Below are 70,908 nucleotides of genomic sequence, written 5' to 3' on the forward strand. Positions count from 1 at the left end.
GCATTCTTAGTTCTTTATGTTGATGATATCTTGCTCATTGGGAATGAGGCAAGCTTCCTTGTTGATGTAAAGAGATGGTTAGCAACACAGTTTTAAATGAAATATTTGGGTGATTCTCAATACGTTCTAGGAATACAAATCTTTCAAAATTGAAAGAATAAAACCGTAACACTATCTCGGGCATCTTATATTGACAAGATGTTGTCAAGATATAATAAGCAAAATTCTGAGAAAGGTATGCTACCTTTTAGACATGGAATTCATTTTTCAAAGGAAAAGTGTCTTAGGACACCTCGAGATGTTGAGGAAATGACAAGAGTTCATATGTATCTGGAGTTGGGAGTTTGATGTACGCAATGTTATGTACACGTCCTGACATATGCTTTGAAGTTGGAATCGTCAGTAGGTTCCAATCCAATCCAGAACACAGTCATTGGACTGCTATCAAAAACATCCTCAAGTATCTAAGGAGAACGAGGGACTATATACTTGTGTATGGACCTAAAGATTTGATCCTTATCGGATACACTGATTCTGATTTTCAGACTGACGTGGATTCAAGGAAATCTACTTCAGGATCAATTTTCACTTTCAATAGAGGAGTTATAGTATGGAGAAGCATTAAGCAAAGTTGTATCGCTGACTCCACAGTGGAAGAAAAATACGTAGCCGCATGTGAAGCCGCTAAAGAAGCAGTATGGCTACGCAAATTCTTGGCTGACTTGGAAGTTGTTCCAGATATGCACCTGCCTATCACACTGTATTGTGACAATAATGGTGTTGTTGCCAACTTGAAAGAACTGAGGAGTCACAAATGTGGAAAACATATTGAGAGAAAGTACCATTTCATCATAGAGATAGTACACAGAGGAGACGTGATCGTCACGAAGATAACCTCTGAAGACAACCTTTCTGATCCATTTACGAAGGTCCTCTCGACTAAAGTGTTCGAAGGCCACTTATGTTGGGGTTGATGCCCTAAAGTCTCGTGTCCTATAGTTTGTAAATAGCTGTCTCTTATACACATCTAGATGTGTATAAGAGACAGCATCTTGATTTTGCTCAGTTGAATGTTTTATTTGCTTTACCACAAACCAATAAATCTTAAATCCCTGGTTGTCTGTATGTAACTTAAGCATGTATGTGGTGACATACAAGTGGATCATGTCTTAAGTGATAACCAATATGGTTTGTAATATATGAATATAGGAGAGAAACCTTATCCTGGTAACGCTACGGATGCGACCTGCTTTGTGGAATGGTCACAAGTGTTGTGACTTGTCACAGATGATCTAATCCTGATCATTCGTGTAGGGGACATGCAAGTGGGGGCATCCTATACAAAGAGTTTGTATGAGATCTGACCCCGAAGTGTTAACGTCTCGTTATATAACATCGTTCATGATAGAGACTTCACTTCACTAGGATGACTATAGGTAACATGACCTCAATCCTGAGTGAGTTGGGAACTCCTACCATTGAGGGCGGTCCTTTGATTTGCATGGGTGCGAGTGGCCAGACCGCCGACTGAAACCTACCACTTTAGGGATTCGTCTGATTTGGGAGCTGTGAACTCAGTTACACAAGATGAAATTCACTCCTTCCCCAAAGTAGGGGCAAGTAGATAGATAGCTTCCTTAAGGGTTGATTCTAGGGCTTGAACGATGTGGTGACACATACCTTCTCTTAGCTCGAGAGGTGTTCATACATAGTTGGACTATGTTGTATTGTTCATTAAAGGGATCAGTGGTATTTAAGGAGTGAGATGTAAATACAAGGGTAAAATGGTAAATTGGTCCAACTATACTTATGAGCATCTGTGAAGGGTCATCGTACTCAGGATTGGTTATATCCAATGGACACGAAAATATATCTGTGGTAAGAAGAGTTCAACTATTGGTTTTTAGTGAAATGTCTGGTAGTTAACGGATGGTGGATCTCGTGGCTAAAGAGTTTAGTCAGCTATTCACGTACCGTTGGAGCTTCGAGCCATAGGTCCATAAGGTTCCCTTGGTAGCTTAGATAAAGTTGAGAATCATTTTTTGAGTCGGTTTGAAATGTTCAAATTGACAAGAGGGAGTTTGATTATATATGATATAATTGAACTGGTTAATTATATATGATATGATAGACTAAATGTATGAGATACATTATTTTGGAGGAAATTGAATATAAATATGATTTATATCAAGTAGAGGAGAAAATACTATAGTAGATATATGATATCAAACTATAGGTTAAGAATATAATATAATTATATTCATTATTTAATTAATTAGGTGGTTATGAGATAATTGGTCGAGAATTTCTTCGGAATCATGCGAAAGTGGGAAGTTTGAGTTCAGTTCTTGTAACTGAAGAATAAAATGAAAATTGTTTTCATTTTTTACATACACACGAAAAGATCCGAAAAATCTCTCACAATGTGTTTCTATACGATCACATAGCATTGAGAGCCTATACGATAGTACCCATCTTCCTAAACGATCGCAAACCCGCGCACTAAACGATCGCCCACGATTTCTAAACGATCGCTTACTTTTTCTACACAATCGCTTAGCGCGCTGAGTAGACCTAAACGATCGATTAGCTATACCTACACGATCGTATACCTTTTTCTAAACGACAAGCACCCGACTATACGATAGTCTTCTACTATCTCGCACTTGCTCGTTTGTTCAACACGATCGTTTTTTTCCTCCTCCCTCTACCAATTCCATCAAAGTCCACCCTTTGGATTGTCACTCCGAGAATACCGATGGCTTCTAGTGGTGGTGTCGGCCCTGATTGCTGTTGGTTCGTGTACTGCGGAATGTGTAGACGACTGTGGTGTTGTTAGGCAACTGTTTACTGGGCGATAAGAAGCGTGGAGGAGTTCGCTTCCGTTGGACTAAGTTTGATTGAAGATTGTCTTCAATTGGTACGTTTACTCAGTCTTTATTTATTTTATTTGTTAAAGCATGCCAGTAATTAGAGTTGCAATGCATATTTGTATGGTAGAAGGTATGTGTGGTAATTCTATCACAATGAAATCAGAAAGATCCGCATACGCTCATGGATATTCTTGTTTAAGATTTTTTTCACCTAGTTAGACTAGGACTCCGAGCAATGTAATCTAGGGCAAGTGGGAGAATATTTATGGTATTAGAGATGCCCTAGTTTATTGTATTTCCCCTTTATGTTTCTTAACATTTTATTGTATATATTTGTTCTCATTGGAGTTTTAGTCCAAGTGGGAGATTATTGGGAATGTCATAAAACCCGCAGTTCGTAAATTTTGTGTTAAACATTCTATTTATCAATAAAATATTATTGAGTATCTTACTCAATACAGTTGTTGGTTTTGCATTCTATTATGGAAATCCAATAAACATATCCATGGTAGTATGAATAATTTAACTTTATATGGAGACATAAACAAGATCAAGTTAATAGTATATAGCCTAAATGGTCTATAAGTATATGAATGAAATTAGGTATCTCATTCTGATAATACTATTGGATGCGGCCCATTTTGTATAGGTAATACAAATGATGTGATCCCCAGATCATTCATGTAGAGACATGTGAATAGGGGTATCCACTCTGTCTCCATTAGATATAACTAGTCAACAATGCGACGACCCTTCACAAATTGCTCGTAAGTACAGTTGGGCCAAAATTATCGTTTTGCCCCTGTAGTTACATCTAACTCCTTAAGTACCACTGAAACAATAGGTCAGAGTCCAGCTATGACCAAACCCCTCTTAGGCCAAGAGGGAGGGTGTGGCACCATATTGTTTAAGCCCCGGAATCAGTCCTTCAGGAAATAATTTATCTACTTACCCCAACATTAGGAAAAGAGTGAGTAGTTGTGTTCCCAACTCCCCAATCAGATGGATCCCCAAAATGGTAGGCATATTGAGTTGGCGATCTGGCCACTCTCACCCATGCAAATCAATGGTCTGCCTTCATAGGTAGGTGTTCACAACTCACTCAAGATTCAGGTCATGTCACCTATGATCATCCTGGTGAAATGTAATTCTCTATTATTAACGATATTATATAATGAGACTATTCATTTCGTGGTCCGATCCTATATAAACCCTTTTTGTATAGAACACCCCCGCTCACATGTCTCTACATGAATGATCGGGATCGGATCATTTGTAGAACTTTGCAACATCTACAAAATAGGTCGTATTCATAGTGTAACTAGGATAAGGTACCTAGCCTTATCCATTTACTACAGACCATTTAGGTTATCACTTAAACATGATCCACCTTATGTCTCTACGTACATGTTTAAGCTACAGAAGATAACCTTGTTGTTAGTTTATAGGTTTTGTGGGTTAATGCTATTACATGTCAAATAAAATACATCAAATTTTATTAAATAAATAAATTATTTGTACATTATAATTATAAACTATAGGACCCACGAGATTTAAGGCATCAACCCCAACAGTATATTGTTGTCGAATGTATTGTTTTTTTTTCTTCTTGTCCTCCTCTGTTCTTATATATCTTCTAATCATTTTCATTTATTTAAAAGTGAGGATGATGGAAAAACATATATATATATATATATATATATATAACTTTCTTAATGGTATGTTTCTCCACCTCTCTCTCAATCCAACATTTCTCTCCATTCTCTCTCTTGAACTAACCAAATTTTATTATAAACTCTTAATATTAATCAAACTTGAATATAAAAAATTTCTATTTATTATTTGCAAAAATATTAGAGTTCTACTTTTTACATTAAATTTACCATAACTTATAAATTAAGATAAATACATAAATTTTAGAAGTAATTTATTAGACATGAATAAAACATACAACTAAATCATCCCATTCCCACATAAATTTCATAAATAAAATCTTTGTATCAAAACTTCTCCATTCGCACCTAAATTAAATTCTCTCGCCACTTACACATAAATATCATAAATAAGCCATATAAAAATTTAAAATTTTAGTAGTTTTATAATTTTTACAACAAAGACATAAAAAACCAATGAAATTATTATCATTTAATTATTGGATATGAGATTAATTATCATTTAATTATTGGATATCAAAAGGTTTAGAATTTCAAAAAAAATTGTAACCTCTCCTTTTCCTTTTTTTTTTTTTTCCCATAATACAACCTCTTCCTTTTCTAGCATTATAATTCTTCTACTCATTTCCATCAAGATTTTGTGAATTTTTCTCTTGTTCATTTTTATATTTTTCTTATTTGTTTTTAAGGTTATCCCTTTCAATTTTGATGAAGTAGAGTTGTTTAACTTCAAACTTGTGATAGATAAATCAATTTTTAAATTTTTTTAAAGTTATATAATACAAAAACCACGATTTCCTCCTTAATAATTGCTACTTTTGTTAATTAAAAATTTATTAAAAATATATAATTAATTAAGTTTCACAATTTTTTATCACTTTTAAAATTAAATTTAAATTTTCAATTCATACTTAATTTTCATTCATTAATAAAAATTAACATAAAAAAATTAATGAAAAATAAAATAAAAAATAGTAAAATCTTGAAATCTAAGGACCAGATTGAAACAAAATTCAAATCTCATTGATAAAATTATAATATTTTTAAACTTATGAATTAAATCGAAACAAAACTCAAAACTTAAAATTAAATATGTAAATTATAAAATCTAAGATTGAAACAAAATTCAAATCTCATTAATAAAATTATAATATTTTTAAACTTATGAATTAAATCGAAACAAAACTCAAAACTTAAAATTAAATATGTAAATTATAAAATCTAAGAACAAAATAAAAACTAGATCTAAAACCACCAAAAATATATATTTTTTCCATTTAAAAAAACTCCGTATAATAGGAAAAAAAAAACATGGTATATTTACATGTATGTTTTTAGGAGAGATAGTAAGTAGGCAACCACGTGGCAGACATTAATTATATATATATTTTTAAAAGATAAAAGAGATAGATAAGTTCGAAATTTGAATTAATCCAAAAGAATAAATCAAAGTGGGGTCCATTTCAATATTCCTCAACCAGCTTATAGCGTTTAAATAATAAATTAATAATATGTAAATATCTCTTCTTTTTTCAAAACAAATAAATACAAAAAAAATGGCCCACAGATTTATCTTTTTCCAGACCCAAAAAACCGGAACCCCAAACCCAAAACCGGCAATGGTTTTTCATGTTTACTTAAAAAAAAAAAAAGAAAAAAGAAATTTTAACTTGTCTCCCTCTTTCTCTGCTATAAATATCGCCGGTGGTTTGGACTCTGATAAGCAAACTGCCTACATCGCTTGTAGAACTGAGAATTTGCAACCGTTTTTGGAGATACCATATTGGCCGTTGGATAATTGTCCGATCATCAGATGGGTGACGTGTCAGAACGTGAGAGGAAGATCCTTGTGGCCGTCGATGAAGGGGAGGAGAGCTTGTACGCGCTGTCTTGGTGTTTGAAGAATGTAATTTCTCAAAATTCCAAAGATACCCTTATCCTCCTCTACGCCCGACCACCTCGTCCCATTTATACCGCCTTGGATGGCACAGGTTCGTCAATTTAGATCCATCAACAAACACTTTTTCTTTACCAACTTATCAAGCCAAGCTTTTGTCTTTTGTTTTTTGTTTTTTTGTTTTTTCTTAATTTTTTAGGATTTGCATATTTGTTATGTAAAATAATTTATTTTTTTACTCAAATTCTAAAATCAAAATTAATTTTTTTTTTTTAGTTTTCGAAACTTTAACTTGATTTTATATATACCTCAACAATACTTGTATCAAATAATTAAAGCGGACTAAATGGTTACTTATTTAGTTAGAATAAATTGTTGCATACTTTTATGGTTAAAAATAATTTTTTAACCATTCAAATTTGTATGAAATAAATTATTAGATGATGGATTTCAAACTTTGCATCCAACAGAAGAACGATCAGGTTGATAAGTTTTTTCTTTTTCTTTTTCTTTTTTTCTTTTTTCTTTTTTTCTTGTTATCGGTTCAGGTTGTTTTGGTAATTTTACATTTTCTTTTTGTAGGGTATTTGTTTTCTGCGGATATAATGGCCACGTTGGATAGGTATAGTTATGACGTGGCAGAGGCCGTGGTGGAGAAGGCCAAGAGGCTATGTAAGGATCTAAACAATGTGAGTCCCTTCTTCTTTTTCCCTAATTTGTTCATGTTCAATGTCTTATTTTTAATATTATTTTTATACCAAAACTATTTAATATGTCTATAGTTTAAAATTTTAAGTGAAAATATTGTTGTGCTCAAAATTCGACAAAAAAAAAAAAATTAGAAATACATCGAAATGAAAGATATTGTTCAATTGATATTCTTTTTCTTGAGATTTATTTTTTAAGATATTTTATGAGTTTTTTTTTTTTTTGNTTTTTTAAGATATTTTATGAGTTTTTTTTTTTTTTTGACAAATATCCATTTATATTCTAAATTGATAATTTTATCGATTTAAATTTATTTAAATTTTGAACTTTGAAAGGTATATCAATTTAAATCCTAAATTTTTATAAGTATATCAATTTATATAATTTTTTTAATTTAGTTGAAAAATATAATGCTGATATATTGATTTAGAAGTTTTATTAGGATTATATTTGAAACGGTGGATAGATTTCTATAAATGGCAATTTAATGAAATTAACGATTGATTCACTTATTTATTTAAGTTTAAAGGTTAAATTGGAATAAATTCATATTTGTGTCTGTTTTTTAAACTTTATAAAAAAAAGTGTAAATGAGAAAAATGAGATTGTGACAAACAGGTGAAAGTGGAGAGTCGAGTGGAAAGTGGAGATGCAAGGGATGTGATATGTCAAATGGTGGAGAAATTGGGTGCTGACGTGTTGGTTATGGGTAGCCATGGCTATGGTCCAATCAAAAGGTGACTATTAACACCATTCTTTTTTTCCTTTTTTTTTTTTTTTCTTCTTCATCTCAAAAGTTTGAATTTTACAAAGAAACCTTGGAATTTAGATATATTGGGTAACTATTTTCTTTTTTGTGTTTTTTTTTAAATTAAATTTATTTTTTTAATCTATTTTTTATCAATAATCAATAATTTAAAAAATTGAGAGAATTTTCAATAATTGAAAAATAAGAAAAACTATTTACACAAAATAGTAAAATATTAATCTTATGTGATTGAGGCTGATAGAAATCTATCCATGATAGAAACTCTTTTTAAAATAATTTGACATTTTTTTATCGGTAAAAATATATTTTTAAAAAAAGTAGTTTTTAAAATTTTTTGTTTTTAGAATTTGGCTAAGAATTCGATCATTGTATTTTTGCATTATAAGAAATATGGAAGAAATAGAATGAATTTTTAAAAACCAAAAATATGAAATGAGATGGTTACTAAACCGAGTCTTACTAATATAAATAGTGTTTATGTCTTTTTTTTTTTTTTAAAAAAATAAAATAATTGTGTTTACAATTATCTGGTTGTTAGTTGATAAAATCAAAACTAGATCATTGTGTGTTGAAGAATTTTAGTATACTTATAACTTTTCAATCTAAAATAACTAGAATATCTTATCTTCTTTGTAAGCCAGCTTGAGCTTGTACTGGGATAAAGGTCAGATTGATTGCAAGTTATTTTCAACCTATTTTGGTGGTTATTTAGATTTAAAAAATTAAATTTATAAATACTACTTTTAAAAAATCATTTAAATTTTAGGAACTAAAAAAAATAATTTTTCTTTTGAGTACTTAACTAAAAATTTAAGGGTTTTTTTTTTTAATCAAGGGTGTTTGATTATGGAAGAAAATAAATATAAATTTTAAAAACAGAAAATTAAAAATAAATTATTATCAAATGGGACTGTTGTTTTTAAAAACTTGTTTTGTTTTTGAAATTTTACGAAGAAGTCAAACATTTATTTAAGAAAGGTGAAATTCATAGAGATGATAAATTATTATCAAATCGAGCTAAAAGAAAATATTTTCAAATTTTGCATAATGTTAACAAAAGTCTACCCAAAGATTATGTGTCACACATTGGTCTATGAGATATCTTTAAAGAATTAAATTATAAGTTTTGTTCCTCAATTTATAAATCTGGATAGAACCGATCTTATTCTTAAAAGTGTCAATAATTTTTAAATTTTTTGTTGATCAAGGTGTAACAGTCCGAACCTCTCATTTTAAAATAAGAGAGTACAAAATTAATGCATCTAACTTATCTATTAGAACTAAATTTTATTTTATTTTTCTTAATATTTGAGACTCTAAATTTTAAAGTTTGTAATTGGGATGCAATGGAAAATATTAAGGTTAAGCACTAAAATATGTTTTGAACTTCAAAATTTCGCAGGGCATTTATTGGGAGTGTGAGCAACCATTGTGCAAAGAGTGTGAAGTGCCCTGTTTTGATTGTAAAGAAGCCCAAAAACTCAACACCACCTTCTTCAAATTAATAAATTTCTTTCCATTTCTCTCTTTTATCTTCTTTCCCCTTTCATTTTGTATAAACTTTTTTCTTTTTAATTTATAATATATGTGAAGTTTGTGTAACTATAAATTATCAGAGAAATTAAAATTATTCATTTACATAATCATTTCAGTCGACTAGTAAATGACAATAAAAATTAATATTGATATGAGTATAATTCAACTCATATATATAATATGAACTTTCGATAAAAAAGTAAAAAAATTAATTGTTTGAATTATGATGAATGTTTAAAATTAATTTATTACTATCAAATAGATAAGTCAAAGCGAGTATAGTTGGTTGAAATAAAAGAACAATAATATTAATTATATTATGGAACATAATTGAACTAAAAAATTATTAATCCCTGAATTTTGAGTCTAATTCTATTTTGGTTTCTAAATTTTCTAAATCTAGAGTTTCAATTTTGAATATCATAAATTTTCTATAAGAAATTTCAAAAATTATTTTTGGATAAAGAAAGTACAAATATGTGACCTGAAAATCCAAGGCCTTTATCAAGATAGATTTGTTGAAGAACTAATCATCAACCTCAACTTTCGTTAACAAAATCCATCATTATACTCCTCAAATGTTGCTGGGATGAACACCACAGTTCCATTTTCAACTATCCAAATTTCATCCTTTCTCCTACTCCTCAAAATGATTAGATTTTTTTATTGTTCAAGGTCCTTGAATCTTATACTTTGTCTAAGACCAATTTTGACTAATTTGTGACCACTAGATTTTTCACATTATTCTGAATTTGCTTGATAGCTAGTTTCTGCGGAGACCCATGGTTGTCAAATTATCTTAAAATTCCAGATCAAATAAGTTATGAGATAAAATAGAGTCTTCTTATAAGAGAGCTTATTATTTGTTATAAAAGAAAGTTTGTAACTTATAGTGGAATTCTTCGATCCTTATCCATGATTTTTACCTTATTTTATTTAGGGGTTTTCCATAATTATTATTCTCAAATTATTTTAGCTGCAATCTCACTCTATTCGATAGATATTCTACTTGTATAATTTGTGGATTCATCTAACAATAAAACGTAAGGTTTAACATGGAAATTGAGGTAGATACAACTTTAGCATTTTACCCACTAAATAACTTGGCAATGAGAGTAAGATGATTGTGACTTAGCAGTCCGAATTCCACGAACAACCTCCTTTTTACTCAGATCATCTAGATTAGGATAAAGATGGACCAAGTTGATAAAACTGTTTATTCTCTCTACTTGTGAATGTAGGATAAGGTAACATAGGAAACCACGTAAATCTATTTTGATAAAACTGTTTCTTCTCTCCACTTGTCCACAAAAACAGTATTGTTCTGGTTCCTTATATTTTTGTGGTCAACAAAGTTCTATGAGTACCCTCCCAGTCTACAATTTCCAACTCCGACGAAGTTCACCTTTAGTCGGTACCAAATCACCTAAAAGGAGATTCAAGAAAGTAGATTTCCCTGGCCCCTACTCCATTAAGTGAGGCCAACAATGGCAACCATATAAACTCCCACATGAACATTAGAAAGCCTATAATCTTCTCTCTTTGGATAGCCAAGCCAAAGAAGACATCAGGCAACTGTAATAACCACCGTTAGATTCGTTTCACTATTTTAAACTGTTGTCACTATTTAGCACTATTATGACAATACTCTAATCGAAACAATATCAAAGATAAGTATCAACGTCCTTGAATATTCCCAACAAGCATAAGATCTTATCACAAATACCTTAATTGGCAAGTACTTTAAAAATGATATAATGTTTTTCCCTCTTTATTCTGTAGCAGGTTATATTCCTTTGAAACTCACCATTAATTTCAAGGTCCACTATTTATGGATCAATACTGATACTGCATATAGATTTCTGAGCTCCACAAACCACAAATAGTAAAAGTTTGTCCTTCAAATCATCTATTAAATTCCGCTGTTTAAAGTCGTGGCAAAGGTTGTTTTGTTAGGTGCTCAAGAAAATGCTTTTAGATGGCCAAAAAGTGCTTTAAACTACAAATCATATAATAATCAAAGTCCAAAGAGATAATGAGAGAAGTTAAAAATTAGGGATCCAAACAAGAGAATATAATATTTTTGCAAGAGAACTCAATTTAAAATCCAGCACAAGACCCCACATCGATTCATAAAATTGTCCTATTTTTTTCTTATCTCTTTTCCTAATGGCGGCTGAAATAAAAACTGAAATTATAAGCAAATCAGTCATTCATTTCATGCATGAAAGCAAATCAAGAAGACTGTTTCTTTTCTGCAAGGGATAATTCTACACCTAGAAAAACAAAAACAAAAAACAAAAGGGGGACAGGGAAAATTTCTTCAAGCGAACTCCACCTCTTCTCCCTTACAGTTCATCCTGAACGCAATAAAATCATCAATTGTAAGGTCAGAACGCATAAATTCGGATTGTAAATTATTCAATAGGAAATAAAGAAGGGGAAAAAACCCTACATGTTTGTCGTCATCCTTGTCCTCACCATCATCGTCCTTTTTGTCCAAATCTGCCTCTACGTCAGAGTCATCTGCATCCTCTGATTTGTCTTCGTCTTCATCCTCGACCTAGTAGAAAGAAAGCATACATCATCAAAATTATATCACAGAGGAAATCATCTTCAAAGTTGTAGTTTTCAAGATGGGAAGATTCTCTTTATGATTACTTACATCTGATTCAGCTGGATCGTTCTTGGCTTCCTAGTGAATGAAACAAAATCAACAGTTAAATGGACATTCCAAAAGAACTTCTCGAAAAGGATTTATATTAAAGAATTCCAATTCAGGACAGAATGTTTTAAGTTAAATAGTTAGAAACAAAAAAGTTACCTCCTCTTCTCTTTTCTTCTCTGCCACCTCAAACGCAGCTTTCTCCACCTTAAAAGATACATGAAATTCAATCAAAATCAAGTAGATAAAATACGGGGAAAGAAAGGCAACTGCAAGAAAGTTTAAAATGTACCTCCTTGTGCTTGCCCCATGTTTCTTCGGCAACCTTCTTGGCGTATTCTGGATCGTCAGTAATCAAGACATTGTCGAACAAGGTGCCAGATTTCACCTGATTTCCAATCATTTGGACCATTAATGTATTATGAAGGCATAAACAAGATATATAAACAGAAATGTTTGTGAAGAAAAATGAGGGAAGTTGTACCTGCCACAACTCAATACCAACATATTTCAAGTTGGGGTAAACATAGAGCTCGGGGTCATCCTTAAAGTCTGCAAAGAGATCAAGATAATCAGCAACAAAGTTATTAAACAGAATAATGATTGTCAAAATACAGCTGAGATTTAATAACATCAATTGAAACCAACCTGGGTTGTCAATCAATGGTGCCTTCCATTTTCCCTTGTAGTTAGGGTTCTTAATTTTCTGAAAAAAACAAAGATAATATTTAAAATCTTCCAACAGAAAATAGAAAGCTAGCATCAAGCAAAAACAACATAAACCAACCTTAGGCTCCCATGGGCCTTTGTATTCGGGATTGGGAATGGTTGGGGCCACCCATTCACCATCTTCCTCATCATCCCAGTCTTGGGGCTGAAACAGGTAGCTTGGCTCATTAATAACAGAGATTATCCTTAAAGAGATGGCTAAAAGGGAAATTTTCAATAGCTACCTTAGTGGCATCAGGATCCGTTATCTCTTTAGGGATGTCATCATACCCCTGTTACACAAAACAAGTGAATTTCAGAATACATATACTCAAGATATATGTTACAAATTTCGCTACCAGGCAGGATCTAGATAACTAGGGCATCATTACCTCTGGCTTCTTATCTTCTGGATCAGGAATGTACTCTTTGTCATCCCAATCCTCAGGCTGCAAGTAATCATACATAAAGACATCAATAAAAATCCACAATGTCAAACGTCAATGTAAAATGGCTTCCTCATTACTGTGCTCATTGAGTCCTTACCTTCTTGGCTTCGGGATCCTTGATCTTCTTTGGAGGGAGGAGGCTCCAATCACTGTACAAACTACCTGTTTGCTTCTCTACATTGTCGATGAGGATGCTGTAAGTTGCATCAGGACGAATGACAAAGGTGTAAACATGAGTGAGTTGGTCAGTCTCACAGGGAACTTCCTTCTTGATCAAGTGATTAGTGTTGTTATAGTTGAGAATAGCATGCACTTTCTTGGTACTGTAGCCACAGATATCTGGGCCAAACATGATGCTGCAGGGAATAAATAACACATAATCATAAAGAAAGTTGTACATTATTTATAATACATAATAAAAAATAAATGAATTAAAATCGACACTTCTCTGAGTTCAGTATTAACCTGTAAGGAGTTTCACCACCGAATTTCTTCTGATCAACCTCACCACTAAGTAACTTCATGTATCCACCTCCACAATCAAGCTTCTGTTCGTGCTTGACGGAAAATTGGAAAACAAGAATGTTATCTTTGTTGCTGAATTCAGGGAACTCGGCTGAAATAGCATAGAATCTGTAATCTTCGCTAGTTTGGATACCTATGACATCCAAAGAAAAGAGCAATTAAATATTCGAAACCATTCAAACATAGGTATGCACCCCACTAGTACATACGGGAAGTCTCAATAATAAGGAAAATTAAAACTAATGTTAAACAATTGACTCAATAAGAGCTTTACCTTTGTCATTAGCATCTCCGTGCCATTTTCCAGAGGTGTAGTTCCATTCTCCCGCTAAACTTTCGTCTCTTTTCCAGTCGGATTTAACCCACCTCTTCTCCCATCCATCTTCAATATTACCAACACAGTCAGAATTCGAAATCAAACCAAACCAAATAGCAACTGCTGATAAATCGATATGGATACAACGGAAGACATTTGAGACAACAAGTTCAACATAAGTTTCATATTCTAAAACCTCTGGAAATGTATCAGAGAGTGACGATCAAAACAAATTTCATCGATTAAATACCATAACAACAGTTGGCGTCTAGTCGACCCAAGGAAACAACAATATCCTAACAACATCCAGCACCAAAATTTCTCTTAAGATCATTTCGAAAGGTAAATCATTACAATGCATCACAATTCAGTATATCAAAAGCCTTAATCAAAGAGCACCAAAATTATCAACATACATCAGATTAAAAAAAATCAAAGCATTTCGTGATTCTAAAACGATGAAACACAAATAAACGAAACGGATCTATGCTGAACAGTCTACATTGTAACCTGAACATCAATTTTTCACACAAACACATTTAGATCAGTAACAGATCGAACAAAGCAACCGATCCAACGCAATAAAACAAATTCAACTTGAACAGTCTAAACACACATTCTATATTCATTAACGTATGAAAATGCACGCAAATTAATGAACCAAAAACAATGGATCTGGAAATTATACAAAACAAAGCGGAGTAAGAGAACGATATCATACCATCAAAACGCTCCTCGAAAAACACCTTAGCCGAAGCGATAGCAACGAGAGATAGAAGGATCAAGGAAAGTAAATTAGGATTTCGAACCCTAAACGCCATGGCTTCAAGCTTTACAAAGCTTCTCTGCGAGAGAGAGAGAGTTAGGAAAGGAGAAACGAACTGGCGAAGTTGGGGGAACGAAACGAGAAGCACTGGGGACTATATAGGGAGTCGACGTCATAAATTTCACAATGGATCTTGAAAATTAATTAAAAAGAAAATATATTCTGACGTGGACATATTAGCCAATAGAAAGATACCAACTAGACGCTTGTGATACGTGGCGTTTTTTTATTGGTGACTACACGAATTGTTAGGGGTTTTTATTGGACGTTACACGTGTGTAGAGTTGGAATTGATTTCATTGGACTGATCTATATGACTTGGTAAAGGGTTGAAGATTGACACGTGGAGATATTTTAGTGGGTATTTTTAAAAAGAAATGTGTAGTGGTGTTGCACTGGATTTCTGCTCGGGATTTTCCACATTTGAAATTTGTAATTTTTCTTCGATGGAATTATCCAGAGGACAAAATGAATGCCGCTTGAATAATTTAATGTATGAGTAGGTTGTTTAATTAATTTTAAGAAAGAGATAAACGTATAAATTATGATGCCGATTTTTTCTTTTTTCTAATTTTAAAATTATATTGAGGGCAAATACCGTTGTAGTTCCAAGTTTTTTGTTTCTGTTTGTTCTCTCAACATCCAAATCTTCTAGTCATGTTTTGATTCGTGATCAAAAATTTATTTTTAAAAATAAAGAATTCAATCGAAAACAAAAATGAATTATTCTATTAAACAATATCTGAAAACACGATTATTTCAATTTAAAATTTTGAAATTTGAATTCAAAATTTAAAATTTGTTTTTGGGTCTGAATTTGAAAATGTAAGAGAAGATTAATTTATATTTAGTAAAATTCGTTATTTTGGATTATAAAAAGCTAATTTAGTATAGCCTTTTGTTATTGTAATGAATTTTTATTGATAATAAGGGAAAGAAAATAGCAGAGAATGATTACATAATGCAGAAAAATGATAAAATGTACAAAGAGAATAAAGAAATTTTTTATGAGAAAATAATATAAATAATTTCTATTAAGATAAAGTAAAAAATAAACCGTTTACTAAAAAAGGAATATCCTACAAATTTGTAGGGTCAATATTGATAAGATGTTGAAATTAGTGGTATATTCATTTTTCGTAAGATGTTTTACAATAATAATAAAAGCTTTTCACTAAAAATTGATAAGATATACAAATTTTAGAATTAGGAGCCGACTTTTCGACTTTGAGGACATAATATTCAATTTGTAATTTTTGTAGTTTGACATAAATTGCTTTTCAAGACGTGTATTATGTGTTCATAATTTTTAAAAACAAATGTTGAAAACAAAAAAAACGACAATTTATTATTTTTGAAAATTGGCTATTTTAAGGGTTGTTCTCAAAAACCATTTTTGAAAATAAGTATATCAAACACATTTTAATTGTTTTCCTCATATTTTTTGTTTCTGAAACAAGAAAATAAAATTTTATTGTTTTTTAAAATGGGTTATTTTAAGGGTTGTTCTCAAAATCGTTTTTTTAAAATAAGTATGTCAAACATATTTTAATTATTTTTTTTGTATTTTTTATTTTTCAAAACATAAAAACGAAAATGAATCGTGAACCAAACGGGACCTATATATTTACTATTATATTTTAAGTTTAAGTTTCTATTTGATCCAATGCTAGCTTTTAATCCATGTTGTTAGCTCTTAATTAATAAATTTAAATCATTATGGTGTGATTTTTAAAAATTAATCTTAATAATGATAAAAAAAATTTTAAAAATTAATTTAAATTATTTTAAATTAATGAATGAAAAATTAACATAAAGAACTCAAAGTAGGATTTAGTAAAAATTCAAGAGTAAAAATGTTAACTCTCAAAGTATATGGATCAAGTGAAAATTAGATATAAATACAACCATTTGAAATTGATTGACCAAATAAAAGCTAAACTCAAATTTCAAAGTAAAGTTGTAATATTTCAAACATATGGACCAAATAAAAATAACCCAAAGACAACAAATATTTTCACTCAGAGACCATTTGGTTTAAGGCTTTATAGATATCTGGAAATAAATGATATTTGGGAATAGAATACCTAAGGAATAGGATGTTTGGAATCAAATATGACCGTGTGTTTGGTTGTGTATGATAAATGATATCATAATTTTATGAACAAAAATTATGTTTGTATTTAATTTATGAAATTAAGCATAAAAATCTTATATATTTTTAATAGATTAATTACTAAATAATAAATATCATTCAATATATTGATAAATTTAATTAATTAAGAATTAATAGTAATTGTGATTATAAATATTTAAAAATTGAGTAATTTATAATTAAAATTAACCAATTAATATATTTAAGGAACACTATATTAATTATAATCTAATACTTAATAACTTTTATAATTAATTAAATTTAATAATCTTGAATTTAATTAAATAATATAAGAAAATATATTTTAATAAACAATATATTATATAAAAAGTGAAACATGAAATAAAAATATGATATATTAATAGAGAATACTTTAAAAAAAGTTTTACAAATATGATATGTTAATAATAAATGAAGTAATACAAACTAATTACAATAAATAATTAACTGATTATAAATAATCAATAGGGAATTTTTTATAAATAGAAAAATCTAAAAATATTTACGCTTTATATTTTTGAAACTTTTTGCTAGGAAGTATAAACATTTTTAAATATGTTCATAAAAGGGATTAAATTAAAATTAGTCTTTAAAAACAATTTATTAATTATTAAAAAATAAAATAATAAATTATTATTAAAAATGAATTTATGTACCAACTAAATTTAACTAATTTAGTTTACTAAATATATTTAAGATATTGTTAGTTAGTTAATTAATTAATTATTGATGTAAAAAAAGTAATTGCATTCCTTTAAAAAAAATTGATTGTAAAAGTAAGTTAAGTAAATATTTTAATAGATTATTGTTGATTTATTGAAACAAATATTTATATTAATTTTGTTAAATTGATATCAATTAATTAATTATATTTCAAATAAAATTATATATAAAATGAAATAATAGATGGAGAGGGGAAAAGAAAAAACCCACAGATGATAGAAAATCCTATGAAAAATAAGGGTTAACATTCAAATCAAAAGACCGCTTATATTTATTTGTTAAAACATATCTTCAATTTTCTAATATTATTTTTTAGAAAGATTTTTTAAAAGATTTTTGTGTGTATTATTTAAAAATGTTAAAATAATTAATAAATTATTTTTTTAATAAATGAACTTATGTACTAACTCCATCTAGATTGTTAGCTAAATAATTTATTATTGATCTAAAAAAGGTAATTGTATTCATTTAATAAATTTTTATTGTAAAAATAAGTTAAGTAAATATTTTAATAGATTATTGTTGACTTATTGAAATATATTTTTATATTATTTTTTTAATTAGCATTAATTAATTAATTATATTCTAAATGAAATTATATATAAAATGAAATAACATATGGAGAGGGGAAGAAAGAAAATCCACAGCAAATAGAAAACCCTTGTGTATGGAAATAAGGATGAATAGCTTATTTCCAATTGAAAACTTTGAAACAAGATAAAGGATCCAAAATTTTGAAACAATTATTGATTTGGATGTGCAGAAACACTCCAACCAAACAATCCCATATATTTATTTGTTAAAATATTTCTTTAATTTTTTTTGGGAAGATTTAAAAAAAAAAAATTGTGTGTATTCTTTTAAAATTTTGACTAAAATTTAAAAAATATTTTTGAGAAATGAAAAACTAAACCAAGAAGAAATAGTTGTGAATTCAAATGGGAAGGTATATATATTTATATATTTCAATTTTTAATTCGATTAAATTTTCAAACGTATTAACAACTATTGGTTTGGCACGATAGGTAGATTTTAAAAAAACTAATTAAAGAAAGTTTTTCAAACTTAAAATTTGGAAAAGATTGCAAATCTAAAACTAATTCATAAACTGAGATATCAGATTTGAGTTTGTTATTAAAAAAAATGAAATCAAAATAACCCACAAATGCAGTTAAATATTACATGTAGAGAAAATAAGTGGTTTCAAAATAATTATGTCAATTAAGAAAATAAAGCAAAACTACTCAACTAACCTAAAATTTGCACGGTGGTAAATATCAGATTCTCAAACTTATACAGGATTAAAATTGGACCATCAAACTTATAATAATTATAGAAATTCAACCCCAGATGATAAAAAATTGAAGCCAATTTGTCATAATTTCTATAATTATATAAATTTAAAGGTCCAATTTTAAGTATAAATTTCAAATCTTGATTTTTGTAATTAAAAATTTGAGTTTATAATTACAGTTACTATCATACTTTTTAGCGGTGGTTGTTACAATTTGTCAAAAATAATTAGGTAGAAAGAAAGAAATCATGAGGTCATATTTATAATGCAAATTGCTATTATATATACATAATTAAATATAAGAATGGCCTTTTAAAAAAGGAAATTGAATGCATATAGCAAGTGCTTTATAAAATATGTAATCCAATGGGGAAATATATGATTAGGGATTTGAAAATGGTTTAATGGTGAGATCATGAAATGTTGAGGCAAGAGGCACGTAGCATTAGAGGTGGCAAAATTCTTTGTGGGTCGGGTCCCTGTGGGGTCTGCCTCTTTCGGGACGGAAAATCCTCTATTTGATGTAGGTAAGATCAAATTGGGAACGGGGCTGGGATGAGGAGGTATCCTCGACCCATTCCCAACCTAGACCCGATCTTGATTAGATTTTAGTTTGGGCTCCTAGAATATGGCGCCCTTGGAGCTTTCTAGTCGCTCATTCAATAACGAAAAATTTGATTTATCTAATGAGTATAATGTATTTTATATATATTATGCATTTTAACTTTTATATTTAGCCTATTTTCATTTAGCTCAACCTAAATTTAATTAAAGTGTCCAAGGTGAGAATTTTAGGATTTTTTTTTTAAAAAAATTCATAGAATGAAAGGGGAAACGGGGAAACGAGTCCCCACAAGGACTTATTCCCTGCCCTTGTCCTCGTGTAAATTCTCCATTGAGGATGGAGAACTCGCTTCAGTCCCATTGCCAACTCTACAAAGTACCATAAAATATGCCCAAATGTTGTTTGGAAATTATTATATAAGTAAGGTTGCCACTCATTCATACCACATTCCTTTGGATCTTTTGGATGCTTAATTGGAAGTCAATCAAAGATTAACTTTTTAGAATTTTTTTTTTTTTTTAAAAAAACATTATATCACACTATGTTGAACTACTTGAGTTTAATAAGTTAACCTATTAACAATAAATAATAATATTTTTATAGGTTAAATTGTCATTCTGATTCTTATAGTTCAAGTTCTATTTCATTTTAGCTTTTATATTTTCCGTTGTCTAATTTTAGTCATTATATTTTAAACAAATCTTATATTTAATTTATGTATTTTCAATAAATATTAAATTTCATTATTTAAAATTAATTGTTATCAAAATTGGTTGGATGCTAATAATAACTTTTATCCAAGAAAAGATAGTTGAATGCATAAGGGAAGTACACACATTTGTGAAACCTTAGTTCAAATGCAAATGGAAGCTTTGGGAATATATTTTCACAATTTATAAAGAAAATATTTGATATAGAATTTGAATTCTGTTTTATGTTTTCAAATTCATTGAGTTAACCAAAAATATATTTTACAGACAACCCGAAGTCTGTTTCTAAGAATTGTTTTCGGGTTCAAGGATCAAAACAATGCAAATTATGAAAACAATATTTTTATGTTTTCGTTGTATCTAGATTTTGAATTTACCATTTTAAAATGCAAAATTATATTAAATAAATATAAAAATATTTATAAATATAATATGACATGTTATATACTCAATTCATTTTTAAAAGAATACAATGTGTATTATCTAATGTATTATAAATTATATAATATTACAAAATAATAATTATATAAGTTTTTTAACATAAATTCATAGTTTATTATCAACTAAATATTAGTGGTTAACTACAACTAGTTTTATGATTTATAAATATATAATATCAAACACATTTTATTTTTGAAAGTTAAGTCTATAGATACTATTTCCATTTTCAAATTTCTTATTTGTTATCTACTTTTTAGCAATGATTGAAAAAACCAAGCCAAAAATTGAAATTAAAAAATAGCTTTTAAAAACTTGTATTTATTTTTAGAGTTTGGCTAAGAATTGAACCATTGTACTTAGGTTCTTGCAGGTTTGACAAAATAAGTTTAAAAAATTAGGTCAATTGTGCATACTTATTACTTTTGCAAAAATAGCAAAAAGCAAGCTCAACCCACGTGATACACTTTTGATATACACTTGATACACTACTAGTATACGCTTGATATACTTGATACATTGCTAATACACACTTGAACTATTGATAGACAATTGATCCACTTGATATAGTATTGATACACGATTGAAAATGACTAGTTAATTAAATGTTTAAAAAAATTCACAAAAATGATTTTTTTAAAAACATTTTCTCTAGTTATTCCAAACATGTCCAAGTTGTCAAAATGAGTATATTAAATTAAGTGTTAGTGAGCTCTAAGTTGAATCTTCTCAACCTATTGTGCATTTATACTTAAAAATGAAAGAAACAACATTATTTAAAAAGGAAAAAATACAAAACGGATAAAAGGGATAAAAAATGTAGTAAATATAAAAATTAAAGTGAGTAATAATTTATATTGCTGCAAACAAAAAATTCAAAAAGTATACAAATCAATAGAAAAAATACAAAACTGATATACTTCAAATGTGATATATTAGTTGATTATTATACCGAAAAAGTGGATCTGTTAAAAGGACAAAATTGAAATATGAAATTAACAAAAAATTAAATTTAAGAATATTTCTATATCTACAATTTTTCATATGTTAAAAGCACACCTCTAAATATATATTTTGGATTTACCACGATAGTAAATTCGCAAGTTTAAACTTATTCTCTCCAAAATTTGGGAAATAGACATTTTCTTTTTTGTTGAAAGGAAAAGTATCTTAAAATCAATCATTATTTCCATTACAAGAATCCATTTTTCAATTTTTTATATTTGAAAATGTAAACAATTTGGATGAGAGATTCTTTGTTATCCATGTGAAAAAGAAAATGATCAAATTCATATGTAAAGTTTTGTTAGACACCAAACTAAACATAAAAACTTGTAAGTTGTAAACTTAAATAGGTAAGAAGCAACTTGCAACACAACACATAATCGAATAAATATACTTTTGATTTCCTCTTCCATCTTACCTCAAGAAAGGCAAAGAAAAAAAAAACGTATCGATCAATACTATAACCACACTCGATTTTCTAAACGTCATCTCAAACAAAACCATTAAAAAAATACCAATTTATATAGAAATTTACACTATAATTAAGCTATCAATGCAACAACTTTGGCAATTATTGTTGTTGTTATATATGCTTGAAGATGAGGCCACCATGAGCAGCAAAAAAAGGGGCAAAAACCAAAGACTCAACAGCCATAAGTTTGATGAGAATATTGAGTGATGGACCAGAAGTGTCTTTGAGAGGATCCCCAACTGTGTCACCTATCACAGCTGCCTTGTGAGCATCTGACCCTTTAGGACCAAGTGCTTTAGCATGTTCACTTCCTCCAGCCTGCATTTTTATTCATCGAAAACGTTATCGTTGTATTAAATTAATCTTAAAAAAAGATGAATTTGAAAGTGATTTTAAATAAAACGCATAGTGATAAAGTAGTATAACTGATTACCGCTAGATTTTTTAGATTAAAGTTGGTTCAATTTTAATCTATGCTCTTTCGATAAATAAAAGACTTAGAAAAAGTTGTTGTTGATCAGTATTTTTAAATTTTTCTATATATTTAAAAAATATATTCACATATCGTATTTTCTTTGGTGGATTAAATTTATGACTTATTGAAGTTATACTAACTAAAATTAGACAATCGAAAGTATATGAAATAAAATTGACAAATATCAAAATATAAGGATCAAAATGATATTTTAACTGATTTTTTGTTTTGTTATGGAAAGTTTGTAATGTAGTCTAAATGAATGGAAGAGTTTGATATTTAAATTCTAAAAACTTCTCTATGGTTGTTTAGCTGCATATTCATCACATTTATTTATCTCTTTTTCCTTTTTTTTTTTTTAATTTATTAACTCCAAAATTCCTCAATTTAATATTTTTTTAGTTTTTGTTAAAAAGAATAAGTCAAACAAATCTCGTGTGGATTATTATATTTGACTATGACCGTGATTAGATGCACCTATCTCTATGCTACTCCATTTATTATAAAAAAAAAAAAAAAAAAAAAACTTAACAATCCAATTTTTAAAAGAAAATACAAAATTAATTTTTACGTGATAAATTTTAATTGAAAACTTGTTGCCACACAAAGATAGGTGCATCCTAACTAATACCAAAATATTGCTCTATATTTGATCCTATTCGCTACTAGCCTACTAGAATAATGTAAAATTGTTTTTGAGTAGTATATTGTTATTTGTTGGATTCTACGCCCGTCAACCGCTGTTCTAAAAAATAGTATTTTGAACAAAAAGAAAGAAAAAAAAAAAGACAAAATTGTATCAAAATATATTCTCGAAAACATGTGATAGCCATTTTGTTTTTTGTTTCTAGTTTTTGAAAATTATTTAAGATTATAAACATCACTTCCATCTTTTGTTTTTTCCCTTAATCTAGATCAAAATTTGAAAACTAAAGAAAGTAATATTTTTTTTTCTTTTCTTTTTTATAGGAAACAATTTCATTCATTGAATAAAATATTCAAAGATATCTAAAGGTACAACAAGGACAGGATTTTCCAATAAAAAAAAAAAGGAAAGGAAAAAAGATACAACAAGGGCCTTTTTACTAAAGAAACTAGTTTTCGTTTTTAAAATTTGGCTAAAAATTCAAATGTTTACCTACGAAATATGAAAATCATGATTAAGATCTTATGAGAAAACAAACACAACTTTCAAAAACCAAAAACCAATGTTCAAAACTCAGCCTAAATATTTCCTTAAAAAAAGTGAAGAAATTCGGAAAAAAAACTTTTATTGAATTTGAAAACTTTCAAAAACATTTCTAGATAGATAGTTAATAACCACAAATATTTTGGAACATGAATTGAAATTAGTTTTTGGAATAACTTTCCAAGCGCATGAAATTCTCTTTTGTAATATTAAAAAAAACCCTTTTCAAGCATTTGAAAAGTCATTCAAAACCTTAAAAAAAAAAAAAAAACGCTCCCAAACACATTAAAAATAATCATATTGACAAAAGATTTAGAAAAATAATGTTAAAAGGGGTGAAAGGAATCTAACCTCTATGTACTTTTTTGCATTATCCCAAGCCCCTCAGTGTTTGAAGCAGAGATAGCAACCTAAGAAGAAAAGAGAACTTGAGCCATTCAACAATGGTATTAAAGCTGATTACTAACAAAGGTTGTTTTTCAAGCAAGGTTAAAGCATGCCAAAAAAAAAAAAAAAAAAAAAAAAAAAAAAAAAAAAAAAAAAAAAAACAAGGAATATCAAAATGTTACTACTATAATCATATATGGAACTAACTTTCTATAATTCAAGGTCGTGTATGTCGATCTTATTTAAAGTTTAGGGTCGGGAAATGAAGCACAATATAAACGATAGATACGTCTACTTTATTGTATAAAAATGTTCAAAATGAAGTCGAAGAATCTAAACTCTGTAAATCAAATGGAAGATAAAAAAGGAAATGGAGAGTTGAGGGGAAGATTTGAGAATTGAGGACACAACAAAGTATATCAATGATGGATGTTTTCACTTCCTATTGCTTCTTTTCTATTTTAAGTAGAAACATGATTGATAATTAATTCTTGTCAATGTGTTGTCTATTTTTTCTTTTTTGGTAATAGAAAATAAGATTGAATTACAAAATTAATGTTTAATTTTTTAGAGTTTTGTCTAGCAGAACTCTAAATTTTTGAAAATATCTAAAAAGTCTCTAAACTGTCAATTTTGTATTTTTTTTTAGTTCAAAGACCTATAAGATAACTTTGAAAATTCAAGGGCTACGGTTGTAAATTTTGTAGGTAACAATTATTTCTTGTTTATTGATCTCTAAAAAGCCAAATATTGGAAGAAAAAAAGAGTAAATAAATAAAGAAGAGAAATTTACTTTAAAACATACTTTTTGAAATAGGACTCATGTTCAAGTATCCTATTTAATCACATAGTAAAAAAAATAATTTTTGAAGGAAAAAAGTTTGTCATGTGGCAAATATTGATTGGATAACTAGGTGGGTTGCACCAAAATATTTTTCTTTTTGAAAAAATAAAACCTAAGAATTATTACATCATCTTGAGTCTATCAGCCTACATCATGCAATTTTATAAATATATAAACTATAAAGAAAACGCTTCTAGTAATTTTTTTAAGAAATAGAAACAGCAATAAAGAAACAGAAACAGGATTCAAAATGAAAAAAAAAAAAGTTGTTTCCATGAAATATATAAAAAATAATTCCTAGTTCTCTAAATAGAAAAGCATCATCAGTACACTATATATATGCCTATTCAGTAACAATAATAACTTGTAAAAAGGCTACACAAAATCATTATGAAATTTCTCAAAAAAGTTTTTCTTAACTGAATAATTTGTTATGAATGCAAGGAAAATGATAATATACCTGCACTCCAGAAACAAGGGAACCAGCCAGAAGGCCTGCAAGAGTTTCAACTCCAAAGAATGTTCCAGCAATGAGTGGTGTTACCAAAACAAGAGCACCAGGTGGGATCATCTCTTTAAGCGAAGCATCCGTCGATATCTTCACACAATTTGCATAGTCCGGCTTCGTCCTGCCTTCCATCAGCCCCGGGATAGAGTTGAATTGTCGCCGAACTTCCTCGACCATCTTCAGTGCTGCACTGCCAACACTCTTCATTGTCATGGCTGAAAACCAGTATGGAAGCATTGCACCTACTATCAATCCAATGAAAACTTTCGGGTTCATAACGTTGACTGTTTCGATGCCTGCTCGGCTCACAAAGGCGCCAAACAAGGCGAGGGAAACAAGAGCAGCTGATCCAATGGCAAAGCCCTGCCCCATTATAAGAAACAGTAAGAAGTTTTGAAGCAAAATTGATGTTATGAAACCGACAAATAAGGATAAGTAGAAAACATAAAGAGTAGAGAATCGATACAGAGGTTTACGTGGCTCACTAATAGTGCGTTAGTTACGTCCACGAGTAGAGGGAGAGAGCAGTTTATTATTAGAGAGAATAATTCAGATTACAAATCAAGATGCGTTTCTAGGGTTAGAGAGTTTATATAGCACTCTACTCTAAACTCTAGGAAAGGCATTCCAATATTTGATGTAGCCTAACTCTTAGAATGTCAAGAGAATAGGAAACATGATTGATTGATTGTAGAAGAATTGGCACCTTTCCTATGGCTGCGGTCGTGTTTCCTGCAGCATCTAAAGCGTCGGTTCTTTCGCGTATCTCGTGGCTCATTCCAGCCATTTCAGCTATTCCACCTGCATTGTCACTTATTGGACCATAAGCATCAATGGCTAGACCAGTGGCAATGGTGCTAAGCATTCCCAAAGCAGCCATTGCAATACCATACATGGCTCCCAAGCGGAAGCTCACGTAAATGGATAAAGCAATCGAAAATATCGGAATGATGACTGATTTGTATCCAAGAGCTAATCCAAATATTACATTTGTTGCGGCACCGGTTCTGCAAGAATCAGCCACATCCTGCACTGGACTGGAAAAATGATCTCATCCTAAGTATCAAATTTCTCAGGCAATAGGCACACTCATATCAGATTTCATATCAGTGCCTCTTTATAAGCTTGCAAAACTTCCAGCTTAAAGAATATATTGCTAATCTACTACCGTGGCTAAAAGTTTACACAGTCAGGTAGAAAGTATTCAATCTTTTAAATATATTTTTAACAGTACTCTCTCCTACTTGTTAGCTCGAAAATTATTCTGAGATTTAACAAATGACAATTAATATTAACAAGAGAGAAAATGACCAATGGAAGTGATGTTTAGTGGAAGATATTGATAAACTACCACTATACCTACAAGTTTATGTTGTTAGGTAAGATAGTATTTGTTTTTTAAAATATATTTAAACACTCCCTCTTACTTGTTAGCTCGAAAATTACACTGAGATTCAACAAATGATAATCAATGTGGACTAGAGAAGAAATGACATTACGGGGGTGTTTAGCCCACCGACTTCAAAAGTCGGATGTTAAGTAACTCAACTTCACCAACTTCAATAGTGTTGCACATTTTTTGATGAACTCTATCATCCACTCTTTCTCTCTTTTGCACATTTATCGAGGAACTCCATCTTCACAACTTTACGCCCTAAACACAGACTTTCGAACTTCAACATATTAATTCTAGACTTCATAATTCAACTCAACGCCCTAAACATGAAGTTTTAATACCATGTTAGACTATTAATAAATCCAAAGGCATGAGTTGACAGGTAAGAGTATGTTTGATTTTTTATATGAATCAAGAACTGATATTTCACCTGTAAGCATTGCTAGTGTAATACTCAGTTGTATATCCAATAACAAGTCCTGCCCACAATCCTGTCACAACACAGAAGAAAATGTGCCTGCATTTGGATGTAATTTTAGTCAGCATAAAAACTGATGTTTATGGAGGGAAGAAAGATTCTTGTAATTGACAAAGTCATACCAGTTCTTCACGACCTTGTCGATGCCGAAATCGTAAAGAGTGAATTTTGATGGCAAAGCAACGAAGCTGACTAAAGCTAGCCCTACTGTCATCAGCACGGTGGAGATAAGAAGTTGTCGCTTTAACGACGGTTCAATTTCGCTCACTTTCTTAATCTCAATGAGATCAGTTGCAAAAAGTGTAGTTATTAAGCAAATCACAATTCCCATTGAGCTTACAAGTAGAGGGTAGGACATGGCTGCATAGTTATGTGTAGAGCCGAAGGACGATATCGATGCCACGAAAAGTGCAGCACAGGTTGATTCTGCATAAGATCCAAATAAATCAGATCCCATTCCCGCAATATCTCCTACATTGTCACCCACATTGTCAGCTATGACCTGAAAAATAAACAATACATCATCAGTCCGAATGGCTTAAGATTCCCACACAGAAAACCATTCGAAAACACTTGAATAATCACAAAAGGCTCAGTGGTTCTTGAACTCTCTATAGTTTCTTAAGAAGTAGAGTTCTATAACAGGAAGAATATATAGAAATTACAGCAGGATTTCGTGGATCGTCTTCAGGGATATTCTTTTCAATTTTCCCTACAAGATCAGCTCCAACATCAGCTGCTTTCGTATATATGCCGCCTCCAACTCTTCCAAATAATGCCATTGAAGAACCTCCAAGTCCGTAACCCGTGATAGATTCGTACAGTCCTTCCCAGTCGTCTCCATAATACAGCTTAAACAAATTGATGGAGGCATATAATACAAGAAGGCCATTGGCAGCTAGAAGGAATCCCATCACAGCACCGGAGCGGAAAGCAATAACGAATGCTCTTCCAATGCCTTTCCGTGCTTCTAGACTCGTTCGTGCATTCGCATAAGTTGCAATCTTCATTCCAAGGAAACCAGATAGAACTGAAGTGAGAGCACCTAGCAAGAAGGCAATTGTGCTAAAAATGGCATTGGCTAGAGCTGGTTTACACATTTGTCCCTTGTTGTAAGTGCAAGGTTCACTTTTGGTGCTGAATCTCTTAACAGAACCAAGGAACAGGAAAATGATGGCTCCAAATGCTCCCATGAAGACAACAAGGTATTTATACTGGGTGAATAAAAATGAGGTTGCTCCTGAAAGCAGAAGGAAAACAATTCAATCCAATATACTACTATACACTACAACAATCTTCTATCCAATCTTTTTGGAGCATACCATACATTGCATCGAATAAAAAATCCTATTTTTGAAAATAAGCTCAAAAACATATTATGACATAGGATTCAAATCCAAGAGGACTTTACAATGTCATGTTAGGAGTGCAAACAAAGTACTATACTAGCTAAGAAGGCAGAGATCTTAAAGAGTGCAAAGAAAATTCCACACTGGTTAAGAAGGGAAAAGATCGGAAATATAAATGAAACAATTGTCTTCATTGGTATGAGACCTTTTAGGTGAAAGTAAAGGCAAAGCAGAAAATATCATATTAGTCTAGAGATATTGGGAGGGTCCGTTGTCCTTATCAACGTAAGAAAAAAGTATGTCGTTTCTACCTTGATTGTCATTTGATAAATCTACACTTTTTCTGTGGGGTAGTTTTGCATTCATTCAAATCCTCTGTTTTGTGTTCTTGCATCTTGAAATGTTTGTTTGGAAGACAAAGGATATCCTATCATAGGACAACTTTTATGATTTCATGACAGTTAATATCCAAACAAAGTATGACCTTCTCAAAATGAGATATGCATACAGCTTTTAAAAAGTTGAGAGAATAGATCCTAATCAAGTGATTGTCATAATCTATTTTGGAAGAAAAGAAAGAAATTTTCAAGACTCACCAACAGAAATTGCCTTCTGGATTTCGGCACACTTTGCAACGACCTCGACATCATTAATACCTTCCTCTTGTCCTCCTTCAATCAAGTTGTTTTCTTGGCTTTCATCATCAGGGTAGCTAGAAACCTTAACTCTTGAAACCAAAAGCCATTGAAGAAGGGCAAATCCAATACCAAGCAAGGCAGCTGCAGGTATCAGTAACTGTGTTAGACCCTCACTCAAACCTCCCATTTTCAAAGATCAAAATGGTTTCTGAGGTTGGTTTCTTGGCCTATAAATCAAGAGCCAATCCAGGCTTTGATGTGCAGCACCAAAAAGTAGAATTTTCAAAATAGGAAAGCCCAAGTAATATAAGCTAAATTAGCTGGTTTGACCAGAATACTGTGGTTGACCTTTTGAGATTCATCAAAATGTTTTGTGTAAATAACTAGATGAAGAAATGGGAATTTCTGGTTGAACAAATCTCAATGAAACAGTAGAAGTACAGAAAGTGACAATTCAATTCTCTATTTACCATTGATCAAAATAGAAAGAGGTTAAAGATATCTTTTTATTGGCTTTTATGGAAAAGCCACCATTCTATAATTCTAAGAAATATTAAATAAAAATCTTTATTTTACATGGAAAGGCTTATGGTTTGACTAAATTTATATCATGGAAAAAGCAAGTTGCCTAAGTTACTTGTTGCACTAACCTTATTCTATTGACTCACAACACAAAGTTAGAATTTTTCAAGTTTGAGAAGCAAAAACTGAGGTTTGTTGGTTCCTTCATTGCAAAGTTCTCTCTTTGGTGGGTTTATTAGATTTGGATCTAAATCTTGAAAATATGGAGTTAGAAATTGGAAGAAATCTGAATGAAAATAAAGAATTATGGTTTCACAAGCATCTGTTTTGCTTAATTCAGAATAGATAACAATGAAAAAGATATCAGATGACAGAAAAAGGAAAATAAAAATAAATAAAAAGTCAAACTTTGGTAACTTTCAAAACCAAATCATGTTGAATTTAAGAAATATTATTTAAGGACAAAAAGAACGAAAAATAAATAAATAAATAAGCTGAAGGTTCAATTACTTCCTTCATCAACTTCCTTTCCTTAACATATAAGGTTTACCCAACTTATAATATATTGAATAATTATGACTCTCTTAACCTAATTAAATCTTAGGATATCAAAGTGAACATAGCTCAACTATAATTGTCATGTACTTCTTCTTTTGTGGTAGGAGACTCGGATATTCAAATATCCATACCTACTTGTATTTAAAATTTAATAAATTTAAAGTTAAAAAATGTTTTTGGTCACTATGTTAATACTAAAGTAACAATCTAGTTCCTAAACTTTTATATCTACAATTTGATTTTTATACTTCTAAAATTTGTAAATATATAAATTTAAGAAGGATATATATATATATATATTTATATTTGAGTTCAACAAGTAAAAAGGTGTAAATTGATCTATCAACTTTTGAGATGGTAATTGATGTCTTCCCCGCTAAGATATACTCCAATTGACGATAATAAATTTTATTGTTGATTGATCTCTCTAAGTCCTTGTGGTAGAGACTAAATCATGAGGATGACCCTGTATTTTCCTTTAAAAAATAATAAGAGAAGACAAAAACTCAACATGTTTTCTCATTCTTCTATTTATATTTTATAGACGCGTAAGCATCATAACAAAATTGTTCGTCATATTTTTAACACAAAGTTGCACAAATGGAGGGAAGGGGAGTCAAATAACAATTGAGCCTCAACAGAAATCAACATGTTTAACCATATAATTTGGCTGCTTCGACTCTGTACATTAATTTTATCGATAAAACTGCGGCAGAAGATCCATTTCCAAAGGGCTTTGCACAAATTTATCAGCCTTAGACACGCATGATTCTTCTGTCATTTCCAGAATCCATTGCGAGCATCCCGTCCTCTCAAATTTTCAGGAAAAACCCAGATGGTTTGATCGGTTTACGACTGCTGATATTTTCGTAGACACTGTTGTGCTAACAAGAGCTCGTTCAATAGATGAGAAATTGCAGACAGGAAGCTGATGGTGTGAAAACTGCCTGCAGTCACACTTTACGAATTTGATTGAAGATTTGCTCCATTTTGCTTCAACGCCATTCTTCGATACCGAAGCTCTTTGTATGGTAAGAGATATGTTTGGTTCTCACTTAATTGTGCCAATGATTTTCTTAAGGCATAGCTTTGAAGGACTATGGAGAATTCACTTCTTGTTGTTGGGGCTGCCATGCTTGGCTGGCCCATGATGGTAGAGGAGCTTGTAACTTGAGAGGAATACCTGTAATAGGGTGCACAAAATACAAGCTTTCGGCATGAAGCTCATGGCAATCATAAATTTTTCCGTTCCACTCTGTAACACCCTCATATTTCACATCCCCTCTTATAGGAATTCCAAGATATTGGCAGTGCAGACGGATTTGATGAGTTCTTCCACTGCGAGGTCGTGCTCTTATCAATATCTCGTCCTTTTGACCATCAATGTCTACTAGAGATTTTGTTTGGACAACGACAGTTTCTTCATCTTTTCCAAATTTTTGAAATTCTTCCATGGCGTTTTGTCCATTTATAGATAGTACTTCAAAATATGTTTCCATGTCTCTGACTACAGAACCGCCAGGTAAGGAACGACCCACATCAGCTGCAGCATAGACACGCCATACCCCAAATTTTGACCTACCATGACCAGATTTGATGTTGATTTTTTTCCACTTTGGAGCAGAGCCAACGCAGAAGGCGATATATGACTTTGAAACTGTGTGGTCAGTAAATGCCTTCACTAATTTAGAAGCAACTTTATGCGACTTAGTTATAACCATAACCCCACTTGTGTCACGATCAAGGCGGTTAGCAAGATGAAGCTCTGGCAGACTGGTTTTGATCCCTGCATATGAAGAATATGATGAGAACACTCCCGAGAAATCAATAATGATAGAATAAGCAAAAGATGTGATCACATGGCATTGTTTTAGACAAACGTTAAAACACTCCAGACACATTTAAGCACCTCTCTCTTCAACAATCAGGATAAATCTAAACCATTTATATCAACTGTTTAACAATCAGCAACATTGCTATAAATGTAGGGAAAGAATCAGAAATCAATTACTTGCTCTCGCCTCTTTAGTAAATGTATTCATATCAAACTACAAGAGCAGCCTCACCTATCATGATATCAATATCACAGAGCACCCCAGAAAACATCAATATCATATAATTTGATGAGATAACCTAGAGCCCTCTATGAAAACAATGCTCAAGTAATGGATTTTTGTCTCTCTTGAAGAACCATTAGACAATGAGTTTCAATTAAAAAAAAAAAAAAAAAAAAAGGAAAGGACAGAAATTTTTTCTTAATGAATAACCGAACGTTCATTTGAGAATATAAAAAGAGAAAGCCAACAAAAGTGAGGCAACCTAGAAAAAAAAGGCCTCAAGTCTAGCAAAAATTTAGTTACGGACGCTCGCAAAGACATGTTGAACCAAAATACAAGGCCAAACCTCACACCGGGGTCTCTAAAAAAAAAAAAGAAGAAGAAGAAGAAGAACTTGAGAAATTGCATTTTTAAACAGCTTAAACCGATGAAAAATAAATTCCAGAAATCATTCCTTGTAAACAAATTTGATGAAAGATCAAATCCTACCCAGAACTTAGCAAGGTGAGTCAATTATTACTCCAAACTTCAACATTTCATCAAGATGGACATTACACGTAGATAAGCATTACAGTTCTAAACTTCTGTTGAACTTCCATCACATTTACCCACTAATTTCAGCTAATGTCAACAAAAACCAAGTTAAATATCTATGCATAAAAGTATGATCTAGAAAACCAATGCACGCGATCTATATTGAACAAATCTTTCAAAACTCGTCAATTTTAACAAAAATTCAGCCCTAATATCTTCTTCCTTTGCAGCGTTGTCTACATTGTTGTAATCCATGGAAGCACATGATTGCACCTTTTCACAAATCTTCAAACGAGAGCAAGTTAAAAGTTGCAATTCCACCATTTCTATTCGAATAGAAAATTCAAAATGCAGGGTAAAATTGAATTCATCTTGCCAAGTTCATGTCAAAATTCGAATTCATCAGCTAAAAAAATGGTTTCACGGTAAAGATCCACAAACCAGCCATAGCAGAATCACTGAGAAGACGAGGAACAGCGGCCAAAACGCTTTCACAGTAGATTCCTTGAGGCTTATTGACGGCAATGAGCCACTCATCCTCGTATATAACATCGTTTGCCGATAAAGCAAAGAGGCTGGATTTAGAGGAGGCAGCCATGGCTCTAGCGAGCTCCAAGTTCTTGGATATGGCCGGCAGTGGAGGAGATAAGGGAACAGGGTAATTCTCTCTGGTTGATGGGCAGTTTCCGGTCACCGGTTCCGATGAGTCCGCCATGCTCTTGCTGATGGATTTGAATCTACCGGAACAGAAGGGTTTTGGGAATTCGGTGAAAGTTTTGTGCGGAGTTGAAAAGGTGGGCTGAAGGGAGATGAGGAGGGCCATTTATGTAAATTAGAAAAATTTTGGTCCTAAGGACTAAAACCGAGTAGACAGTTTTAAAAGGAAAATTTTTCTTTCCGTCCCTTAAGGTTTAAAATATTATACTTTTATCCATAAAGTTTGATTTAATTTATATTAAATGACACAACTTTATCGTTAAATTATGAATTTAATTTCTATATAATCCTTATATTTTCAATTGTTTAATTTATTTTTAATTTTTTAATCAGAATTATCCAATTTTATTCATTATATTTTCAATGAATCTTAAACATAATTATATACTTTCAATAAATTTTAAATATTACCATCAAAATTAAAATTTATCGAAATGGAGTAAAAATGACATTTCTCATGCCATAAAAAACACTATGTAAATAAAATGATATTTATAAAAAGAATGCAAATAAAGACTAAATTTTTGTTTGAAAAAACTCAAGAATAAACTAACTAAAGAGACCAATTTTAAGATTTATTAAGTACAAGGCCTAAAATTGGAAATTTGAAAATATAATGACTAAAATGGAAAAGAAACCCAAAGTACATCAACTAAAATAATATTGGGTCAATTTGAAACTTGTCCAATTTTAGCTTATATACTTTTAAAAAATCTTAAATTTTATCCATATTACTAATTTATTATTGATTTTTTAAACAACATTTTTATTATTTATTTGCATTTTTAATACTCTTTAGAAAGGAAAAATTAAAAGAATATTGTACTTTAGAAACTATTTAGGAAAATATTGTTGTTTTCAAACTATTTGTAAAAATATTGTTGTTTTAAATAAGTCGAAGGTTGAAAATTCGACCTATTTAGGAAAATATTGTTGTTTTCAAACTAGATAGGTCGAATTTTGAACCCTCGACCTTCTTTTTTTTAGGAAAATATTGTTGTTTTCAAACGGATTCTGTCATCTCAGCAAGTCTGACGAGCTAACGAGCTAATGAATCTCCTTCTTTTTGTTGCTAACGAGCTAACGAGCTAATCAAATTCAAGAGCGAGATTATGAGAGACAACGAGAGTTTGAGAGAGCGAGATTTTGATAGAGAGTGAGAATACTACAAATTTTCCTTTTTTTTTTCCTTTTTAATTATTATACATTCCACCTTCTTCTTTCTAATCCTTTCTTTTTTTTAAAAAAAAAAAATCCATTTTATAAAAAAAATTCTAAAAAAATTTATTATTTTATTTAAACTCTAAAAAGAATAAATTAAAAATAATAATAACTCATAAAAATAAAAAAAAATATAAATTAAATATCTCATTTATATAAAGATAATTACAAAAATCAATGTGTCCCACAAGGCGGACTTGTCGATTTCGAGCTGGTTGTCGTCGTCAACTTCGAACTTGAGGTTGCTCGGGTTCTTCTTGATGTTGCTCTGGTACCTCTGCAGGTGCTTCATAATATAAATATTAATGATGCTCTCCACGACCCTGACCATGTCCATGCACGTATGAAGACGAAGACCAGCCTTTGAGTCATAATGTCCTGAACCAAATGTTGGCATCATCATCATCGGGCTAACATAATCAGTTTGACTCTGCATCTACGTCATAGAGGGCAACTCTTCCACATTATGTGCAACCTCATCAAACTCATCCTTTTTCCCGAACAGGTCCTCTACGTCTAGGAGTTGGTGGAGGAACAATAGGTATTTCGTACATATAATGAATTTCTTCCATATAGCTTTGGTTGTCACTACATATAGCAAGAACCTGGTTTGGATCATTCGCAACCTCACGGAGTCTACTGTTGTTCGATCTCTGTGAATTATAAAACAATTAGAGAATATTTAAAATAAATTTAAATTAAAAAAATTAGATAATATTCATTCATTTACTAGATGACCCACAGCTGCTCCGGACGAGTGACGTAGCGCCTTGTGATATTATTATACCAATGAATATACAACATCTATGTCAAACTGTTCAAGAGAAACCCCCACTGCAATAAACCCTGCACGATAGTGCCATCGCACTACCAAATGCGCAACTTTTTCGGACCAATCTCCAGTCCTTAGGTCAATATCATGCAGTACGGGTTCAGTATTACAAGGAGATGGGATATCCTGCTGAAAACCGAATTTCTCATCACCTGTCAGGAAGATGCCACTCACCAATGTGAAAACATATGAGAGGACTCATCGTCCGCCATATGTTTTGACATTTGTACAAAAATTAGGCAAAGTATGCACAATAATTTGTATGGCTCTCAAATAACCTAAAAACACAAAAATTATTATTAGAGAATATTAAAGACAAATACAATAAAAATGTGAATAAAATAATCAATTAGGTTTAGTGTAATGTACCTGTTCAGGTTGAAGCAGATCAAACTGTATCTATACTGGTTGACTACATGTGTGGTTGTCCTAGTCACACAAATTTTGTCTCTCCACTTAAATTTTTAAATTGATAATTTAGAATTTAAATTAATTAGATCAGTGATATAAAAATTAAATTAAATTAAAACAATATACGAGACCGTAGGCTTGTCCAACTAACTGAGCGTCATTAACATGATGTAGTTGTAGAGCTATTTTGGAAATCGTTCCCAAGCCTATAAGTTGCAAAAGTATGAGAGGCCCAACTATTCCTCGAACCTCAGGTCTTGTTGCTTTGCATAGTTGTCTATACAACCATGCCAAGCATGCTCCACCTCACGAATACCGCCCCGCATCATGGAGGTTAGCTAACAGTGGCAAGAACATCAAGTGAAACAAATGACTTGATTTATTCTGAAAACAGACTTTCACCATCATTTTAGTATATATGCTCGCGCAATCTTATGACGGTTTTCCTCGTCTGCATCATCTGTGAGCTCACGAAATTGTGTTCCTAAACCATATTAAACTTAACCTCGATCCTTTAATCTTGTCGGCAGATGGGGTCGCACCGAGGTACAGTTGACAAACTTCTAACTAGTCATCGTACATCACTCCGGTTGACGGCTCACCGTCAACAGGAACCCCAACAACACTTCTATGTCTTGTAGAGTGATAGTCACACTCTCCAACAGACATATGGAATTAGCGTTTCGGGCCTCCATCTCTCGGACCAAGGTTGTGATCAGATTGCCCAGTCCAACTGAATAAATCCGCCTCTCGACGAATGATCGATGAATGGACTAGTCGTACAAAACATCGGATCAATAGGTCTTGGGTTTATCTTGATGCTCCAATGCATCCCTTATTTCTGCTTTTCTTTCTCAAAATAGTTAACGCAGTTTGAAGAACGTATTCTGACAAGAGCAATTATAGGCAACATTCGAGCTCCTTTGAGGACCCCATTTATGCACTCTGATAGATTTGTCATTCATCCACCCATATCTGAATCCTCCATCATGTGTAAGTCCATTGCTCTAAACATAATGTTGTCAAAAAAACTTTAGACAACTCTGATTTATTCTTTTGATATCTTCAATTGTTTTGTTGAACTTTTGAATTTGAAATGACACCCAACACGAATAAACATAAACTGACACCTGAAAAGTTCACGTTATCACAACGAGATTGGATTAGACAGAAACAGCTACTCGACACGATGTGGATTTTGTAACCAGTTAGGACATAATCGAAGGAAGTGTTCTTCGTTACTAAGATGAGCTCCAGATAGTTAGGGATTGTAATAAATAATAATTTTTTTTTATTATATATTCATTTTATTGATATTCAATTTTTTTATTATAATTTATTGTATATTCAACTTTTTTTATAATAATCTACTGTATATTCAAATTTTTTTTTTTGTAATAAATAAAGTTTTACATATAATAATCTATATATTCAATTTATAGTATAATAATCTAATATATTCAATTTATTCAATTTATTGTCTAATGATATTCAATTATAGTATAATAATCTAATATATTCAATTTGTTGTCAATGATTATTCAATTATAGTATAATAATCTAATATATTCAATTTATTGTCTAATGATTATTCAATTATAGTATGATTATTAGCTTTTTTTCCTTCTTTTTATATATATATTTCTATGGAAAGTTCAAATAAAGTGAAGACTCCGCTCTCTCCTAAGATCTCGCTCTCTCCTAAGATCTTACTCTCTCACTCTCACTCTCTCCTAAGATCTCGCTTTCTCACTCTCGCACTCTTTGTTATTGTTGTTATTTTTCCATTAATGATTACTAGCTTTCATTTCTTTCTAGAACAATCACAAACACTTTTTGATTATGGACCTACTTTTTTGTTCGTAGACAAAGCTAATTCGGAATTGTCTTTCATTCCAAGCATAACTTGTATCCATGCGCTTCATATTCGCCTGGAGTTCGCTCCCAGAAATATAGCCATCCTCATCCCCTCATGTCAATCCCACAAGCCTCCGTCTAATTCGAAATGATAACAAATGCATAGGTTGTTAGAAGCAGCTCGAGTACACAGATACATATAGTATACCATCTCATTACTTTATTTCCTCTATGAGGGAAAAAGAAAAGTAATAAACCTGCAATCTCGAGGGTGGATGTGTGTCGAAACTTCAACCTTCGATAACCTAGCGAGATTCGCGAGATTTCCCTTGTTGAGGTTGAAGTTTCGGCTTATGTATTGTTTCCAAGGTTTTCTTTGTTCGTCGAGTTCTCAACGTTCAACCTCTAGCCTCGGATTCCCAAAACAACAATATTTCTCTAATAAGTTTCAAAACAACAATATTTCTCTAATAAGTTTTGAAAACAACAATATTAATATTAAAGGTCCCTTTAGAAATATATTCATATATTGTATTTTATTACATTATCATAATAATAATTATTTAATTGATTTCAATACAAATTAAGTTTGAGGGATTAAATTTAAGATTTTGGGGAAAAAATCTTTTTATCCTTAGGTTTTGGGTCTAGTTTCTATTTGGTCTTTAGGTTTCAAAGTGTTACACATTTAATCTTTAAGTTTTGAGTTTGATTTCAATTTAATCCCTATGTTTCAAAATATTATAATTTTACCCTTGGCATTTGAGTTTTATTTCAATTTGGTCCCTAAATTTCAAGATTTATACTTTTAACCTCGTTTTTCACTAAATGCTAATTTTCTGTTTTTAGTGTTAGTATATGTTAATAAATTTAAATTGATTAAAATAATTATAATTAATTAAGTTTCACTATTTTTCAACACTTTTAAAATTAAATTTAAAATTTCACTACATAATTATTTTAAGTTAGTTAAGAGATATTGACGTTAATAATCGAGAGTAAGTAGGATGAAAAATTAAGGTTGAAAGTGTAAAATTTTAAAATCTAGAAATCAAATTGAAGCAAAACTCAAATATAAAAGATAAAATTATAATATTTTATAAACTAAATTGAAATCAACTCAAAACTTAAACAACTCAATCTAAAATTTAGAAACGGATTAAAATCGTCCCTAAAATTTATGGAAAGAAGAGGGAATATAGGGATAAAATGGTAATTTAATCCTGTTGTTTTAACCAATAAATAATGAAAAGAATCCTCCACCCTTACTCCCGGAGGCATACGTACATACATATCTTTGAGAACCCGAGTTGGAAGAAAGAAGAAGCTCTCGTCGGATTAAACCAACGAGCAGGTGCGAAAGATCTGTTCGATTCTGAAATCACATTTAAATAACCCATTTACTGCAATCTTTTACAACAGTTCTGTAAGATTTAATCTCTTCTATTCGCTTCCGTGTTTGTTTCAATCGAAAATTTTGTTTCCTTAGCGGAATTTTTGCTTTTCCGGAACATTTGAAATCGTGGGGTTTCGTGATCATGTCTGCTCTTTTCTGGGTAGGAAACATTTTAGCGAAAAACTTACAGTTCTGAAGAACTTGGGTTGTTTTTTTTGAACTTATTGTTCTGAATTTGTCTGTTCTATTTGTGGTTTTAAGACTGATAAACATCGCTGTTGTGATTTTGAAGTGAGGAGAAAAAAGTTTGAAGAGAAAGATTCATGGGTTCTTCTTCAGTAATAACTCCAGAAGACGTGCTGGAGTCGTTGATGAATGATGGTACTATCGATTCTCTCAGGTTGAAGATCATTAACCAGCTCAAAGCTAATGTCAGTTTCGCTGCTTCTACATAATCCTATCTCGTTTCCTTTGAGTTTTAAATTGGTACTATTGAATCCAACTATGTAGTGCCCTGTTTAGAATGACTTGCCAAGTGTTTATAAATAGTTGTTTAACATTTAAACCTGTTTTTAAGCCTTTAGGAAGTCATTCCAAACATGTCTATAATATCGATCGAATGAGAGAAAGACACACGAAGGATGTTTCACTCGTGGTTCTTTTCAATTCAACAAAAGGTTAGGGTAGGAATTCACTTCTTTCCTTAACAAATTGAGCTACATTGAAGTTGGCTGTTTGACTTATGGTTTTAACAAGTCTAAGTGTGCAAAGTTCGGTTGCAATAAGTTATAGATACAAGTTGGTTATGATGTAGAAGGCTAAGATAAATCTTATAACATGAGTTTATGTAGTTGGTTGGATTAACAAATTGGTATTTTAAGCAAAGTCACATGCCTAACATAGAATGGTCTTTGAGCCTTTCTTTTCTGGCGTGGCGTTTGAAGTCTCTATGTATATCTGTCTTGTTGCAGGAGGAGCTTAAGAATACGACCATTAAAATGGTAGAACAAAGCAAAGTCCTCAATACTCCTGGGGCAGAGAAACAGACCAAAAGGGAGTTATTCGATGCCCTTCGACAGGAACTCGAGTTAGTATTATTTTTACTTCACTGTTTAAATGTCTCTTACCTCCCCATTCTTCCCTCCTTTTTGTTCACTATTATTTGAACTGAACTCAACACGAGGAGACAATTTAAATTTCATTACATCGTGTCTTTTCAATTTGTTCTAAGGATTGCAAACTTGGACCCTGTTTGATGGTGATTTCGTCTTTTATTCTGTTTTGAAATTTTTGTTGGTTTTCTCTCAATTTCTTTACCATAGCTTTCACCTTGCTTAAAGAAACATTTCAATTCTTATCCAATTTTCAAAAACAAAATCACCCTTTTAAAAATTACTTTTTTTTTAGTTCTTAAAACCTGACTTGGATTTTGAAAACATTTTTAAATGTATTTAACAAAACAGAGAACCTCATAAGTGAAATGTGCTATTTTTAAGCATTATTTTCAAAAACCAAATAGTTATCAAAACAGTGCCTTGGCTTTTTGTTTTTCCATATTGTGAGGTCTGTGGTTAATGCGTGCTCAAGTTAACTACAGATACATATAAATGAGCATGAGTTCTTTGTTTTCATTGGGAACAAAAACTTCATTAACAATAAATACTTACAAAATAATTGAAGAGAATACAGCATCCTGAAGCTTAAAGAAAAGCAGATTATGTATCCTCTTACGTGTTGATAGTTTCATAATGTTGTACCACATCTGGAATGTTCATGATGATTGTCTGTTTAAGAGAATTCCCCCTCCTCCTCTCCCCCTCTTCTTTTTTCCCTTTTTCTTGTTCTACTAAATTGTGCATCTGTTTGAACGCTTTGCTGAAGATGTAAGTGAACAAATGACTTTATACATGTTTAAGTTCCTGACACTTAAATTACTCTTGGATGTCATGCAGAGCACCAGTGCTTGAGAAAGCCTCTAAATCTGTTTGGGAATTAATTTTGGACAACAATGGGTTGGGCAAAGAAATAAACGACACGGTTGAAAAAGTATTTTGTCGATTGAGCGGCAAGGAACCTCCATTGTTCCCTCCTCAAAATGGGGATATGCCATCAGTAAAAGAAACTGAGAATGAGAAAGGCAAGGGAAAAGAACCTGAAGATAATTATCACAAGGAGAAATCACACCCTATTAGGAAAAGGAGTTTCAATGACATGAATGGCAAAGAGGAAAACATTGTTGCTGATGGAGCTGGAGAAAGTCTAGCTGTACCTGAAGAACATAGTAGGTCACCTTAATTGAGTTTGAAGACAAACATGTCATGAACCGTCCTCTATGATGATGGATCTCACAGGTGTAGAATGCGATGATCTCTTTCAACTTAATCTGATGCGCTCATGGCCTGTGTCGAACATTAACAAAATTTGACACTATGCACGCCACACACGGAATTGATTGGAGTTCAAAATTTTGTTTGTGTGGATGTAGATGAACACTTCTATGATCTTTAATGTTCCCATTAACTTAATGGTTGGGAAATAGGGTGGTTAGTCATCAAAGACTAGCTCTTGTAATTCTAATCTATCTACCTATGTCAATGCCGAGAAAAGCCATATGAATACTGATTGGCCTTCCTGTGCAGTACTTAGAAGACTATATACATGAAGTTCCAAGAATATTCTTCGTTCCTTTTTGGAATGTTGTGTGCTACCCTGATTTGTGTTGAACTACATTTGAATTCAAGTCAGGTACCTTATTTTAGATCCTTCAAATTTGGATACTTGGCAAATGCCGGAAAAAAGAATTTTGAATTTTGAATTTAGGTAAACAAGTGTATGAACGAAGTTCTTCGTTCTTTATGTTTATGTTGCATGTACTACTAAGAACTGTAAGTGGAGATTGTAGGTAGTTAAATTGAAAGGTTCAGAATATTCAATATTTCAAGTATGTACGAGTTCATTAAATCCACTTGACCAGCAAAGTCTTGGATGGTTAAGGGATTAATAGATCCAAACTCAATGGAATTAGTCAACAATACCAACCGCATAAGATCCTTAAAAACAAGAGACAATGGTATATACGAGCAAGAACAAATCATGGCATGCCATTCAGACATACATTGGATTTTCTTCTGGGTATGCCATGAAAGAAGAAGGAATGTTGAAATGCCAACAAATCTCCATTATTGAATTCACTCTGATAGTAACACATTTTTTGAACCTCTAGTGCCAAAGTCACTAATTGTGTAAGTTATTCAACTAATCTCTAAAATGAATGTACTGTACTTTATCTGCTAGGTTACGGGTGAACATTTTACTAGTTTCAAGCACAGACCAAGAAAGAAGGGGACACCTATACCCAAAATCACAGGAAAACAGTTTAACACTTCAAAACTTTTCAAGAACAAAACAGTCTAGAATTCAGGTACATATGGCATCCTTGTACTGTCTCTAACAGAGGAACGGTTTGGCAAGCTTCTTCAACGGGACGGTTCATCCATTTTTTCAATATGTCTTCAGCAACAAGCGCAAGCTGATGTTGCAACACAGCTGCACCCAAGGGTCCTACTAAATTCAATCTTGTTGCAGCAGAAATAACATCTCTCATGGTAATAAACAGATATGCCCTCTGTGACATTGTGCTATCCCATCCAAGTAGACCGCAGATTAGCCCGAAGATGGGAGCATGGTGGAACGAAACAGCCCCAGTCCCAGACAAGGTTGTTTCCCGCATGGCTTTTAGAGATGATATTTCAGAAAATACTATTGCTGCAACTCTCATAAGCGCTGACCCTTGTGTAACAGATGCCTTTCGACTAACTTCATTAGTCAACATTGAATCCAATAATCTGTCATTTTTTTTCCAAGTTTCAAAATCAGGCGATAGTGTGGCTGAATGCACAAAGGGAAGAAGCAAACTTCCAGTGTTGTCTAACAAATGGATCACATAGTTTTTAAGATCTTCCTGATGTGAGACAATGCGAGCTTGTATTGCAGCCTCGAGACCAAACGAATGGGCAAAGCCTCCAGTAGGAAGGATAGAATCGAGCAGTTGCCACTGGCTCCAGTGAAAATGTTTGTCATCCATGTCAAGATTGGGCTATCGCATATATTCTGGGAAACATAAACATGAGAACTCAACTGCATTAAAGATAGCTATCTAGAAAATGGATAAAACGAGTTTGAGTTTTAAGTGGCTGGCTTCAAATTTAGTGCAAATTGCAAAAACCATCATGAAGTATGATGGGAGTTACAATTACGCCTTCAAACTTTCAATTGTAAAAGTTGGACCCCCAAACTTCTACAAGTGTTAAAACTGGACCCTCAAACTTATCATAGTGGTAGAAATTGAGAAACTTATACAATCGATACAACTTTTATAATTATGTGAGTTTGATGGTCCAATTTTAGTATTTGTGTAAATTTGAGGGCTCAAGTTTTACAATTGAAAGTGCGAGGATATAATTGCAATTACCATCCTACTTTAGAGGTGGTTTTTGCAATTTGTCCAAAATTTTTTCTAACAAGTTATAACAACTAGCTATGTTTACACTGTCAACAAGAACTACCAGGGAATATTGTCCTCTGGATGGTATACATATACAAAGGGTTCACCAAGAAATGCAGAAGTCAATAAACTACAAATTTCTACTCGAGGTCACAACAATCTGAATCCATAATAATTTATTTTTGATATGAGAAACTTGACTTTCATTCGGGAAAAAAAAAAAATGAAAGAATAACATATAAAGAAAGCAACTACAAGACGGCGGTCCAATCAAGTAAAATGAAACCTAACAAATAATTTCAAAAGGCTGAAAAATGAAGTTCAAATAGAATCAGAGAATCGAACAAGGTCTCAAGATTGAATTCCAGAGTAACCAAAACTATGTAACCAACCATGCATTTGTTTAATTCAAACCAATTGAAACCCTAATCAATTGAAGAGTTCAATGGTCAAGAATCATTGAATTGATTCATAAATCAAGATCAAGGCGATCAAAATTGTAATGGGCAACTACTAATGAATGATGCAAAACGTCCAACAATGCTCGTGTACATTGGGTGTTGAACTACGAATGAATGATGTAAGAATCGAAATGAAATAGGAAAAATATTACAACGAAAAAAGAAATGGTAAAAGTTTGCAGCCAAGAATCAAGAAAACCGTAGTAAGAAAGAACCCTAGAGCATAATAGCACAGCCTTGTTCCAGAAAGAAGAAGAAAAACGAAGAGAAATGCGAGGGATGGAAATGAATTCACCTTAATTGGAATGAAAATTGAAATCCACCATGGAATGTGATGTGAGGAAGTGATCAAATTTCGAAGGTCAAAACTAAGTCAACAGTCGGAAAGGAAGAAGCTGCTGAATTCTGCATTTTTCTTCTTTATACACCATGTAGAGTTTTTGCTTTCTTTCTTTCTTTTTTATCCTATTTATTTATTTATTTAGCACCTAAAATTTTGGATTTGTAAAGACGTTTGTCATAGATTTTGAAAAATGGTGATTTATGATACAGACTAATAGTATGTTAATTATTCATCTCCTCGTATACTATTAAATAGGATTTATGATGACGATCGTACACTTTTGTTTAGGCTTTTTAGGCTTCATCTCCTCGTACACTATTAAATAGGATTCATCTCCTTGTACACTTTTGTTTAGGCTTTTTAGAAGTAAAAGTTGTTCCCACAAACCAACAAGGGTCCTTTCAGGATGCTGAAAATTCCCAGGAAATCACCCAACATAGGATTTCTCCAAGTTAAACACGCCTAACTTTGGAGTTTCTATGATTGAGCCACTGAAAAGAAAGGTGCACCTTGTTGATATAAGTAGTAACTTTTAATTCTTTTAAGCCTTTCTTAATCATACTTTCATGTTCTTAGGATCTCTCTCATTTGGATGTGATACCGTTCATTCATGTACCCCTCCTGAACTTGGGTCGTTACACTTCTCTTGTAATTCATTGATGTAATTCTCATTTATAGATCAACTCAAGAATATGTCAACAAATTTAAAAAAAAAAAAAAAAGAAAGAAGGAAAGAAAATTCAACTAGTAAGGAGAGCGAGTAACTTAAGTGAGAATTGAATATCGATACGCGTACATACAATAGGACAATTCCATAATTTCACTTCGACAAAAGGTTATTGAACTTAAGGTTTAAAGAGGTATATCAACTTTCGTCTAGATCTTGTCAAATGGGTCATAAATATAAGTATATCCACAAAGAGAAAACTCCTTTCAATTTGTCTAGGTTACATCTCAATTAAGAGTTAGAGGTTCAAATTTTTACCTCACCCTATTCTCATTCTTACTAATTGTGAACTTAAATAAATAAAGTAAAAAATACATTTTCCCTTCAACTTTTATTTGTAATAATTCAGTCATTCGTTTGATAACTCTAAAAAGGAGCTATTATTCATAACTTCATTCGGACTTATTATTGGATTTTATGTATTTATTTGTGTTATTTTGTAGGTATCGAGCAATCAAGAGGTAGAATTGGCGATTTGAAGCTGAACGGGGTTGATTTGGAGCAAATTGAAGTTGATTTGAGTATCCGGGCTTCAAAAGAGTTAAAAAGACCAAAATGTCCCTGCCTCAATGTTGCATGATTTGCCTAGTCCCAACGCTTGCCTGACGCTTGAAGGTAGAATGAATGCCAAAGTGTAGGGCAACATTGCAACACTCCCATCAGCGTTGCAACGCTACGAACGTAGAGATGGAGATTCCCTAGCGCGTGTAAGCGAGTGTCAACCCAAGCGTTGTGCCTCTATGCCTAACGCTCGAAGCCAGCCGCGTTGCAGCATTGTAACGCTCTATCTAGCATTGCGACGCTACCATGTTTCTATAAATACCTTCCTTCGATTTTAGGTTAATTTCATGTTGAATTTCAATGGAGGCTGAGGAAAGGCCAAACTATCTTCTTTTCCTTTAATGTTTTCGGTATCATTAGATTAGGTTTTAGTTTTATTTTGGATTGTAAACATGTATTGGCTTGAACTCTTGAATTTGTCTATGAATTTATGAATTGATTTTTATCTAGTTTCTTGTATCAAGAATTCAATATCAATTTCATGAGTTTTTTTTTGTTTTCAATTGATGTTGTAATTCTTAATTATGTTTTTCTTTGAATCTGTTTTAATTCTCAAGCATGATTATTGAGGTTTACTGTCACGCTTTATCGTGCATGTGCATGCTAATAGGTAGCAATAGTAATGAGGAATTTGATGGCTATTCCCAGGATGGTGGTTGGGATACCGCTCTCTTCTTGTAATAAAATCTGCATGAAAGAACGTCAAGAAAGAATAATCATGATTTTTAGCCCAATTTTTTTTTTTTAAAAAAAAATCTTGTCTCTCATGCATCTTTAACTCATTGTTTTGTGAAATTAAAGTCTTGCATGCTTAGAATTGAGTTATCTGGTTTGTATTCCTGTTGTCACCCTGAAAGGTTCACCTTTGACTTAGGAGTAACCTTATTTGTTTTAGAGCAAAACTAGACAAAGTGGATAAAATAGAGCCTATTGTGTATAAAAAAAAGACAAAAAGAAAGAAAAGAAAATTAGTTGTAGTTCTAAGAAAAAAAACAAAAAACAAAAAAAAGAGCAATAAAGAATCGAAATAAGGCAATAGCTAGCTTGCTCACAAAAAAAATAGTGTGTGTGTATGCATGGATAAAGGTAAAAAGAGCTACCTCCGTCATGTCTAGTTAGGACCCCGCGAGGAAAGAGTGGATAGGTTCCCGACTATGGAGTGTGAAAGCTAGCCCTCTAGGTAAAATAAATGCCCTTTATGTTGCATGTGTGTGTGTTTAGGCACCCTTGTCTTAATGTTACCCTCTTTTTTGCAAGTTTGGTATGTCCGAGGTTGATAACCGAGCCAGAGTAGAGAAAAAACGGACTGAGGACCTTATAAAAATTTTCCGGGCTGTGCAACTTAACTAGTAAGGCTCTAGACTTACTCATGCATGAATAGATTAAGAATCATTCTTGAATTGTGCTTGATTGATTGATTGTAATTGAATTTCGTTCTTGATTACAAACTTTATTCTAATTGACTATTGAGACTGAAGTAGCAACTTTGCAACTAGAGCTAGCATGTGTTTCATGATTGCATGAGTATGTGTTTCTACCTTGCTCGAGACGAGTCCAAATTAAGCTAGGAATAATAACTCTTTTCAAGAGCTATCAAACACCCCCAACTTAATTCTTGCTCGTCCCGAGCAAGGTAGAAACACACAATAAAGCAATCATGAAACACATGCTAGCTCTAGTTGCAAAGTTGCTATTCCAGTCTCAACAATCAACTAGAATAAGGTTTGTATTCAAGAACGAAATTCAATTACAATCAATCAATGAAGCACAATTTCAAGAATGATTCTTAATCTATTCATGCATGAGTAACCCTAGAGACTTGTTAGTTAAGCTTGCACAGTCTGAAAAAGTTTTATAAGATTTTCATCTCGTTTTTCCCCTACTCTGGCTCGGTTATCAACCTTAAACATACCAAACTTGCAAAAATGAGGACAACACTAAGACAAGGGTGCCTAAACACACCACATAAAGGACATTTATTTTACCTAGAGAGCGAGCTTTCACACCCACCGGGAACCTATCCACTCTTTTCTCGCGGGGCCCTAACTAGACATGACGCAGGTAGCTCTTTTCACCTCTATTCATGCATACACACACGTACTATTTTTTTTTTTTTTTTTTTGTAGGCAAGCTAGCTATTGCCTCATTTTTTTGAAAATTTTTTATTGCTATTTTTTTTTGTTTTTTTTCTCAGATTTGCAACTAATTTGTTTTTCTTTCTTTTTGTCTTTTTTTTTTTTTTTTAAAATACAAAGTATGCCCTATTTTAAACCTACTTTGTCTAGTTTTGCTCTAAAACAAATAAGGTTACTCCTAAGTCAGGACCTTTTAGGGTGATAATAGAAATACAAACCAGATAACCCATTTCTAAGCATGCAAGACTTTAATTTTGCAAAACAATGACTTAAAGATGCATCAGAGACAAGATTTTTTTTAAATTGGGCTAAAAATCATGATCATGCTTTTCTAACGTTCTTTCATGCAAATTTTATTACAAGAAGAGTGCATCATAAACCATCATAATAACAACAGAGCAACAGAGCAAACAAGGCAATCAAAGCACACAAAGCATAGTTCGAGCATAACGCTCAATGACCCCAAGCTAAAATAAAACTACCCAACATGTACCCCACCCCCAACTTTAAAACGATAAATTGTCCCTAATGTATCTCAAGTAAAGCTCAAAAATAAAAAGGACAAGGAAACAAAAAACCTCCCCTAAAAATATGTCGCACACGGGATGATGGTTGGAATACCACTCTCTTCGCTTTTGTTGAAGCTTTGGAGAGGCCTACAAAAAGAAAAATAAAAGAAAAACAAAAGCAAAAGAAACATACAAAACAAAAAGAAGTTAGCAAAACTAAAAGAAAGAAAAACTATAAACTACAAAAATAAAAAAAATAAAAATAAAGAAAAGAAAAAAAAATACTACCGAGGGCACAAGAAGGAAGGCTAGCCTCAATCCAAGTCTGGTGAGTCCGGTTCTTATGAAAATCTTCTTCCGATAATTGAATCTGGAAGAGAGCTCCTCCCCCTCGGTAAAGCACTCTTTTATCTTCTTAGACCGCTCCTGGTCTTCGAACTAGTCATTAATGGTCGACTTCATTGGTATCTTTTTGGTATGCGTTCCCTCTGAAGGTCGCTTTAAAAATCGACGCTAGCATAGTAGAGATGGTTCTGTCCTCTCTATATGCCTTACCTGATGAGCGATCTCCTGACTCACCCTTAGGGACTCGATAGCCATCTTAAGGGCTTCAGTGGACATCCTTAAAGCCTGCTCCCCATAAGACTCCTTTGCTACTGGCACATTGTACTGATCCCCAGGAAGCTCCTTTGCTGTGAGAATATCCTCGTCATCCCTATCGTCCTCATCCTTCTGATCGACTCGACACCCATAGAAGGCGGCTACTGATGACTTACAGATAGACACCCGACATCCCATCCTCTCCTCATCATCAGGGATCTCCACCCCATAATTCCGATACAACTAAGTAATCAAGCTCAGGTGCCCTAAGCTACCTGTGGTGGAATAACGCTCACATTGGTGGATTGAGGCCCTAATGATCTGCCCGCATCAGCAGACATCCCTTGAATGAGATAGTAAAGAATTAGAACCTTTAACAACAGAAGGATTGGAACCTTTAACCTCTTAGTCAATAGTGTATATATTATGTTAGTTGAATTATTTTATGCTAGTTTAGTCATTCAACTTCATTATATAACAATTTAGGGTGTATTTGGAATACATTTTCAAGTATTTAATTTAAAAAAATAAGTCATTTTGGAAGAAATTGGAGTGTTTGATAACCCCTCAAAAATAGATTTTCAAGTGTATTTTAATGAATTTTTAACAAAAAAATGTATAGATAAAAATGAGTTTTTTGACAAACACTTTTTTCTAAGTCAATCCAAATGGGCTCTTAATCTTCGTACTTTCAAATTTATAACAATTTACTATTTACGATGAAAATCTTCACTAAAATTAAGTGTTGTTTTTTAGTAACTATAAACACATCATCCCTAAATAATTTATTTATCTACATACGTTACTTTGATTAATATATATATCACGAAAAAAACGTGAATAAACGACTTTTTAATTCAATTGACACACAACCTAGCAAGCAACAAAGTAACTTGGGAAAAAAAAAGGTTTAGATATTCTTTTGGTCCCTATACTTTTAGTTTTGCTTCATTTTAGTCCTATACTTTCAAAATATTAATTTTGGTCCTTGTACTTCCATCTTTAGTTTATTTAAGACTCTACATTTTCAAAACATCCATGTTGGTCCTTGTACTTCTAAAAGTGACCATTTTGGTCTATTGTTAAAAGTACAAGAACCAAAATGAACCAAAATTGAGAGTACACTGACCAAAATGAATATTTGAAAAATACATAAACTAAAATGAATCAATGTTTAAAGTAAAATGACAAAAAAAAAAAAAAAACATTTCAAAAGCACATAGCTTAAAATGAACAAAAGTTGAAAGTAAGATCAAAATAAACATTTTGAAAATATAATGACAAAAAAAATCCAAGATTGAAAGTGAACCAAAGTAATATTAAAAAAAGGATAAAATTATATATTATTATAAATATGTTAAATTATGTGTAATGTAGATGGTCATTATTAGTGTCCATTGGCCATGTGTCACTTATCCATTACTCCATATGTTGTCCATATGTTGTTCATGTGTCTCAAGATTACACACTATTAATGTCCATGTAAATCATCTCATACTTGCCAATTAAAGGAACTCTTATCAAAGAGAACCCATGAGTGGAAGCACGATCGATCCAAATTCATTGTGACAGAATTACAAGCATTCACAAACATACAAACCAATTATGCATCTTCTAACAAATTACGACATGCTTTAGTAAATAAATACAAAAGTAACGAGAGACATACCTTTGAAGAACTCTTCTTCTAAAGACCTCTCGCTCTCGTGAAGACTTGGACCAGCAACTTCTCGCTGCCTCTACGATCGTCTAGTCAATCGTCTGGTCAATCACGAACAATCTTTTCCATGAATAAGTAACCTTTCAGACACCACCACTCAGTAACCTTGGTATACTCGGAGTGAGAATCCAGGAGGTGTGGGCTCTGTTGGATTTGGTAGAGGGAAGTAGGAAACAATGATTGAACTATATGACCAAGCAAGTGAGACAATGAACTGTCTATCATATAGACTTTGTGCTTGATCGTTTAGTAAAATTCAGCAGGTATACGATCATTTAGAAATAACAGGCGTGATTGTTTACACGATCGTTTAGTGAATCTCGCTTGTCACGCGATCGTTTAGTAAAATGCTACATGATCGTTTAGAGAATGATAAATGTATACGATTGTTTAGGCTCTCGCTTGAAGGCTGTCGTGCAGTCTCTCGTGAGCTAAACGATTAGCAGTATACTTAATAAAGCGATTCCTCTACAAAATGAAAACATTTTTCATTTTATTCTTCAGTTATGAAAACTGAACATAACCTCCCACTTCGCGCACGGTTAAAGGAGAAATCGCTTACAGTTATCGTATAATTGTTTCAATTATAAATAAATATAATAACTAATTTATCATATTATATTTAGAATTTATAGTTTTAATATCACATCATATGTAACATTTAAACCATAGTACTTTTCTCCTTTACTTGATATAAATCATATTTATATCATATTCCTCCAATTAATGTATCTCATACATTATATCAATTATATCATATATAATTGAACCAGTTTAATCATATCATATATAATCAAACTCCCTCTTGTCAATTTGAACACTTCAAACTGACCCAAAAACTGATTCTCAACTTGAATCCATTGAGCTACCAAAGGGACCTTGTGGACCTATAGTTTGAAGCTCCAACGATACATGAATAGTTGACTAAACTCTTTAGTCACAAGATCCACCATCTGTTAACTGTCGGGCACTCCACTAAAGACTGACAGTTGCACTCTTTTCGTTATAGATATATTTCTGTATCCATCAGATATAACCAGTCAACAGTATGATAACTCTTCACAGATGCTCGTAAGTATAACTTGACCAATTTACCGTTTTGCCCCTGTAGTTACATCTAACTTCTTAAGTACCACCGATCCCTCTAATGAACAATACATCATAGTCCTACTATGAGTGGACACCTCTCGAGCCATGAGAAGGTGTGTGGCGCCACATCGTTCAAGCCCTGGAATCAGCCTTTAAGGCAGCAATCTATCTACTTACCCCTACTTCGGGGAAGGAGTGAATTCCATCTTGTATAGCTGAGTTCCCAGCTCCCCAATTAGACGAATCCTCAAAGTGGTAGGTTTAAGTTGACAATCTAGTCACTCGCACCCATGAAAATCAAAGGACCACCCGCAGGAGTTCCCAACTCACTCAGGATTAAGGTCATGTTACCTATGGTCATCCTTGTGCAATGAAAGTCTCTGTCATGAACGATGTTATATAACGAGACTAAACACTACGTGGTCTAGTCTTATACAAACTCCTTTGTATAGGACACCCCCGCTCGCATGTCTCCACATGAATGATCAGGATCAGACCATCTGTAGCACGTCATAACACTTGTAACTATCTACAAAGTGAACCGTATCCGTAGTGTCACTAGGATAAAGTTTCTCTCTTTTATCCATATACTACAGACCAGTTAGGTTATCACTTAAGGCATGATCCACTTGTATGTCTCCACATACATGCTTAAGTTACAACGACAACCAGGGATCTTAGTATCTCATATTTCATAGACAATAGTGAAGAAAATATCTCATATTATTACATCACAAGTGTTTGTTCATACAAATTTTTACAAACTACAGGACCCTATGAGAGTTTAGGGCATCAACCCTAACAGTCTCCCACTTGTCCTAAAGCGAGTGGGTGTACAAGATAAAAACAAGTTCAAAATAATAAACTAGGGCACTAAGGCCCAGTACAAAAATCTCCCACTTGCCTTAGACCAGCAGCGGGCAGTCTCGTAGACCCATGCTTTGAAGGTGACCCTAAAAAACAGCCGTGAGAGCCTTCGTAAACGGGTCAGCAATGTTATGCTCCGAAGCAATCTTTGTGACTATCACGTACCCTCAATGCACTATCTCGCGGATGAGATGATGCTTCCACTCTATATGTTTGTGTGTTTTGTGACTCTTGGGCTCCTTAGAGTTCGCCTCAGCACCACTATTATCACAATAAAGGGTGATGGGCCTAGACATGTCTGAAACAACTTCCAGATTAGTCAGGAACTTCCTGAGCCAAACGACTTCCTTAACAGCTTTACAAGTCACTACATACTCGGCCTCCATCGTGGAGTCAGCAATGCACCCCTGCTTAGTGCTTCACCATACTACAGCTCCTTCTTAAGAGTGAACACTGAGCCTGAAGTGGATTTCCGAGAATCCTTATTAATTTGAAATTCAGAGTCCATGTATCCGGCAAGGATCAAATTCTTAGATCCATACACGAGCATGTAGTACCTCGTTTTCCGAAGATACTTAAGGATGTTCTTGACGGGGGTCCAGTGACCCTATCCTGGATTAGACTGATATCTACTGACTATCCTCATAGCGTAGCAGATGTCCGGTCTAGTACATAATATCACATACATCAAACTGCCAACGACAGATGCATAGGAGACCCGTTTCATCTCCTCAAACTGTCAAAGGCAGTAGGCCTCTTTTGGAGTTATGCATCGAGTACTTGAGCAACATCTTGTCAATGTACGATGCCTGGGATAGTGCTAGCACTTTGTTCTTTCGATCCCAAAAGATCTGAATACCAAGAACAAACTGAGCCTCTCCCAAATCTTTCATTTGGAATTGACTCGCTAGCCAGTTCCTAACTGATGTCAGTAGACCTACATCATTCTCAATTAGTAGGATATCGTCTGCTACATACAACACTAGGAAAACTATTGAACTGTTGAAGATTTTCTTATAGACACAAGGCTCATTAATATTTTGGTCAAAGCTGTACGATTTGATCGCAGTATCAAACTGAATGTTCCAAGATTGAGACGCATATTTCAGCCTATAAATGGACCGATTCAGTTTGCAAACCTTTTGCTCTTGGCCTTGGGCTATGAATCCCTCGGGTTGCACCATATAAATGGTCTCCTCAAGATTACCATTCAGAAAGGCAGTTTTGACGTCCATTTTCCATATCTCATAGTCATAATATGAGGCAATGGACAGGAGGATGCGGATAAACTTCAACATGACAACAAGCGAGAAAGTCTCCTCATAGTCGATTCCCTCCACCTGGGTATAACCCTTTGCCACAAATTTAGCCTTGAAGATTTACCCCTTCCCATTAGCACCCCATGTCTTCTTGTAGATCCATTTACAGCCTATAAGTCCATGTGTTTTTATAAAGAAATAATACTTAGGATCTACTATTGTAACTGTATAAGTTGATGATTTAAATATAATTGGAACTCCGGAAGAGCTTTCAAAGGCAATGGAGTATCTTAAGAAAGAATTTGAGATTATTGAGCATTTAGAAAATGAGATATTTGTTCTTCAGTCAACTTATACAAGAAAACTTTTGAAAAGATTTTATATGGATAGAGCATATCCATTGAACATTCCAATGGAAGTTTGTTCATTAGATGTGAAGAAAGATATATTTCGACCTCAAGATAATAATGAAGAACTTCTTGGTCTTGAAGTACCATATCTTAGTGCTATTGATACACTTATGTATCTTGCTAATAATATAAGATCAAATATTGCATTTCAAGTAAATTTATTAGCAAGATGTAGTTCTTCTCCAACAAAAAGACATTGGAATAGAATTAAGCATATACTCTATTGTCTCCGAGGAATGATTGACATGAGTTTGTTTTATTCAAATAAATTAAATGTTGATCTAGTTGGTTGTGCAGATTCTGGATATTTATTTGATCCACACAAAGCTAGATCTCGAATAAGTTATCTATTCACATGTGGAGGAACGGTTATATCATGGCGATTAGTGAAATAGACCATAACAGTCACTTCCTCAAATCATGCTGAAATTTTTGCAACTCACAAGGCTAGTTGAGAATGTGTGTGGCTAAAATCAATGACTCAACACATTCGTGGAATATGTGGTTTGCCTTCTAGTAAAAATATTCCAACTATATTATACGAAGACAACACAACATGCATACCCCAAATTAAAGGAAGATATATTAAAAAAGATAGAACAAAACATTTTTCACCGAAGCTTTTCTACACTCATGATCTTGAAAAAAATGGTGACATCACTATACAACAAATTTGTTCGAAGGATAACCTGACAGACATATTTACAAAATCATTACCAACTGCAACATTTGAAAAATTAGTGCACAAAGAATATGGCGACTCAGAGATCTCCAATGATGTTTCCATGAGGGGGAGTAAATATACTTTTTAAGAGTATCAGGTTATATGATATATGTACTCTTTTTCCTTCACTGGATTTTTTTCCAGTGGATTTTTTCTATTAAGGTTTTAACGAGACATATTTCATATATAATGGGCATCTAGGTGTAATGTAGATGTTTATTATCATTGTCCATTGGTCATGTGTCACTTATCCAGTCCACGTGTCTCAAGATTAGACACTATTAGTATCAATGTAATCCACCTCCTACTTTGCCAAATTGCCTATAAATAGTGATATTTTGTGAATTTTGAAAGACATATATTGGTAATCAATCCAAAAAGATTGAAAAAAGTGGAGAAATTCCTTCTTTGTTATTTTATTTACTTTTTGTTATTTACTTATTTTATATATTTATTTATTTTATTATATATTATTATTATATTATATTTTCTCTAGATGTTTTGGTTTGTAGATGAGGTTTATACATGAATTTGAATCGAAAAAAGACAGGTTCACAGCTCTCTCATAATATCTAAAACTAAAAACCTAACATTGCTTTCTTTTCTTCTATTAGTATTTATTGGCGTTCATCAGTTTATGACATTATAAAATTAAAATATAAATAATTATTGTTGCACACTTAGATGGATGTGCCAACATAAGCATAGTACTACTGTTAACTACCACTCCCATATTACCAAATATCAGCATTTGAAATATGAATCGTCCAAAGAAGCTTCCATGTTGCTAATATACTCTAACTTGGAAATCAGATGAGCATAACAAGTGAAGAGATTCAAGAACGCATGTCTAAACCAATTAAACTAAAGTTAGATTCACTAGAAAGAAAAAGATTGATCTACATTTTTGTAAAATAATGTTCATAAATATTACACTGAGACGATAGAAACAAGTGAAAAAAAATGGGTGATGTTAATAATCAAAACCTCCCTCCATCAAATGATACATTCAAATAAATATACTGGGTAGTTCTCATAAATTAAGTCACGAAGAAACCCAGACAGATGGATGTTAAATGTAGAAGTATATGATCAAATATGAAAACTTTACTTTCTTCATTCTGATTTCTCTGATTTGTCCTCAAATGCAAGGTTGAATATCTGGCTGTACTCATCCACAAAATGAACATCAAGACCTTCTTTCACATTGGAAGCAAGCTCATCAAAGTCCCTCCTGTTTGCAGAAGGGAATATTATGGTCTTTACCTCACTTCTCCTTGCAGCTATAGCCTTCTCCTTCACCTGTAAAAACAGTACACGAGGAGAAGCAATTTGAATAGTCTGATGAATGTGACCCAAACCGATGCGAAACGGACTAAAAACCAAATCAAAAATGACAAAATCTGTCCAAATTGAACTGGACTGTTTTTTAGTTTTATGATTTAGAATATCAAATCAACTAACTATTCAACCAATCAATCCATCATTTTGGTCCCTCAGTTCCCGAGCAGTCTAAAGTTGGCATATAAAAGAGAGATTATAGCGGATAATAAAAATTCTTCAACTTACCCCACCAATTGGAAGAATTTTTCCAGTCAAAGTTACTTCTCCAGTCATGGCTAGATCCTTTTTGACAGGCTTCTTCATGGCAAGTGACAACAGAGATGTCATCATGGTGCAACCAGCACTCGGCCCATCCTTCGGCGTTGCTCCAGCAGGAACGTGAAGATGAAGTTTGGTATTTGCAAAGAAAGGATTGTCTGGCTCTTTTTCGAGCAATATAGCTCGGGCAAGAGTGTGAGCAATTTGAGCACTTTCTTTCATGACATCTCCAAGCTGACCGGTTAGATGGAGCGCACCTTTGCCCTCTCCTTGCTCAACCTGAGTGGTTTCTATGTAGAGAGTGGAACCTCCCATGGCGGTCCAAGCAAGCCCCATCACAACTCCAACTGGTGTCCTGTCGTAAATGCGCTCTGCATGGAAAACTGGTTTTCCCACATAATCAGCTAGATTTGTCGAGTCAACCCTCACTTTCTCCAGTTCGCTGGTGAAATCCGATTCATCCTGCCAAAGTCATGAAAATTTCAAAACATGAAAGTTGCTCAAGTCGCTCCAATTTTGTTTAGATTTGAGAGTCGAGATATATTTCAGTCTCCTATGCAGAGAAAGAGGGAGAAATTCCAGGTAGGTTTACATGGATAATAAACTTATTTTTTCTTAAATAAATACCTTGGCATCCACAGGTTGATTGGGACGAGAATCATCCACTAGAAGATCACTGGATATCTTCTCGGATTCAGCAGAGGATTCGATATTTTGATCTTGGCTACTTTTGTTGATCAATTCACCATCACCTTGACTCTCGCTTCCACTACTGCTTTTACTTGATTCATCTATAATATCTACCTTTTCTTCATTAGATTCAACAATCTCCGCCGGTGCAGGTTCATTCGATACTCCTTGTCTTACAAGCTGAAGAGCAATCTGCCACATTACAAATAAAATTACATGGTAAGGTTCTTTATCCTTTGATCCATGCAACAGCTCCAAGATATTTCACCGAAAATTCATACAAGTACAATGGGATTAGCAAAGAAGATATCTTACGGCCTGTTGAAACTCTAATAGTTCTCATTACCAAATAAATCCCAAGATCAATCTAAAAAGCTGAGTACTTTCACAAACCTTGCGATAGATCTTTTCGATGTGCTTCTGGAGATTTCTAACCCCAGCTTCTCGGCAGTAGTTTTCTATGAGACCAAGAAGGGCAGCATCAGTCACTTCGACCTGAAATTAATTGAAATTCAAGTTTCATGAATAACAGGTGCCTCAGGTAGAGAGAAAGAGAGAGAGACCTGTTGGGGTTTAATCCCACACGCTTCGCGTGTAGCTTTCTCCAAGTAGCCCCTTGCTATGTGCATCTTCTCATCAGTAATATATCCAGCAATGGCAATGACCTCCATTCTGTCAAGAAGAGGATTGGGTATCATTTCAACAACATTCGCTGTGCAGACGAAAAGAACCTGTAATAGACATTTCCAAACGGTAAGCCACTTATAGTAGAACTTGAGCCCCAATTTCACGTGCTAACTTCCATTTAAAAGAATTATACAAAATGATTCAATCTTATGACCAACAGAGAAACTTATCAACTAACCCACCCACCTTTGAAAGGTCAATTGGAACATCAAGATAGTGGTCCAAAAAGTTAGCATTCTGCTCAGGATCAAGAAGCTCCAACAAAGCACTAGCAGGATCTCCAGAATGACCTCTCCCAAGCTGCATGAAGCAAGTTAAATGATCAGATGAACGACTAAATTATCAAGCCACTCAGTTAAAAATGTATCGAAAGATTTAATTGCCTGAGACTAACATATAGACTTCACATGAACAAGGTTAATTCCGGTTCATTCTCATGTGATAGTTTATAATATGTGCATGAGAGAGAGAGAGATGTTAAAATCAATCAGACTATCCGATCACCATATACCTACCTTGTCTATCTCATCAATTAGCACAAGAGGATTAGCAGTTCCAACGTTTTTAAGACACTGCACCATCTTTCCTGGCATTGCACCAATATAGGTTCGCCGATGACCCTGGATGCAATTTTGCAGTTAGCATACATGCAGTAACTTTGTAACTGTATAAGGATACAAATCAAGACATTTGCAAGTACCTTAATTTCAGCAACATCACTTAGTCCTCCAACAGAAAATCTGAAGAACTTACGATTCAAGGCCCGAGCTATTGAACGACCAATGCTGGTTTTTCCCACTCCAGGTGGACCAGAGAGACAAATGATTTTTCCTGCCAAGTTGCAAACTCCTTTGTTAGCAAATTAACAAATAAAAACTATAGTTATTTTTTTCTTTAAGAAAAAACCAATAATAACTTTTAGAAGAGTAAGATAAAAATAATAGTTGATCGTCATTCTAAGCATATTGTGATACATGTCATAAACAATTAACCAATTCTGTTTACTTCAGCATTGCCTAGAAATACAAGAACAATACTCGCACGACTCTAGCACATTGTTCATCTGAAAATCACCAAGCATACCAAGGAAACAATTCTGATTTCATTGGACATCTAACTAGACACGGTAATAAAGAAGAAAATACAGTGCAGGACAACATCCATCAAGATGTAGTTGTCTGGAAAGACACCAGCAAGCCAGCAAAAAGCATGAAAGAAGTGAGTCAAGGAGCATGGAACAAGGACTTCTTATAGTATATTATTTTTGTTGGAAATAAGGGGCTTTGTTTATAGTTTATAGTCCCAAGGGTATTTTAGTATTTTACTTTACCCTAGGTTTATTTCCTTTTTTATTTTAGGGCTTGCTAGAGCCTGTAACTTTCATTATGTGTTAAAATAATAAAAAGAGACTCTCTATCGTGGTTTTTTCTCCCTATTCTAGGGTTTTCTATGTAAACCTAGTGTTCTCTATTTTCTATCTTTTAACATGGTATCAGAGTGTGGTGGCGAAACCCTAGTCGCCATCGGCAAAAACCAACCGATGCAAGATAATCTTAGTTTTGTACCAGCCTCGCTTCCGCCACAACTGCCGATGGGGCCTTTGACCACCAACGCTACTGTTGCCACTATCGATACTGTCATTGTTACTACTGTCCAAGCTGTGGTTAATCGATACCTTCAGTCCTTGCATATCCGTCCAACTCTAGCGCTGCCGCAACCCTTTGATGGAAACCCTAGTGCCGCCACCCTTTTCACAATGCCACCGACATTCCTCCCTTGTTACCGAGAGCCACACTACCTATCCCTCCAACCTCACTGTCAATAGCCAAAACCTACACCTTGAAGCTGAGATTGGTGAGTCGTCCGCCTACCATAGAGGTAAATCCCCTGTCGCAGCAACGTCTCGGAATCCCCAGCTCTTTTCCCTTTCAGTCGTAAGCAACCTATCTGCAGCCATTCGTGCACTTCCTCATCATGAGCTGCCTAGTTATGAACATCAAGGTTCGATTGGTTTATCTCCGATAATGGTTCAACAATAGTTGGCTAATCTCCAAGCAAGTTTTCAGCAACAAATCGCTGCTTTTGGGGCAACCCTGGGTGCTTCCACAAACTTAAATTCTAGTATGAATTCTGATATTCCTTCAGGTCTATCGATGTATCCAGAGAATCCGGTAACCTCTTTCCCTGCTTTAACTACTTCAAACTATTTGTCTGGATCTATGGGAAGTTCCATAGGGTTAATTGCAGGAGAAAAGTTGAATGGTCAGAATTATTTCTCCTGGTCTCAGTCCATTAAAATGACTCTTGAGGGGCGTCACATGTTTGGGTATCTAACTGGTGAGATACCAAGACCTAGGCCAAGGGATCCTCAGAGTGCATTTGGAAAAGAGAAGACTCCTTGCTTCGATCACTGTTGATAAATAGTATGGAACCTTAGATAGGGAAACCGTTGTTGTATGCTGCGACTACTCAAGATATCTGGGATGCAGTTCAAAAATAATATTCTAAGAGGCAGAATGCATCTCGTCTTTACACTCTGTGTAAACAGGCTCACGAGTGCAAACAAAAGACGGTAGATGTCATTTCATACTTTAACAAATTGTCCCTAATCTAGCAGGAGATGGACCTGTGTCATGAAATTATCTGGGATCGTCCTTGTAGAGGTGTTCAGTATTCCAAGATTGGAAGTCGATCGTGTCTATGATTTCCTAGCTGGTTTGAACCCCAAGTTCGATGTAGTGCGAGGTCGTATATTGGGACAGGGGCCTATACCTTTGCTTATGGAAGTGTGTTCTAAGGTTCGTCTAGAGGAAGACAGAGCCAATGCTATGAACATTACGACTGTATCTGCTATTGATTCTACTGTTTTCAGTGCGAAATTATCTGGTTCTGATAATGACAAGCAAAATGGGAAACAGACCCGATGTGTGAAAATTGCAAGAAACCTTGGCATACAAAAGATCAGTGCTGGAAGTCACATGGTAGACTATCGAATGGCAGAAGATGTCCTCCAAGTGACAAACCCAATCTTGGTCGGGCTCTTATGAGTGAATCTGCGAGTGCCCCTAGTCACTACCTCGGGTGAATTACCAAAGTGACCCTAGTATCTCTTCCCATGAGACCGTTGCTCGATTAGGTACCTCTCAATCCTTAAGCCGCCTCAGCATAAATGGTAAGAAACCATGGATACTTGATTCAGGGGCTACAAATCATTTGACTGGATCTCCTGATAATTTTCTATCATATCTTCCGAGTACTGGTAATGAAAAGATTCGGATTGCAGATGGGTCCTTTGCTCCTATTGCAGGCAAGGGTCATATTTCTCCTTTTGATAGTTTATCTTTACAGAATGTGCTGCATGTACCCAAAATATCTTACAATTTACTATCTATTAGTAAGATAACTAAAGATCTGAATTGTCAAGTTACCTTCTCACCAGATAATGTTTTCTTTGAGCTCGGGGAAGACGATTGGCACTGCTCGACACAATAGGGGACTCTATTTCCTTGATGATGATGATGCTTCCTCTAGGAACTGTTATAGGACTAGTTTGTTGTCTTTTTATTTTTCAACTTCAGAAAAAGATTGTATGTTGTGGCATTTTCGCCTTGGTCATCCAAATTTCAAATATATGAAATATTTATTTCCTCATTTATTCAATAAAGTTGATGTCTTTTCTCTATCTTGTGATATGTGCATTCGTGCAAAACAGCATACGAGTCACCTTTCCATCTCAACCTTACAAACCTTTTTAGCCCTTCACCCTTATTCATAGTGATGTTTGGGGTCCCTAGAGTATTACCACCTCTTCGGGGAAATGGTGGTTTGTGACCTTTATTGATGATCATACCCAGGTTTTTCTCCTCACTGATAAATCTGAGGTTTCATTGGTATTTCAACAATTTTACACTATTGTTGAGACTCGGTTCAACACCAAAATTGCTATTCTTCATAGTGATAATGGTCGTGAGTTCCTTAATAACACTCTTCGTGATTTTCTGTCTTCTAAAGGCATTGTCCACCAAAGCTCATGTTCCTATACACCTCAACAAAATGGAGTAGCTGAAAGGAAAAACCGTCGCCTTCTTGAGGTTGCACGGTCTCTCATGTTGTCTACTTCAATCCATCTTACTTATGGGAGGATGCAGTTTTGACTGCAGCTCATCTTATTAATTGAATGTTTTCCCATGTCCTCCAACTCCAAACCCCTCTTAAATACCTCAAGGAGTCATACCCTACCACGTGACTTATTCCTGATGCCCCTCTTCGGGTTTTTGGATGCACTACCTTTGTCCATAGTCATGGCCCTAACCAAACTAAGTTTACCCCTCGTGTTAAAAAATGTGTCTTCGTTGGGTATCCCCTTCACCAACGAGGTCATAAATGCTTCCACCCTTCTTCTTGAAAATACTTCATCTCCATGGATGTAAGTTGTAACGTTCCTTAAGGATAAACCTTTCTTTCTCGTTAATCATCTTCAAGGGGAGAGTGCTTGTAGAGAATAACTGGTCCACGTCTTCAGTCCCTACTAACCCTCCTGAACTCCTTCCTGAACCCATCTTGAGTACCCATGACACCGTTCTACCAACTAAATAAGTCCCTTGGATAACCTACTACAGGAAGAATCTCATAAAGGAAATGGTGTCCCCTACTACTCTACCAACTCTGGTCCATGAATTTGAACCAACGCAAGCTCAAGGTACTACTGGCCCTGATAATACTAACTTATGTGTTGAGGATGATATTGTCGATCTAGCTGAGAATGACAGGAATGATATGTTAATTCCAGAGAATAACAGCGTTACAAGCACTGATGAGACTTCGACAGAAATACAAAAGGGTGAGATTCTTCGTCAGGCTGGAAAATGTAATCAAAATCCCATTACAGATGAGGAATCAGACAAACCAAAGGATTATGATATCTCTCTTGACATGCCCATTGCATTGAGAAAGGACACCAAACCCTGCACCAAGTACCCCATGTGTAGTTGTATGTCTTACAGTAATCTGTCTTATGAGTTCAGGCCATTCACTACCAACTTTGATACAGTAACAATACCGAAAAACATACATATGGCTATGGAAATTCCTGAGTGGAAGACAGACGTCATGGATGAAATGGAGCTTTTGAAAAGAATAATACGTGGGTTGCTCTTCCTAAAGAGCATAAAACAGTTGGATGCAAGTGGGTGTTCACTATGAAGTATAAATCAGATGGAACTCTAGACAGGTACAAGGCCAGACTTGTAGCAAAAGAGTTTACTCAAACTTATGGGATAGATAATTCTGAGACTTTCTCTCCTATAGCGAAGTTAAACACGATCCGGGTCCTTCTTTCTATTGTAGTTAATAAAGACTGGTCTCTCCATCAACTTGATGTGAAAAATGCATTTCTGAATGGTGAATTAGAAGAAGTGGTTTATATGAGCCATCCCCAGGTTTTGAAGCTCAGTTTGATCATCAGGTTTGTAAACTCAGGAAGTCTTTGTATGGTTTGAAACAGTCTGCGAGAGCGTGGTTCGACAGGTTTACTATCTTTGTTAAGTCCCAATGTTTCACTCAGGGACACACTGATCACACGTTATTTACAAAAAGGTCAATATCCGGGAAAATTGTTGTTCTAATTGTGTATGTTGATATTGTCCTGTCAGGAGATGATGCTGCTGAGATCACCAGGTTGAAAAAGAAAATAACTAATGAGTTTGAGATCAAAGATCTAGGGAATCTAAAGCATTTCCTTGGAATGGAGGTGGCAAGACCAAGGGAAGGGATCTCTGTCTAACAATAGAAATACACTCTTGACCTGTAAAGAAACAGGTATGACTGAATATAAACCTGCTGACACTCCTGTTAAATTCAATGCAAAATTGGGAGATTCTGTTGACAAAGTTCCTGTTGATAAAGAGATGTATCAGCGTCTTGTGGGAAAGCTGATTTACTTATCTCACACTAGACCAGATATTTCCTATACTGTCAGTGTTGTTATGCAAGCACCCTACGAAGAACATATGGAAGCTGTGAATTGGATTCTAAGATATTTGAAAAGTTCACCAGGTAAAGGTCTGATGTTCATTAAAACTGACGGGAAATGCATTGAGGCTTATATCAACTTTGATTGGGCAGAATCAGTTATGACAGAAAGTCTACCACTGGATATTGTACTTTTGTGTGGGGTAACCTAGTTACTTGGAGAAGTAAGAAGCAAAGTGTTGTTGCTAGAAGCAGTGCTGAAACTAAATACAGAGCTATGAGTTTGGGAATCTATGAAGAAATCTAGTTGAAGAAAGTTCTATTTGATCTACACCAAGACAGTGTTCTACCCATGAAGCTCTATTGTGATAATAAAGCGGCTATAAGCATAGCCAATAATCCTGTGCAACATGATAGAACGAAACATGTGGAGATTGATAGACACTAAAAGAGAAACTGGACAATGGCAGTATCTGTATTCCGTATATTCCATCTAGTCAACAAGTTGCTAATGTTCTCACCAAAGGGTTACTCGGGCAAAGTTTTGACTTATATAAGAAGCAAAGTGTTGTTGCTAGAAGCAATACGGAAACTAAATATAGAGCTATTAGTTTGGGAATCTGTGAAGAAATCTGGTTGAAGAAAGTTTTGTTTAATCTACACCAAGACAGTGTTCTACCCATGAAGCTCTATTGTGATAATAAAGCGGTTATAAGCATAGCCAATAATCCTGTACAACATGATAGAACGAAATATGTGGAGATTGACAAACACTTTATAAAAGAGAAACTGGACAATGGCAATATCTGTATTCTGTATATTCCATCTAGTCAACAAGTTGTTGATGTTCTCACCAAAGGGTTACTCAGGCAAAGTTTTGACTTGTGTATTAGCAAGTTGTGATTGACATCTACTACCCAACTTGAGGGGAAGTGTTGGAATAAGGGGCTTTACTGATAGTTTATAGCCCAAGGATATTTTAGTATTTTACTTTACCCTAGGTTTATTTCCTTTTTTATTTTAGGGCTTACTAGAGTCTATAAATAGTTCTATTGTAACTTTTTTTGTGTGTTAAAATAATAAAAAAAGACTCTATCGTGGGTTTTTCTCCCTGTTCTAGAGTTTTCCACGTAAACCTAGAATTCTCTATTTTCTATCTTTTAACAATTTTAACCACAATCAGAAAAACAACAGGGCACAGAGACAAAACCTTGTGAACTTCCTCTCAGCTTTCCAACCGCAATAAACTCGAGGATTCTTTCTTTGACATCAGTTAATCCATAATGATCTTCATCAAGAATTTTTTGGGCACCAAGGACATCAAAATTCTCATCACTGCAGATGTAAAATAAGTGACAAATGTCACATTCCCCATCATTGCATCAGCGAGTCATAAATGTATACTGCACGTGCAGAGATAGAAATTCACAAACCTGTAAACTCCCCAAGGAAGTGCAGTCAACCAATCCAGATAGTTCCTTGTAACATTAAACTCACTCGAACTGGCCTCTAATAACTGCAGCTTTGCAAGCTCTTCTTCTATGACTTGCGCCACATGTGGTGGACATTTGTCTTTGATTGGTTCAAGTCTTTCCCTAAACTTCGCTGCAGCAGATGTAAAATATTGGCATAACTATAATAGATGAAAAGAATAAATGAACGGCAAAGCCTAGCATCGTCTATGTAGGCTGCCAACAATCACCACCATAACTGACTAGTTTCTCGTCTCTTATTAGATCAAAAAATCTAGAATAAAAACAATCACCACCATAACATTTTCAAGGATAGAGAGTACATCTGAATTCATTATTAAGCATGTTCCCAGAAATTCAGCAGGAGTTCCCTATGATGATATATGGAGGATTCAGAATACATCCTTTTCAATTATTCAAATCTTCAACATACAAACTCTTTTGGGAGACTTTATAACACACTTCAAGTCTAAAGGCATCAATCTATTGCAGATATCTTCTTAATGGTTTACTCAATTAAATACCAAGTTAGTTCGAGGAATTCCCTATGCAATTTATATCAGGTATATATACAGAACAAAACAGAATCATCACTTGCAAGTTTTACCATGGGTTCACAGAGGCTCACCTGAAAGAGCTGTTTTGTCATCTGTCTCCAGTCCCAGCTCCTGAACATAGACCATTTCAATAAAGTGTCTCAAAAGTTTGAAACAAGAGGAAAGCCTTGCTCGTAACAAGTTACTAGGAAGTGGACTATATTAGCAGATTGATAATAATGTGATGATGAAGATAGTACAAACCTTTTTAATAGCTTTAAGTTGCTCGTTCAATAAGTAACGGCGTTGCTCGCCACTTATCTTCTCCTCAATTGCCTTCGCTATAGATTCCTATTTTAACCATTTAAAGGACAGTATCAGCAAGCCCAATCACCTTCAATATATTAAAAGAAGGAATATTTGTGAATCCAATTGAACATTTCCAAACATATATCCCTTCTTTCAATCACTCTTAGCACATTGATCAATAGCACCAATAAATGGAAGGTTAACAGAAAATGAATGCTCATAAGATCACAAAGTTTTTCGATTTTCATTATTGTCCATAAGGTTAGTACCTATTTTTTTATAATGAAAATTAAAATTTCTATAAGCATGTGCACGTGGTAATTAACTAGTCTTATACATTGTTCAAAATATGAAATATCAAGAAAATTTTACGACATACCTGAATCTTGTTTATTTCCATCTCCTTCTTCAATAATTCTAGTGTAAGCTTTAATCGTTTATATACCTAAGTCAGAGGGAGAAAAAGAGTAAGAGATCAAATCAAACCAATGAAATCAGCTACAAAGTTGATTAATGCCAGACTGCACCAAGTTAAATCTACAATCATATCTATGAAGATGATTGATCTTTTTGCCTTGAAAACGTAAAAATCTATCTTACCAAGGATGTCATCCAACCCAATACATCTACCAGAATTTTTAAAAGAGTTGGTCAAATATCTGCTTACATCTAATTCTTCAAGCACTTGCTGGCATTGTAATTTATTTGCTCCAGATATTGCTGCCCCAAAATCTGCTAATCTTGGAAAATTGAAATCACCAATATGCTGCACATGACAGGGAAAAAAAACGCAATCAAAATAGAAGTATGCTGAAGAACCTGAACGGTCAAGTTCTGCTTACATCTAATTGTTCAAGTATGCTTGGATTGTTTTTTTATGTTTAGGATCTTTTCCTTTGATTTTTTTTTTTTTTTTTTTTCCTTTGTTTCTTTCTCACTAGAAGAGGTACCTGGGTGTATGTTTGAACATGATCCCTCCAAAGGGAACTGGTCTTCAAAACATCCCTTAGGGTAGATATAACCTCAAACGAAGTTGCCTTTATAACATCATCATCTTTATTATAAGGTTTATCCTGAATAAAAGCACAAGGAAAATTATCAACACAGAATGAAATCCGTTCTCAAAGGAAACATCATAAAAATGATTCAAACGAGAATTGTACAACCACGTACCTTGAGATGATCAACTTTCACAGTTAGAGGATCCTCACTAACCTATATAGAAACCGTAAGTATAGTCAGCTTAGTAATTCACACAATCACATAAAAGTGTGATTCAAAATCATTAAGAAAAAAATATATTATTTAGGGGTCAGATAACATATGGTCGGGGAAGAGAAAGTGCAGAATAGTTATGTATTAAATTATTCATATAATACCATCTCTGTAATTCGAAGTCTTCTATGACCAATAAGCACCACCTGGTCTCCTTGGATACTTGAAATCTGAAATAACAATACAAAGCACATAGAATCAACTCATATGAACTAGACGTAAGAGCTTCATCCTGCTAAAGAAAAAAGTGCAAAAATTACACAAGTACCTGGGCAAGTGTGCCAACTTCATGAAGCCTATCATATAACTCCTTGCCTTTCAAATCACTAATATTTTTTTCTGTCTCGGATCCAGATACTACACTAGAATCGGTTCCTGGTTCATCCTTAAGAAGGAAGGTACCAGCATATGGAGCTTGCCTTCTTCTGCTTTCTTGCAGAGCGGCCAATAGTTTAGGATCCTGCAATAGATCATCACACATCTCAAGTCCTTTCCCCATAAAGAAGTCGATGCCCCAGTAAATTTGTTAAAATAGCAGCTAAGAATTGAGTAGAATTCAAATATAAACATGACACCAAAACCACAAAGGGAACTAAAAGAACAAAGTACATGGCAGCTCCTCAACTCAAATGAAAGGCAATGTGGTCCAATCATGCCAAATACTTATGATACCTTTACATAAATTGGCATGTAGAATCCAGGAAACAATGGCCTGTGCGGCAATGGCAACGCCAAAACCTGTCCAAAGAGAGAACACTTTTTTTTTAATAATAATAATAATAGTAATAAATAAACATTTTGGATCAGTCAAAATAAAAAATCAAACCGAACTAAACTGAAGACAAATCTTCTATAGCAGGTGATACGAAGTGGAATTATCACCAAAAAAAAATTATAACATCTAACTTGGTATCGTTCAACTTCCCAAGCTCAAATATTCATAAGAATGAAGCATTGTTCCTTTTATTATTATTCTGTCTCTCTTTAACCCTTCAGCCAAGTTAACCACCAATTCGAACACCAAATTCAATCCTCACAGTACAAAACATCACTGGCATTTCAAAGCTTCCAACTTCCCACATCATTTTCCCCAATTAAACAGACAAATCAATACAATGAAGGGAGAAAAGAGCATTCTTTCTCCTTTTCCTTCACTTTCTTCATCCACAAGTCGAGTACAAAATAAAAAACTGATACCAACCGTCAGATAATCCTCCGGTCGAGGATTCGTCGGAATAATAGCAGACGAAGATTTCGACGCAGCATCCTCCGCCCCAAGTTCCGTCGCCTTAGCCTCAATTTCACCCACCGGTTCCGACACATCACTGGCATCGGAGCAGAAAAACGCTCGACCAGTCAACCTCGTGCTTCTTCCGCCCAACCCTCTGAGAGAGCCAAGAACCCTAACTAGCGGCGATTCCAACTCGGTCGCCGGACGGAGATTCGGAGCCAGGTTGTGGAGGCGGCTCCGGAAACATGAGGAGTTCACAACCTTCAACATTGAATGGAAATCTAAAGACTAGTGAATTTCCTAGTGGGATTCTTGAAGTGAATATCAGTCCGGTGCTAATTGGGACGGTGGTTCTGATCGGTAACAACCGCCAACGACGGGCGAAGAGCTCTGCCAAAAAAAAAAAAAAAAAAAAAAAAGGTTTAGAAACAAGTAGGTAATGTTAAAACCCTTCGTAAAACCCTCGGTCAGTGCGTGATTTGACTGAATTACCCCTAATAATTTCATACTTTTTCATAATGATTTGAATTACTCCTTCCCTCTATTATTACTTCGAATACTTGAGTCATAAAGGTTATAAAGGTAAATTGATAATTATTTGAATGTTCTAGAATTTATTCACAAGTTTTTGCATTGATTTTGGTGACTACAAAAGTGGCCTAAAACAATTTTAGGGCATGATAATTATGTTTGGATGAATTAAATTGATAATTATTGTCCGTGTTTACGGTGCTAATTGAGTCAGAAATTTGTGGAAATTGAGTTGGATATATGGTGCAGTTTTTAAATGAAATTGGTTTTTTTTTTTTTTTTTTTGTTATTGTTGATTTTAATTTTCAATTGTAACAATTTTCTTAACTTTCTAAGACAAAAAAAAAAAAAAAAAAAAATCCAAATTCTTTTTCATTCTCAAAACAAAACAAATTCTCCACAAAGTGTCCATATACTAAAAGCAAAATTTTGAATTGAATTTTTGAACATTCAATTACATAATATAATTTTTCTCCATTTCTAAACACCATATTCCAAATAAATTATAACTAAACACAAATACTTAGCGGCATGAACACTGAATAATCTTGAAAATTGGACAACATTTTTTTCTCTTTTTGAAAATGTAACATATTTTGAACACTCAATTGCAAAACAATTATATTTTTCCACCAAAATACATGTCATAATCTATTAAAATGAACATTTTTCCTTATATGTGACAATCACTTTTTAACCCTCAATTTCTTGAAGAACACAACAAAAAAAAGTAATCCTACTAACTTAACATTATTATAAAAAAGAAATTATCATGTTCTACACATAAATGTTAGAGTACTCAATAACTTAACTGTTAATGTTTATATAATATGCGTTGTTTAGTGGTTCCAATGGTTATGGTTCAGGGTTTTTTATGGTTCTGGTGGAGTTAGGATTTATAGATTCTCATGCAACCTTTATTACATAGTAAAAAATAATTATTGAGTAATTAGATATTCTAGTTGCCAAATAATAAGTGTAGCTTAATGACTCCTAAACATTTTTTTATAACTACTATTT

The 70,908-nt window shown here is 33.3% G+C and overlaps 7 protein-coding genes across 11 annotated transcripts; 2 read left to right on the forward strand and 5 right to left on the reverse strand.

The window, feature by feature from the left end:
• The first annotated feature begins 6,239 nt into the window (after nucleotides 1–6,239).
• On the forward strand, nucleotides 6,240–9,563 carry LOC120079864 (universal stress protein A-like protein). Of its 2 annotated transcripts, XM_039034311.1 has the most exons (5): nucleotides 6,240–6,537; nucleotides 6,884–6,925; nucleotides 7,026–7,132; nucleotides 7,770–7,888; nucleotides 9,323–9,563. In XM_039034311.1, the coding sequence occupies exons 1-5, from the start codon at nucleotides 6,360–6,362 to the stop codon at nucleotides 9,423–9,425; spliced, it is 549 nt and encodes a 182-aa protein (XP_038890239.1). In that variant the 5' UTR covers nucleotides 6,240–6,359; the 3' UTR covers nucleotides 9,426–9,563. The 2 variants fall into 2 exon arrangements, with proteins under 2 accessions (XP_038890239.1, XP_038890240.1); XM_039034312.1 differs by lacking the exon at nucleotides 6,884–6,925 and having other exon boundaries at nucleotides 6,244–6,537.
• A 1,945-nt stretch (nucleotides 9,564–11,508) lies between these two features.
• LOC120079863 (calreticulin) lies at nucleotides 11,509–15,027 on the reverse strand. The gene is made up of 14 exons (XM_039034310.1): nucleotides 14,841–15,027; nucleotides 14,078–14,185; nucleotides 13,744–13,936; nucleotides 13,376–13,634; nucleotides 13,222–13,278; nucleotides 13,075–13,122; nucleotides 12,909–12,995; nucleotides 12,770–12,827; nucleotides 12,606–12,673; nucleotides 12,414–12,509; nucleotides 12,281–12,328; nucleotides 12,122–12,151; nucleotides 11,912–12,019; nucleotides 11,509–11,816 (listed from the first exon to the last, which is right to left on the reverse strand). The coding sequence occupies exons 1-14, from the start codon at nucleotides 14,938–14,940 to the stop codon at nucleotides 11,805–11,807; spliced, it is 1,272 nt and encodes a 423-aa protein (XP_038890238.1). The 5' UTR covers nucleotides 14,941–15,027; the 3' UTR covers nucleotides 11,509–11,804.
• A 7,213-nt stretch (nucleotides 15,028–22,240) lies between these two features.
• LOC120079565 (pyrophosphate-energized vacuolar membrane proton pump-like) lies at nucleotides 22,241–29,955 on the reverse strand. The gene is given in 9 exon segments (XM_039033792.1): nucleotides 22,241–22,625; nucleotides 24,323–24,357; nucleotides 24,360–24,381; nucleotides 25,663–26,073; nucleotides 26,417–26,747; nucleotides 27,537–27,623; nucleotides 27,707–28,086; nucleotides 28,250–28,824; nucleotides 29,530–29,955. Coding segments are annotated over 9 exon segments (2,277 nt in total). The 5' UTR covers nucleotides 29,759–29,955; the 3' UTR covers nucleotides 22,241–22,418.
• Nucleotides 29,956–31,147: 1,192 nt separating this feature from the next.
• LOC120079377 (RNA pseudouridine synthase 1) lies at nucleotides 31,148–34,080 on the reverse strand. Its single transcript, XM_039033540.1, has 2 exons — nucleotides 33,684–34,080; nucleotides 31,148–32,437 (listed from the first exon to the last, which is right to left on the reverse strand). Exons 1-2 carry the CDS (start codon nucleotides 34,063–34,065, stop codon nucleotides 31,749–31,751), a joined length of 1,071 nt encoding a protein of 356 aa, XP_038889468.1. The 5' UTR covers nucleotides 34,066–34,080; the 3' UTR covers nucleotides 31,148–31,748.
• Nucleotides 34,081–39,537: 5,457 nt separating this feature from the next.
• On the forward strand, nucleotides 39,538–42,383 carry LOC120080024. 4 transcript variants are annotated; one of them, XM_039034553.1, is made up of 4 exons: nucleotides 39,538–39,634; nucleotides 39,969–40,107; nucleotides 40,648–40,763; nucleotides 41,629–42,383. In XM_039034553.1, exons 2-4 carry the CDS (start codon nucleotides 40,000–40,002, stop codon nucleotides 41,969–41,971), a joined length of 567 nt encoding a protein of 188 aa, XP_038890481.1. In that variant the 5' UTR covers nucleotides 39,538–39,634; nucleotides 39,969–39,999; the 3' UTR covers nucleotides 41,972–42,383. The 4 variants fall into 4 exon arrangements, with proteins under 4 accessions (XP_038890481.1, XP_038890483.1, XP_038890484.1 ...); XM_039034555.1 differs by having other exon boundaries at nucleotides 39,565–39,706; XM_039034556.1 differs by lacking the exon at nucleotides 39,538–39,634 and adding an exon at nucleotides 39,784–39,836.
• Nucleotides 42,384–42,724: 341 nt separating this feature from the next.
• On the reverse strand, nucleotides 42,725–45,091 carry LOC120080023 (urease accessory protein F). Its single transcript, XM_039034552.1, has 2 exons — nucleotides 44,937–45,091; nucleotides 42,725–43,786 (listed from the first exon to the last, which is right to left on the reverse strand). Exon 2 carries the CDS (start codon nucleotides 43,758–43,760, stop codon nucleotides 43,071–43,073), a length of 690 nt encoding a protein of 229 aa, XP_038890480.1. The 5' UTR covers nucleotides 43,761–43,786; nucleotides 44,937–45,091; the 3' UTR covers nucleotides 42,725–43,070.
• An 11,374-nt stretch (nucleotides 45,092–56,465) lies between these two features.
• LOC120080427 (lon protease homolog 1, mitochondrial-like) lies at nucleotides 56,466–69,767 on the reverse strand. The gene is made up of 20 exons (XM_039035082.1): nucleotides 69,328–69,767; nucleotides 68,799–68,864; nucleotides 68,395–68,586; nucleotides 68,231–68,296; nucleotides 68,025–68,066; nucleotides 67,802–67,924; nucleotides 67,519–67,617; nucleotides 67,231–67,296; nucleotides 66,807–66,893; nucleotides 66,635–66,674; nucleotides 65,968–66,139; nucleotides 65,745–65,869; nucleotides 59,265–59,395; nucleotides 59,080–59,184; nucleotides 58,751–58,864; nucleotides 58,441–58,608; nucleotides 58,271–58,372; nucleotides 57,815–58,069; nucleotides 57,155–57,649; nucleotides 56,466–56,887 (listed from the first exon to the last, which is right to left on the reverse strand). The coding sequence occupies exons 1-20, from the start codon at nucleotides 69,625–69,627 to the stop codon at nucleotides 56,702–56,704; spliced, it is 2,934 nt and encodes a 977-aa protein (XP_038891010.1). The 5' UTR covers nucleotides 69,628–69,767; the 3' UTR covers nucleotides 56,466–56,701.
• Between the last annotated feature and the right edge of the window lie 1,141 nt (nucleotides 69,768–70,908).

This window comes from Benincasa hispida, chromosome 6 (genome assembly GCF_009727055.1).
Source record: "Benincasa hispida cultivar B227 chromosome 6, ASM972705v1, whole genome shotgun sequence".
In the NCBI taxonomy this organism is placed as follows: Eukaryota; Viridiplantae; Streptophyta; class Magnoliopsida; order Cucurbitales; family Cucurbitaceae; genus Benincasa; species Benincasa hispida.

What these genes read in the sequence shown, in the direction of transcription:
- LOC120079864 (XM_039034311.1), top strand. Translation starts at nt 6,360, where the DNA reads ATGGGTGACGTGTCAGAACGTGAGAGGAAGATCCTTGTGGCCGTCGAT. An exon ending in TACCGCCTTGGATGGCACAG is followed by an intron (nt 6,538 to 6,883) that starts GTTCGTCAATTT and finishes ATAAATTATTAG; the next exon opens with ATGATGGATTTCAAACTTTG. An exon ending in TCCAACAGAAGAACGATCAG is followed by an intron (nt 6,926 to 7,025) that starts GTTGATAAGTTT and finishes TTCTTTTTGTAG; the next exon opens with GGTATTTGTTTTCTGCGGAT.
- LOC120080427 (XM_039035082.1), bottom strand. Translation starts at nt 69,627, where the DNA reads ATGTTGAAGGTTGTGAACTCCTCATGTTTCCGGAGCCGCCTCCACAAC. An exon ending in GCTGAGAGGAAGTTCACAAG is followed by an intron (nt 59,396 to 65,744) that starts GTTTTGTCTCTG and finishes GCAACTTGGCAG; the next exon opens with GAAAAATCATTTGTCTCTCT. An exon ending in TTCCAATTGACCTTTCAAAG is followed by an intron (nt 58,609 to 58,750) that starts GTGGGTGGGTTA and finishes TGTCTATTACAG; the next exon opens with GTTCTTTTCGTCTGCACAGC.
- LOC120080023 (XM_039034552.1), bottom strand. Translation starts at nt 43,760, where the DNA reads ATGGATGACAAACATTTTCACTGGAGCCAGTGGCAACTGCTCGATTCT.
- LOC120079377 (XM_039033540.1), bottom strand. Translation starts at nt 34,065, where the DNA reads ATGGCCCTCCTCATCTCCCTTCAGCCCACCTTTTCAACTCCGCACAAA. An exon ending in CAGTGATTCTGCTATGGCTG is followed by an intron (nt 32,438 to 33,683) that starts GTTTGTGGATCT and finishes CTTCATATGCAG; the next exon opens with GGATCAAAACCAGTCTGCCA.
- LOC120079863 (XM_039034310.1), bottom strand. Translation starts at nt 14,940, where the DNA reads ATGGCGTTTAGGGTTCGAAATCCTAATTTACTTTCCTTGATCCTTCTA. An exon ending in CATGGGGCAAGCACAAGGAG is followed by an intron (nt 12,329 to 12,413) that starts GTACATTTTAAA and finishes GTATCTTTTAAG; the next exon opens with GTGGAGAAAGCTGCGTTTGA. An exon ending in ACGATCCAGCTGAATCAGAT is followed by an intron (nt 12,020 to 12,121) that starts GTAAGTAATCAT and finishes TCTTTCTACTAG; the next exon opens with GTCGAGGATGAAGACGAAGA.
- LOC120080024 (XM_039034553.1), top strand. Translation starts at nt 40,000, where the DNA reads ATGGGTTCTTCTTCAGTAATAACTCCAGAAGACGTGCTGGAGTCGTTG. An exon ending in TTAACCAGCTCAAAGCTAAT is followed by an intron (nt 40,108 to 40,647) that starts GTCAGTTTCGCT and finishes GTCTTGTTGCAG; the next exon opens with GAGGAGCTTAAGAATACGAC. An exon ending in GCCCTTCGACAGGAACTCGA is followed by an intron (nt 40,764 to 41,628) that starts GTTAGTATTATT and finishes GATGTCATGCAG; the next exon opens with AGCACCAGTGCTTGAGAAAG.